Raw genomic sequence first — 68900 nt, 5'->3', positions numbered from 1 at the left:
AATAAACATTTGAGAGTTTAAACCTCATTGCCCTTGCCTCTGAAACTGGATATGGCTGGAAAAACAAGCACATTTGTTTGTTTTTCAGTTCAGTTCAACTCTTTCAAACATTTATTGATTATTTTTTTTAAATGTTGATTAAAATTAGGGTAAAGGCAATGATTTACCAAAGATTTAAGGTCTCAGTGGTTTTATTTCATGTTTCTATCTGCTTCAGAGGTGGGGAAATTGAGAAAATTTAGTGAGAGCGTTGCATTAAGTGAATCTTTACCTCTTGGTAAAGATACAATATTTACCCTATTATCTCTTTAGCTGCTAAATACTAAACTATATTCAACAGCTAGTTGCTAACTCACCGCGCCCCACATGAGGACTGTGGGAATGACCCGAAACAGTGATGTCATGTGCCATAAAAGCCAAAACAGTGAGCTGAAAGATGATAAAATGCCTCCACAGAGCTGAGGGAAGTCGGGAGATAATTCTGTGTGGGTTCAACACCACAGACAAAAACCTTTCACATTACTCACAGTCACTGGCTCTATTGTGAATATAGAAATATTGATCAGAGCAGCCTGAATATTGGTTTAGCCAGGTGAGAACCCTCAAACTCAAATGATGCCTACAGGAAATGACCTTCCAACACAAGGGCTTATGGGTATGAGGAGAGGTGTGTTGACGTCTGAGAACCAACAGTTCTATTACACTTGGAAACATGAACACAACGAAGATTAAACTTCATTTTTTTCTATTATTCTTAATGAGAAGATTAGTCATAGCAAATAACACAGACATCTATCATGTTTCCCTTTAGTTACAAGGAAAGAACTCAGTTTTGGTTCCAATTCTGCAACTACTTTCCAAATGAATGAAAAAGTTAAAAAAAAAAAAAAAAAATCTAAATCTACTTTTCAGTATTCGTGTACAAGCTTTTTCACTGGTAGTTAGCTCCAGGAAACCAAATTAACCAAATTTTTAAACATGCAATAAAACAGTAAGAATATGAGAAGTCCTGTGGATGTGATACTGAGTTTCAGGATTAATCCAAATGCCCAAAATATAGAGGCCATGGATGCACAATAAACATCACTGATAATGAAACTAGAAGAGGAAAACCCTGCACAAATGCTTTTTATTTTTCACCTGCTTTCTCACCTCTTCTGAAAATGCCCATGCCAGCCGTGTCATGAAAGTTCCCCCACCTACTGGATTTATTTTTATTTACAGTTAAGTCTCCCAAGTTTGCATTTCCATTTTAAGCCTGTGTATTTATACACAGTCTTGGGAAAGCTAGTGCCGTTGCACCACTAACCAAATACTTCCGTTTGTCACCTAAGCTGTAAATGAGCTGTGGACGGAGACACTAAATTCAAATGCAGGGCTGTGCTGCGTTCACAGGAACACACTGAAACCTGAAGCTCTCATCGTCGGCCTGGCAGAATGTGTCCAACGGCATTGCTGAGCAGTGACAATGAAGCATATCCCCTGGTGTCACTCACATATGCAAACACAGCAGATATGAGTAATCCATCCAACAGAGGAAAAATATATTTAAATACATACATAATACCTGTACACACACATGCAGTTACATGCGCTTAGATGCCTCCGACACACTCACATAAACACGCTGACATCTGAGAGTCTAAAGCGAGGCGGTCAGTCAGACAAGCCGGGACTTGCATGAGCGCTGTCCAGATGAAATCCTGTTTCCATCAACATGACTCATGCACAATAAAAACACAAAGGAATGTGCTCGCAGTTAGCCAAAGGTGATTTGTCTGATTTTGTTAAAAAAAATTTGCTCTGTGACTGTTTTAACTAAAACCTAAAACTGGACATGAACCAGAAGTATCAACAACAAAGCCAATCCTTTTTTCTTTTGTGTTTTTTGTCTGTTTTTTGGATGCAGAGTGAGGAATTATAACAGCAAATAAACTCAGTTATCATATTACCTCATCAGTGCATTTAGTACATTTAATAGTTTAATATTTTGAATCTGACTGGGAGAATTTGATTAATCATATATTTAGGTATATTTGGGGGGAGTAGTTTATGACTAAAGTTGTTACACAATCACATAGCAGACAAAAGCAGCAATCTGATTGGTTCAACATTTATTGATGCATCCAGCATCAATATATTTGTGACCTGCCAAATACATTAATTAACAACATATCCTATTATATTAATAGAAAATGTAATTTGGGTGCAATAACATTCACAACCAAACACATTTGCTGCTGTAGTTGTATATAAATGTGACGTCTAGTCCAGGCAGAGCTTGTGAGGTCACACTGCATTGGCTGATTGGCATCAGCTGTTTCATATATGCTTCGCAATCATTGGCTCATTCAGTGCTGGTAACAAAGCACCAGGTGTGTTTCCATTAACCTGCCTAAAGTTTGAAATGGCAAACTTAAAAACAAGTAGGGCTTTGGAAACAGTTTCTGAACGGAAACACTGAAATGTCCCACAAACAATTCATACGCTCGCAGTAAGTGTTTTTTCAGACTATTCAACAAAGCAAAATTTTGCAAAATTGAAATGGAAACACTTTTCACATTCAGGTTTCATGCTCCATGGAGCCAGTTCCAACCGAGAGAGAGAGACTGCTGGGAATCCATCGTCACATTTAACTGGAACGAGAGGAAAAACCCAGCTTTATTCACATAACACGACTCCATGGAAACAGACCATTTACAATTGTGTTTTGTCAACTTTTCTGTAAAAAAATGCTACTATTTTAAAAAGGCTAATGAAGTCCAATGGAAATCCAGCTACTGTTACTCTGCTGATACATTCATGCCGATGCTGGTTGCTCCCCCAGCTCCCACCACCACCCTAACCTCCTCCTTATGTGCTATTTTTGGTGTTGTTGATTTAACTAAGATTTATATTCATGTATGTTATTTTAGAGGGACTGGTTCTCCCAGCAGGATCTTTGTAGCTACTCAGACTCTACTCAGAGAAAAGAACCTTTTCTGCCTTGTTTAAATGTAAATTAAATATGAACAATGGTTAGGAGTGCAATGCTAAATTGGCCGAGTACTTTTTTAATGTTTTCCGACTTAACACAAACAAAATTTTGTTCATCAGTGGTGAGCTGCGAGGAAAACCGGACATTTTGTGGCACCATGATGACGCAGCAAAATCAGGTGTGGCCCTTTAAGGGAATTGAACCCCGTTAATATTTGATCATTTCACCTCCATTCTTCATCTACTGTACGTAGCTATTATCAGTGCCCACAGGTCCCTGCACAAGGCCAGCTGGGCTGTGGGATTACTCCCATTAAAACAGTTGCCTTGTGTTATGTGTGCTAGTAGGCGTGTGTGTGTGTGTGTGTGTGTGTGTTGTTGTTGCATGGTTGAGAAAGAGGAACAGAGTTTGACAGCAGCACGAGAAAACAAACACAACGACCCTGATCCCTCACGCTCGTGTTTGATCTGCTGCTTTACAATGGAAACACTGAAGTGGGATTTTCTCATGGGAAGAAATCAATACAGCAAACTGATGAGCTCACAAATCCTACAACATGTTTATGGGGAGATAACTGCATTCTTGATTACAAGTGTAGGCTGGACAGACAAACTAAAAAGTGAGATTTGTTTGTATCATTGAGCTGAAATCAGTGTGTATTTTTTATAACAATACCCATATTTCCATATTTTTGCGCAAATCATGTAATTTCATTACTGGAAACCTGCAGAACCTAACTTGTGTATCATAGTAAATAATATTAAATAACATATATATTTAGGAATTTCTATCAACAAGTCTTGTCTTCTTTAATTTTCTTGTTTAATCTTGTTAATCTTCTAATTTAACACGCATTAAACATGATGGGATTCTTAAGGGTTGGTTTCAGTATCTTTTAGATATCTTAAAATGTCACTTTTTATGTAAGATAAAATGAAATAAAAATAGAGAACAGTAAATGTGAAAAGGGCTTCAAAACTGTATTTATACAATAAAATTGGGAGATAAAAGTTACAGAAATATTATGGAGATTTTCAATTAAAGGGGTACTCCACCAATTTTGCACATGTCAGTTTGTGTTCAAAATTAAAATAGAAAAACCATGACAAGGTCATTATACTGTGATCATCTGTTATCTTGAGTTCTGCTTGAGACTTCAAACATTTGACAAAAAAAATAGAACTGTGATAAACTAGGGACATGGAGTTTGAAAGTTGATTAACCAAATAAAAAAGAGTTTTGTTTAACTACTATGAATTTTATAGAGTGGGTGGGGATGTACTGTGGAAATATGACTGTGTCCTCCATCCATTTTTACATCTATAAAGAATCCAAAATGTCTGAGTCTGGCAGGAATTAACTGTCGCTGGACATTCTAGACATACAGCAGCATTTCTATGCAAAAACACTAATAGTGCAGTAAAAGTGGTGTGTAAAAGTGTGGCTCCTGCAGTGGGAGCACCAGAGGAGGGCTGTAGTCGGGTGGGAGTGGGGAGTGTTTGAGTCAGAGTGTTTATGTGATTCACACAGCCAGGGCTGGGGAAGGCTTGACCCTTCACAGACCTCCCCAACACAGCGGAAATGACTTGTGTCCATGTAAGACCCTCGTGTTTTCTCCTTCATTCCCTCCCAAACTCCCAATCCCTCCAACTTGTAGCTTTACAGGAATGTAAATAAGACAGGAGAACAAAGAAGGATGGAGTACAGGGACTGACAATGTGTGTTTGCATGTATCTGAATTTTGCACAGCAGACAGCGTACCTGTACTTGTTTGCATGTGTGTGCACGCCTGTCTGCTTGCACATGTGTACTGTTCACAGCTGCTCATACGGTGTGTTTTATAACACTGCAGACACTGGTAAAGTTCCTTTAATGAGCGTTGGCACACAGAGTGTGTTTCAGGGAGAAATGACTGTGGCGGAGAGGAAAACATGAAATAACACAAAGGAATTCAAGCCTGGAGTTACTCTCCCCAGGGGAGGCAGTCAGACTCGGTGTTTGGTCCTCAGCCAGGAACGCAAAGGAAGACGAGAACAGCGTCCATGTCTCTTTTTTAAAACTTTTTTTCTAACTTCTTTGTGTCTACCTCTTCAGCCTTTACTGAGGTTCCAGACGACAGGTCTTATCATCATCACGCTTCTCTTTTTCTTCTTTAAGCCACTTTCTTTCTTATTCCATATCACTGTGTAATCTCCCCGCTGTGTGTGTGTGTGTGTTTGTGTGTGTGTGTGTGTTGGTGAGACTCTGGTGTATTAATAGAACTTTTCTCTGCTGATGATGAAGTTGCCACCTGTACCCTGTCACAGCTACACACACACACACACATACACACACACACAACCACCCTGTCTGTGCCCTCTTTGGCCTTATGTGTGTTTCTGCATGCTTGTGCGCGTGTGCAGTATGGGAGTAATAGTGCCTAAGTGTAAAAGGTCATTGGACATCAGTACATCAGTACATTACATGTATTATTATATCATTATTACAAAAAAGTAAATAATAAAACATTTGTTTCTGTCCAAGAACATGTTGCAAGTTTTTCAATATTTTTCATATCTATAAAGTTTGAATTCTTTCACATTGATATTTTAACCTTCCTGATTAATCTTTGTAAAACTGTAAAATTGAGGAGTTACCAGATAATTAACAAGACAGAAAGTGCAAGGGGAAAAAAATCATATTTCTTCCACACAAAATTACATTTATTTTTCTTATCGTTGCCTTTTTTCTGTGAATTAATGAATAATATTCATTTTTACATGATCGTCACTGCCACTAGATGTCACACTGGACCACTAATATCTCAGACCAAAACAAATGCTTCATCAGCCACACCTCCAGCTTCAGTTCGACACCCACCCCCCTCTCTTCCTCCTCCCTTCACGTTCTCAGTCAGTAAGGTGTCAGGGAGCTGAGTGAAAGCGGCCACTAACTACACAGTAACAAGCTCAACTGAACAAAGTCCCCCTGTGGTCACGAGAGCCAACAAAAAACAATCTAACCACGACCATTAGCCCGCGCTAGCATTGCTGTGATATGCTCAATGCTGACCGTCAGGTAGCTAGCGATAGCAACATTTGCGGAACAGATTTGTAATATTGGTAACAGCAAGTCAGCTAACGTTATCATGCCACTGTAGCCATCACTCATGAAGACAGACATGTAGCATTATGTAGCATCAAGTTGCTTACACACGGAGGAGAAGAAAACCAGTTCTTAGTCAAGCTGGAGCCTTTTAGCAGCTCATTGGGTTCGCTGTCTGGGTAAAGACAGAGCAGTGCTGGTTCCACGGCTGGACTGGAAGAAATTCAGTTTTGGACTTAATCCGCGGTCGCCAAAAATGGCACTGATAGTAGACACAAAAACATAAAAATTTAAAAAATTTTCTACCACCAGCCAACCAGGATTTGAGCCAGTACTTCCCATGGCCAGTTGGTCTGTGCTCTGGTCTCATTGCTCTTTGTTGGAGCCTTTTTAGTTGAAAAGTGGTTCCTTCAGTGGAGGAAATTCTGGAAGGTCACTTTCACCTGAACGCTCCATATTGCACTGTGTCAGCTCACATGTGGGGGGTGCCTGTGTGTCTAAACATGGGGTAGGCCAACAGTTTAAAAGGAGGGACTCAAATGTATGAACATCCCACATTTCCAGACCGGTTACCAAAACAGAGAACAGAGAAACTCAAACTACAACACACACAGGGGTGTGACTTCGTTCTATGCTCAGGACACAATATCTTTACATAGAAAATAGTTTACTGCTATATAATTGTTTAAAATCTTGTTTAATCTTGTTTATAGAACCTTTAAGATGGAAATGAATTATTTAAATAAAAATGTGGAAAAAAATCACTTTTATTTAAATTAAAGTTATTATTGTTTTTTGCTTTCTAATTTTCATAGCATTTCATCAAGATAACAGCAATGCAAAGTTACAGCATTCAAATATATGGTGTGAATGGACGGAGAAGAAGGAAATGGATTATTCACATAAATAATTAATGTTACAGTATACTAGTATACACACATTATATACATACATACATACGTACATACTGTTATTCATCCATACTCATACATACCAACATACACAAATAAACCCATATTTAATACATACACCTGCATACATGCAGTGGGTGGGTAACACCTAGTTATTGATTTGTTTTAAAGGTTGGAAACCACTGCAGTAGACTGACAATGCTATGATAACCAAGGTTATGTAATTAGGAAACATAAACATAAATTAATTCTCAGATTAAGGGGAAATAAGGGAGCACTGCTACTATTTGTGACTAAGCACAGTTTGAACAACAGCTGGATGCACAGTAATTACAGACAATTAGAGAACAGTGCTGCAGGGCAATACAAAGTGATTGTGAGAGGATGCAAAATATGGGTTGTCTTGGCTTGTCATGACGCTGCTGGTATGTGCAAAATTGTTATAAAAACAAAGGCATGAAAAACCTGTGCAAACTGCTTCAGCTTTAAGGCTGGTACCCATTTTGCTTAAAGTGTTCATGACTTAAGAACTTCCTAGAGCATCCTTTTCTTTCTTTTTTCTTTTTCTTCTCCGATACAAGAGTTGCCACACTTTGTTACAGAAACTACAGAGCACCCATGCAGGTGGTAGAAGTTGTGTGTCCTATTAATGGTGTTTGCTGATTTGGAAGCATTATTTTGCTGACCAGCTTATCTTTGACAGACAGAGAGGAGTAATGAAGAAAGAGGAGAGGAGGAGCAGGAAAATAAGGAGGCAGATCAAGTGAAAACAGGATGGAGAAGAGATGATAGAAACAAGGGCAGAGGGTGAGAGAAGAGGGAGAGAGGGAAAGGACAGAAAGTGAGGAGGAAAGGCAGAAAGAGAAAGGAAGGGGAAGAAGGTAAAGAGGAAGACAGGGTGAGATTTAACAGTGGACAGTGAGTGGGAAGAAGGGAGGAAGAAAAACAACTGTGGGGAGAAGGGGGAGGAGAGAGAGGGGATGACACAGCCATGGGAACCTATATTTGGTCCATGCTCCACACTCTGCAGTTGTTAGCCCCGTCACTGGTGTTGTTTTGTTTTCACATGGCCTTCAACCTCGCCGTGCGGACCACAAACAGATGTTAATGAAGTTTCTCACAGCAGCCTCTGCTCAGAGTCATCATCGCCGTTAATGGGCTGTGGTGAGACGGTCAGCGAGGATGGACGCCATCGCAGAAACAGAGCTGTTACAAAACTGCTCCGGCAGGGAGTTAGAAAAACAGAGAGAGAAAATACTCCAGAGGTGATAGAGAGGGACCAACGGAGTCATCAAATCAATCAATCACATGTACCTAATATATTATTTTATTATTATTACAACAGATAAGTAAAGGACAAGGCGAGTTTATTTATATGACACCATTCAGAGTGCTTTACAGAGCAACAGATTAAGAACTTTTACAATAAATGAGAGGAAGACATTAAAATTACATTTAAAAAACAATAGCAAATAAAAGGCAACACGCTGTATGTCAATAATGAAGCCTGCAAACCAGCTCCAGTCAACTGTATCTAATGACTTTGTCAGATTAAATCGTTTTAAATGATGTCCACAGTGATGGTCGGTCACCTGGTTAAATTCAGTGATACCTGTCTTAAATTATAATTATCTTAAAAAAACATATGATGAACAGTGCATTACAAATACTATACAACTAAGTGTTGGATCATCACAAGGATCCACAGTAGCTTCCAATACTCATTCATAAGTAAAAAAAAAATAAATCTGGGCAGCATGATGAAACCAGTGTTGAGTGTTTTAATTGCAGCCCAGTCTCTAGAGGAAAACATCCATATATGATGATTCTGCAAAGCCAGGATTTCCAGCACCATCCGCGCAAGGTGCTGTTAGCAACCACAGCGCAGCCTGGCAGCCTGGCCTTTAGCCACATGATAAACTAACAAGCCATTTCAACAGCAAACCCTGTGTTCATGAAGGTCACTCTCTATCACCGTGAATTAAAGAATGTAAACACAACTGCCGGTGGTTGCACGACAATAAACAAGGCAAACCCTGTTGCCGTATATTACAAAGGGAATGAAAGATTACATACATAATGAATTATGAACCATGAACTATGAAGCCACTTATACTGTGGGGTCGCTATATGCTGTGACACACAAGCATAAATCCACCTTTACTATTGCGGCTGTTGTTACTCTCACTGCTACCCCCACCATCCCTGATCCTTCTGCTGCTACTGTTAGAGTTACTATTACCACCACACTGACTGTTCATACTGCTGCTGCCAACTGCCAGCGCTGCTCCTGTAATAATGACACACTTTTAATACATGCACTCAACACTAATTCTGATTTCATGAATGGTACATCATGTGATAATTGCAAAGATCAACACAAAGCGCATCCGGACTTGATGCTCAAGTGTTACTTTAGCGCGAGCAGCCTGAACAGCTGTGTTTGTTTGGAGAGAGAAAGAGAGGACAGAGGAATCACGACGAACGGGCCAAGTGTGCCATTATGTACGCCTGTTTGAATCTGTGTATATACACGCCATATGTCCACTTGTGACATGTTTGTGTGTGTTTTTGTTTGCGTCTGTAGGGGGGAGCGGACCACATCGTGGTGAGGGGGGGCCAGCGGTGGTTCTCACAGCCCACAGAGTGACTCTCTGACAGGGATCGTGAGAACCTGAGTGGCAGGGGTCCTCGTGGTTAAGAGGAATTTGGCAAAATGTGAAGAGAAGGAAAACAGCGGTGTTCATAGATCTGAACACAGTGGGCGAGAAGGCATCTGACAAGTCTGCTCAGGAGGCCATTTTTGGATCAAAGAACTGCAACAACCTTAATACATCTATCAACAACCTTAATACATCTACATCTTTTGACTAGGCCCTACTCAAGGAGTAGACAGTGGTGCATCTACAGGTTTATACATATTACAGTACATACTGTTTATTACCATCTAAACACGTCACAGAATGAGCCATTTTTGTCCTGCAGCCTACAATAAGTGAGTCAAGTATCCCATTTCTCATCTCCTTTTGATAGTGCTCAAATGAAGAGGTGATTAATTAATCATCAAAATAATGAGAATGAACATCAATGTCTACAATTTTTTAGAATATTTTACTAATTTATCAAGCAAAAATTCCCAACATTTGCTAGCTCCATCTTCTTAAATGCAAAAATTTCCTCTGTTTTAAGTCACTGTTCACTGAAGATCATTGGATTTAGGATTGTTGATCAGACAAAACTAGGAAATAGTGCTAGACAAAAACACTGACGAACTGGTTGATAATGAAAAATGACCTGAGAGTCAGTTGTTGGGTCTGCAGTGCAAATTAATCAAACCGTTTTCCAGCAGAAACAGTGTTTTGACTAAGAGCTAGAACCAGCAGGACATCAGCATTTTGCTCTCTCTTTTTTTTCCCACACCTGTCTTCTTTCTCTCATCTCTCTGCTCTCCTGCTCATCCTCTCAGTTCATCAAAACACATCACCTCCTCTCCCTCTTTCTCCTCTTCCGTCCTTCACCTCAGACTGCAGCTTCCCTCGTGTCACTGTGTGGCTGTGTGGTTATTTATGGGCTGGTGAAGGGAGAGAGATAGTGTGAGACCTGAAGCTTGGCCTCTACCCTCTCTCCATCTGCTACCCCTAAATCACCACTGCGTCTGGCTTACTTTCACATTAATGGTTTGTTCATGGTGTATGTGAGAGACAGAGAACAAAAAGACAAGGACATGGGATAAAAGACTTAGCACTGGACAGTTCTCTCTCTTCTTTTTCTTTCTAGTTTTCTTGTATTTAAAGGATCAAAATCGATGCAAATAACAGGCGATGAACCAATTCAGCTACTAAACTTGACAGAACAGAGAATGCTTCTGTAACACCAGGCTAATTCATTTCTAAATCAGTACAGAAGTCAGTGAACTTCAACCTTGTGTCATCAAGATCCAGGAGTCTGTTGGTCCAGACCTCAGCTGTTGACCAATGGAGGGCACATATATCCTACCAGGTCACATGCTTGGCTCCAGGTTAAATTACTCTGAAATACTTACATAAATAAATATGATCGTAATCTAATTATAGGTAGTGATAATAATAATAATCTAAAAATCAACCATTTGAAGCAGTGATAAGTAATTTTTTTCTGGCTGCTTGTGGGCAGTAGAACAAACTGTAAACCCATAACATCAATCTAAGGCCAGTATTCACTTCCCTTTGAGTTCTCTTTTAGGTTTCAACACACTTTTGAGGAACTCCTGCAGGAACTAAGTTGCTCTTTCTATGTTCACCGGCTGACTTCAGCGAGCTGAGAGATGCTAAAAAGCTCTGCAGAGGAGGAACTGCACAGTGAGGTGATCCTTTTACCTGATCAGTGATATTACAGCTTTAAAAGATACTTAGCCAAACAAATGTGCTTTGCATCACTAAACCACTGCAACTATTTCTACCTTGAGAGGAGCCATGAAGGTGCACGCATCAGTACAATGTACTGTTCTACAGAAAACCTGCAGTGATTTGTGCAATGGTCAAGTTAAAGATCACCCTTCCTGTCTTCAGGGTATATGCAGGGATAGATGTTTGAGGTTGTGTGTCTGTGTCTCCAAGTGAGGTTTATGACCCTGCAGTGCTCCGTTTTCTCAGGGTGACAGAGAGGACAGCCGGTCTGCATGGGGCGAGGGAGGGGTGAGCCTGCAGGGGCAGGGGGGGTTAAAGTGCAAGAGTATCTGTATATGTGTTGTACTTTAAACTCGTCCTCATGACTAAGAAAGATTTAAGTTACAAGTTTGAGGGATTTCGATGTCGTCCAGGGTTTGAATCTTATAATACCTGTTTACAGGTTTGCCTTCATGAGTTCTTGTCTTTGCTTCTGCAGAAATCTTTCTTTTTGTATGTTGGACTGGTTCTTATTAACATCAGCCTGAAACCTTTACCACAGACTTCCAATCCTCCTGAGAAAAGCCTTTGTTTTAAGATAAGAACATGAACATAAATAATAGCCCATCTCCAACCTGCTGCACACACACACACACACACACATATATATTACATCCAATAAATAACAAAGGAATCCATCAACTCAATCCTGTCTGAGAGCATCAAAGGAGGAGGAGATGATGAGCAATTTCCTCTGCAGTTGTGGGTGTGTGTTTACAAATTGCAGCGTCCATAAGAGTTTTGTCTTTATACCTTAAACAGCGAGACAATAAATGGGCCCAGTAACACAGACGCAGCAGACTCAGACCCAAACAAACTGTCTAGTGGGCGCAGACAGGAAGTAGAGGGGGCAAGATATGTCTGAAAATGAAAAAGAAAGTAGAGTCGATGTGTAATCCTGCTCTGACCCGGCGGTTCAGCGGCGGTCATAACTGTAAATCTTTAGAACCATCACAAGTGCCTAAAACAAGGTACTAAACTCTAAACTGTGCATGAAACACACGATGTGTTGAATCATTAACAGGATTCACACGAAAAGACATATATTTGCCAAGTGTAACACGGTACTTCTTGCACAGTGGGTAGAGCCAACAGTGATTTATGCGACATTTCCAGCCACTGAGGTGGATCTTTGACGTTAGATGGCATCAGAACAGTGAATAATGTGTGGAGCCTGGGTTTGGGGTTTTCAGCGACTGTGTGATTTATGCAGGCTGCAGTCAGCAGGAAAAGGGAGAGCAGGGCCTTTGACTTCAGGGATCCTCCCTTATCTGACAGAGGGAGAACAGATCATAGACAGCTGCAGATGAATGACAACATATGGGAGAGGAGAGGACCAAGGTTAACGTCACTGTCCTCTGTTGGCTTTGCTCTGCTTTCGGCTCAGACTTAAAGGTAAGAAGATGATGATCCAGTGTGTGATCATGGTTTAACAACAGTCCAGGTCACATCTCAGCACAGTGCGCTGTCACTTTAATTACTGCCTCTCAGACTTTTTGCATATGTTTGGTGGTGATTTGGGGCTTTGCGTTTGCCTGCTTTTTTTGTCCCCACAGCACTGTATCATATTTCTATGGTACCAGGTGAACAGAAATCACCTCAAAAAAAATAAAATAAAAGGAAAATAGATTATTTTTGATCCCAACTTGGTGACCAGTCTGGTGGTGATACATGACCACAATTGTACAAATTCAGAGTTCAGCAGTGCAAGTTGAATGAGTTTATGAACTCCTTCGTGCCCTTATCAAGCAGAATTTGAAACAGTGGTCTGAAGTAAGCAGAGGTTACAGAGGCTGCACTGCAGAACTAAACCAGAAACTGATTTATTTTATTTATTCACGTATTATGTGTGCATTATGTGATGTCTTCTGCTTGCTAGTGTCTTCTGCCCATATGTGCTGGCGGGTCCAGCTTTGTAGAGTCCAAGTCAGATTTCCCCCTGGTGACATTAAAGTAGCTATGTCTCTGTCCTGTCGATCTCTCTTGCCTCTACTGAGCATTGCTAAATCAGACTATGATGTGAATTTGAAACTGTTGTGCAGATGAGTGAGTATAGATTACAAAAGATAATCTTTAATGTGCTTGCGCTAATTAAGGGGGAGTCATAAAGGTCTTCTTCTGAAGTGGCATCGACTAATTTTAATCTAATCACCAACACAGTAAAGGTGTTGTTATAGTTTTGCCAGTATGATAAACATTATTCATACATGTATTGCTGTTCATAAGTTTCATTGCTTAGTGTCAACATTTTTCAAATCATAGTTAATTCTGAGTCACCCTGAAAGATGCACTGTAGATTGTATCTGATGTTAGCCTGCCCCCTTGTGGACTAACTACAGCTGTGCACAGGTCATTAACAGCTACTAGGAACTTGACTCCAGTGCTCTGTCATCCAAAGTACAAAACAGTTTTTTGTTTTTTTTAAATTATTTTTTGGAGCTTTTTTATGCCTTATTATAGGTAAGTGGAGACTGACAGGAAAGGGGGTAGAGAGAGGAGAATGACATGCAGGAAAGAGTTGGACCGGTCGGGAGTCGAACCGGTGATTGCCCTGCTAAGAGTGTCTTGCGCTCAATATGGTACACACCCTAACCACTCGACTACCGGGCCACCCAGAACAGTTTAATTTTACAAATCATTGCTTATTTCTTTATACTGTAACATTACATTTCAAATACAGTTGAATAATGTCAAAATCATGTTGCTCCTTGAAATCCTGAAATATCAAACTTAGGCTTTACCAAACATGTTTTTCATTGAACTCTTTTGTACAAGACTTTTGTCTATGCAGGGAACATGGGACTTAGAACAGGAGCATAACACCAGTGAAGTTATGTTTATGGCTATAACACTACAACACTGCAAACAAAACTGCAAACTGGAAAAACTCCTGATGTAGAAATCCGTCATCGTGTTTATTATCATAATTTATGATACATCTGATTTTCCTGCCTGTGTCAGAGCTGATTAGAGAGTCATAACAGTTCAACAGTTTGAGAAGAACAGAGACAAAGAAACAATGGACTTCTACATTGTAGTCTGCAAACACTTAATAAAGCACTTCATCCATCCACCCACGTTCTATATACCGCTTATCCGAACTGGGTCGTGTTGGGGCTGGAGCCAATCCCAGCTGACAGTGGGTGAGGGCAGGGTACACCCTGCACAGGTCGCCAGTCCATCACAGGGCTGACATTTTGAGACAAACAACCACACGGGCAATTTAGAGTCACCAATTAACCTAATGTGCATGTCTTTGGACTATGGGAAGAAAACACAAAGAGTTACAAACTCCACACAGAAAGGCCCCCAGGGTTCGAACCCAGAACCATCTTGCTGCAAGGAAACAGCGCTAACCACTGCACCACCGCTCAGATGTCTTAGGCAGCTTGGTTGAGGAGAAAATGATGAGCAGTGCACAGTCAGCATGTGAACTAGGGTAGTGCCACACCAATTTCCAAGGATGTCTTGTCTGACAATTAGCATATATTCAGATCTCACACAGTTGCAACATTTACCACACCTTACTCCAAATAAGGCTAAACTATAGTCTGAACATTCATGTGTGAAGATGCTATTGGACACCAAGATCCGCACTGTCTCATGTTCTTACCCAATTAATATTCCATGTGTCTTGACCTTTCACCGACTTAGCTCACCCTTGACACTAACTAGATTTGAACGATATCTTCTAAGTTTATGCTTTCCTTCTACCTCCTTATCTATAAGAGCTCGGGTATCCCGGGTATGGAGGATAACACTGCCTCCATCTAGACACAGTCACAATTGAAGCTAATCAGTGTAACACTGAAGGCTGTTAACAGATAAAACAAGTGAAAAAACTTGAAGTGAAGAAAATTTCCTTCATCAAAAGTTAGCATCAAAAATATAGTTTCCATATAAACTAAACAGTCCTGATGGAGTTCAGCACCTCGCTTCTGGCTCTCTGCTCCTCTTCCAGTAACCCGTCATCTGTTGGATGCTTGTCGTTGTTGTGGCGATCACTTTGGAGAGGCTGCAGCCGCTCAGAGGATGCGTGGGGTTGACTAGAAACATCGTATTTTCAGGGGGGTTGGTGGGGGAAATGTCCAGGCGTTTCAGACACATTCCCAGGTAGGCGTCTTCGATGTAGATTGGTCTAATCTGAGGGGAGACGCTTAGAATCTTCCCCGGCAGGTCCAGGGACATGATGTAAGCCATACCCAGGGGATATGGGGGGTACTCTGGCTCCGCAATCACATCTCCCGGCATGTAGAACTTTGCAAACGGGTTTCTTAAAACTGGACTGTGCCACCACACCAAACCTGTCATGTAGTTCTGTTTGGCAGTGCTGGGATCTAGCAATAGTTTCACCAAATTCTCAACGTGGACTAGCACATCTGAGTCAACCTTCATGGCATAAGAAGCAGTAGTACAGTGCGCAGCCAGCCACTCCAGCATCACCATAGTCTTGATGGTCAGATTGTAGTAGCTGTCCAGGAAGTTACTCTGGATCAGGTCGTGGTGCTGCTGACTCTCCTGTCTGAGCTTCTCCTGCTGCTGCTCGGCATCAGCTCCTCCAGGCAGGCCCAGTACGAAGAGAGTCTCGATCAGCTGACCCAGAACTATTTTCTCATTTCCCCACATCTGTCGAATGGCGTCCCGAGCTGCCACATTGCTGGGTGCAACTGGAACCATCAGGACTAGGAACGGAGTACTGGTCTTACACGTCGGCGTGTCATCCATGATGAATTTGTAGTCTCGTGGATAGGCCACATGATATGGCGATGATTTCTCATCAGAATGATATGGCGATGATTTCTCATCAGAATGATATGGCAATGATTTCCATTCATAGCTGTGATAGAGGAGGAAGACTATCACTGTTCCCAGGATGCTGATTAAAATCCATTTTAGGTATTTCCTCTTGTTCTCCATTAAAACTACGAAGAAAAGAGACTTGTTTTTAATCACATGGAAATATGATTGAGATAAAACAGCCACACACCTCAGGAATTTACAGTGTTTAAGGAACAAAAACATAATCAATTGATTTGGAAAATGCAATTACAAAAGAGTCTTTCCTTATCAATGTAATGGTCATTAGTCCCCTTCTTAATATTTTGATGTTTTGCTCATAAAAGTGAACATTTCTGCAGAAAACAACAAGAATGAGCTTTGAAACGTTGTAACCATAACCTCACTTACATCCAGTTAAATGTAGGTAATGTAATATAAAATCAATGTTTGGAGGTTTCTTGCCAAAATGCACCTTGGGACTCATAGTTTACTTCCCCCATAAGTTTTTATGCACGCAGACTTGTAGCTTTGACTTTTTTTTTTTTTTTTTAAATCAAACAACCATGTGTTTTCTAACACAGTTGTTAATATTTTGGACAGATGATTTAATGGTGGGAGTTACGTGCCGGAGAAGTGGCTGCAAGTCATGCAAGTCATGCATTAGTTTTCCTATTGTCCAGAAAAGCTACATCCATCCAAAACTGATCCGACCTAAATTTTGCATGAAATTTGGCAAAATGGAAGGATTGGATATCAAAGATTTTGTTTACAAGACATATATAGTGTTGTTGAAAGTATCACATTTAAATCGATAATGTTGACCTGAAAAGTAAGAGGAGCATTTTAGTGAAACAAGAAAAATCATCCTAATTGGGCAAAAAGTCTGTTGATTAATGTTACTGTCTATGTTTACTGTTGTCGTGTGGTATTACACATTCAATATTTGAATATTTGGGAAATAGTTACTCAAGTGTAATTTGCAGACGCTTTTATCCAAAGTGACTTACAAGTGAGGGACATAACGAAAGCTTCAGTACAGGAGCAGGACTTGGTGTAAGTGTGAAGTAATACATCTATTTAATAAGTGGAGATCAGGTAAAGAAGTGCAGAAGCGTGCGTAGTCAGTGCTAGTTAGGCATGTTAGGGTGTTATAGTTGTTAGGAGAGGGGACGCCCCTGCTCAAATAGCTATCAGAGTCTCCTGATGCAGAGATGAAAGATAGCTTATATTAAATTTATATAAACATAAATTAAAATGCATGTTTATGTCTTGAGGATTGTGTATCCAGATAGGCCTGCACGTCAAACTGGAGCGTATTTTGTGACGCAATCACACGACCGGAAACGCCTGTCAGCAGCCCGGTGGGTGGGACCGCTCCCGTCTCCTTCCTCTCATCCACACACCTGGAAAGTTTCTGGACTGTATTTTGCGCGGTCGTGACAGCTGTGTACAGTCCCCACGACCACGGATGCCCCGATGAAACACAAACACACGCAAGGTGAAAACAACATCAAACCCCGCTGTAGGTGATCATCCACGAGTGGGGAGAGACACGCACCGTAACATCGACCCATGTTTCACACATTTCAGCGTTTTCATTCAACTTTCAGAGAATCACACTGGAAACACTGTCAACCAGACACTACAGATTTCTTCAGCCTGAACTAAACACGGCTGAATGCTGTCCTGCCGCTGGCTTTAAGGAAGTGTCCGGCGGCCGCCCTGCGCCGCAGCTGCCGACCATGTTTTCAGTGTTTTCTTGTTTTCAGTCTCTAATCTCATACTCACTGCCATTTCCCCACGGAAAACACACACACAGAGGGTCGACGACAGAAACGTAAAAACAAAAAAAGTGTGGAAGTGGGCTTCACCGGCACAGACTTGGTTTTCACCCGTCTTCTTGAGAGCCGCCGCCGTGTCCCCGCCCCCATGCAGCGCTGCTGGAGGATGGCAGGGTGCCCAGGCGCTTGGTTACACCCACGGACTGGATATGAAAAGGTTAGGCCAGATGTGACGTCTTGAAGTCAAACACATGTGAGTTGAAATGGGCTCCTCTATACTTCCTTTCTAACCCTTTCCCACTTTGTGAGAATTAGTTTAACACATGATTCTGAACTGATGGTGTTTCAGGAGGCTGTGGAGTTTCAGAGACTCCAGCTGTAAAACCACCCGACAGTCGTTTGAAGCAGCACTAGTCCTAAATCCCAAAGAAATCCATTTGTGTTTCTGTTATGTGGGTTCTGTAACAGGCGGGGACTCTGACATTTCACTGGGTTTCTGATGATGGTGTATCCTTTGTAGGATAACACACTGTAGGCTCGTCACCTCTTTGCTGACAGTAATATATTTGTTCATGCAAGCTGAAACGCTACCTTCTGTGATGTAACAACAGTGCATCTATTTATTTATTTCATATTCTGTCATCTTGCAAATGCTGGGTGTTACCACTTACTTTTATTTATATACGCTGGTTTTCATTGTCAGAGGAAAAGGGCAGTTCAGAACAAACCTGTACAACTATGCACAACAGGCGCACTTCTTTACTTCATCTCCTTGCACTTAAATAGATGGACTTAGTAGCTGGGTTTCCTGCTGCATGCTTTGAGGTAGTTTAACACAAATGAGTACATGTAAATGTAACTCAGCCGCGGCTGATACCAGCTCTCATGCACTCCTGGTTCGGACTGAGTTGTTTTGCATTTTGATTTAAATACTTATGTTGCCTCCACCTTAATTTTGATCTCTGCAACTGATAGATAGCCTACATATATGCTGGCAGAGGCAAGATTACTTACTGTAAATAGGCCTATATATGTGTGTGTGTGTGTGTGTGTACGAAAACAACATTGATACAAGTATCAGAGTAAGTTAAGTAAAACAGGTCTTGCTTTCAGAAGTTATCAGCTACATGAGGCCTGCAGCTTGATATCTGGGAGGATGATGATGCAGTTTTACTTTCACGCCACTGCAGCAACATGTGAGTGTACCAGCTGAACCTGTGAGGAAAAATCCAAATGCAACCTATTTTTGTTGAGTTTATTTTATTTATTTATATATTATTTATTTATTCTTTCCTTCACTTGTAACTCGCTTTGGATAAAAGCCTCTGCCAAATGAGGAAATGTAAATGTAAGATCAGAGGTGTGGTCTACGTGATGCCAAGAGAATATCCGTATAACCGGTTAAAGATGCACAAGGACACGTAACAAGGCTCCAACAATTTATTCAGGGGAGCTGTGATTTATGTCACGTCGAGTGGAAAGTTTATCAAACTGCGTGTGCGGAAAATCACGTCAGTGTCAGTGGTTGTCCTCCCCACGTATGAACTCCAGCACGATGTCGCGGTGTGTGACCGGGTAGAGCGGATCACGGATGATTATCATCGGTGCGGGTTCGAACCCACCGCACGGCGCTTTGCTGCGGGTCACCCCCCGCCTGTGCCCACACTGTGGCCGTGAGAATGAACACAAAGGCTGTGGAAGTATGGGGCCGAATGGGAGACTGGGTATCGGTGACCCGCCACTGGTCCGATGTCTGAAGTATGAGTGGAAAAGTTCAATCTCTTATACTCAACCGAAATGGATTTGCGGTGTCCCACTGATGTGCCAAGTTTAACCAAGTTGTGACTTTTCAAACACACCTGGATAACAACGTCTCCCTCCACTCACCTTCAGCCGCCGTCTCTTCCTCCTCTGCTGAGCCCACAGCGCAGGTTCCGGGACTGACGTCAGCAGGTGTTCCAGCCTCACATGTCACCTGTGAAACGTAAAGTCGCTACCTGCCCGCGATTCCTCATTTTCACCATAGCGGATCTAAGACCCCGCCGAGATAAGAGCGTCCACTTCATGTCAAATGCATGTTCTGATTTCATGTTTGACTTTGTCACGCGTTTAAAATGTGTTCGTGTTTACTGTGGTACGACATTGTGCAGCTCACCTGAGATCTCACCCCACGACCCTGTTGCTCAGCTAGAAAAACCTGCTGAATGACTCAGAGCCAGAACAATTCTTGGTCAATTTGCACAAAATCAGTCTTCAGGTAGACTATGATTATCGAAATACCCGGGATTCATCGGTTCCAGCTCCTCAGTTGTGAGAATTTGACACTTTTCTTGAGAACTTCAGTCAAATATATCTATATCTTATCTTTTATCTATATAAAAATATCGTCTTGCAAATGTACACAAATCCTATGTTTTAAAGTACTCTGAAATGTTTTAGTTTACACTGTGATTTCCTAATAATTTCCTAGAAAGTCCATCAAATGACCCCAAATGGATTAAATGAAATTATTAACAATTTTTAATCACAGGTATTTTTTGGCTGTCTGCCTCTTTCACTAATGTACTGAGGGACATCATTTTACTGTAATAGGCTTTTTACACCACTAGATGTCTCAATATGTTCACATACCTTCCTTCCATAATTTACATGCTCTAGCCCACATTCATTTGAAACTACACAACTCAAACTGTTTGTTTAGCATCTAATTTGAATTCTAGTTTCAAAACTAAAATTATGTTTAAATTGGAGTTTCTATACGAGTTAATGGGGAATGTAACTTCACTCTTACTTATCATATAATGTAACTGGACTTGTGATTAGTTCTAACATAATTAAAGGTACCTCAAGTTTTGACTGGCCTTGAATAAATTGCTGATTCCTGTAATGCAAATCCTGTCAGGTCAATAAATGTTAAAACAATTTGCCATAGCTGCTACTCCTAGTCCCAAACACATTGGTCTGCAAATCCTCCTGAAACAAAATCCTGTGGAAGAAAAAAAAAAAAAAAGAAAATAGTAGCAATTATTACTGAAAACTCACACTCAGCTGTACTGCAGTGTAATTCAGACGTCACGGCCTGATGAAGATGCAAGGACGACATTATCTAGAAAGAGCTGTGATACTGTTTGAGCGTCACCAAACTTGACACTTAAGACCTTGAATGCAACTTGATATCCTGTCCATGAATGTCACAAACTGTTTGACACAGCACAGACTCATGAATATCTAAACCTGATGAAAAAGTAATGGCAAACACAAAACGTGTCTCAATTAATTAAACATTTAAGCAGCACTTTTGCATGTTTTTCATAGACAGTGTCAGGGAGAGATGAACTACAGGTAAATAAATAAAAGTCATTTGACTACATTTTGCAGTGGCTTGCTGGTAGTTCAGCTACATTCATATGTGCATAGTGGAGTAGATAAATTACTTTTTAGCAATTTTTTCATGATTTTAAATTTTTTCATTTTACCATCATTTTACTTTCTTTACTGTAATTGAACTTCTTTTGGCCAGGCCCGCCCGCTTTTCTTTCACTTGACCACGGTGTAGGCATATACAGGCAATGCATTTATCAGGCAGTCCATACCACACACTCAACCTTTGTGTAGTGCATACGCAAAAGCCAAAGCAGGTGTTGCTCAGTGCTCAAACAGCAACAAGCTCATCATGGATAAACCTCCCAGATCTCAGCCTGAGGAGGAATCACCACTGCTGTACCGAAGCTGTTATTGTATACAAAACCAAAGTTGATATTCTTTGCACTTTACCATGAATAGTGGGGTATTTTAGTTTTTTAATTTAGGCATGGGACTTCCTTGTATTATATTTTCACATGTACATAGTCAATTTGATATTTTTCTTTAGTAGTTTGAACTACAAACCCATTTCCCCAAAAGTTGGGAAACAAATGTAAATAAAAACAGAATGCCATGATTTGCAAATGTAAATCCATATTTAATTGAAAATAGAACAAAGACAACATATCAAATGTTGAAATGCAGAAATGTTATTGTTTTAAGAAAAATATATGCTCAATTTGAATTTGATGCCAGCAACAAGTTTCAAAAAAAGTTGGAACAGGTTGGATTTTACGGCATATTTCATTTTACCGTACAAGGAAATGTAATGCATATCCTGCGCTGGATCTTGTATGTCTTGTTTTAAAAGGATAAAATCAACAATTGTCTTTATTAACTGCTGAACAAATCCTGTCATTTTATAAATGCAGTGCACACTAGTAAAAACTAGAATTACCAGCTCATGGTTGTATGACTCAGCCAACGAGCCAAGTTACAGGAAATGTGGTGACAATCTCTCCCTCCTGAGTTACAGTATTGAGTAATGGCAAATAGTGTTTTGGCAGAACATTATGATATCACAGTGAAGTTGACCTTTGACCAATGACCTAAAATGTCATTGTTTTAAACTATTGCACATTGGTGTGAAACGGTTTCATACTCAGCACACACGTTATGGCAAAAAAATGTATTAACAATGACCTTGACCTGTGACCTTTGACCACCAAATTCTTATCAGTTTAGACAGAGAACCTGAAAACCTAACTCCTCCGGCTCTGCCTTGCACCAACATGGAGGCGTCACTGAACATCAACGCTGAATCTCTGAGAAAAGACATCACAGAGCTGTGAAAATCAGCTGCGAGTTAGGTGCAGTCGGTCAAGCAAAGATTTCCATGTGATTATTTTAGCTTTTGTCATTGAAAGGGACTAAATTCTGGAGTGATCCAACATTTAAGCAGTTATAACTTTGCTCTACTGCCCAATCCACTTCAAGACCAGGGGAAAAGTACTGATCTTATCACGCCTGCAGTGACCTACATACGCTCTGTATGTCTCTTATTTACTTCAGATTTCCAATGGTGAAAAGTGTTCTCCTTGAGCTCTTCCTGTTTGCTGGGGCATGTAGAAATCTTTCAAATGCTTCTGTCTTCATGCAGCCAAAGAAGAGTGAGTGGATGACCTAAAAACAATAAATACTATCTATATACAAAGATCATGAACTTTTCTTCAATGCTTATATGAGGTCTTGTTCCACACTGATTTAACTGCTCCCATAATGCACCTTCCAATCAGTTGAAGATACTCACAACATGTTTTGTTCAAAACAAAATCAAAATACAGTTTAGACCTATCATCCAAGTATTGGTTGTTCTCATCATTTACAAGTGTATGTGTACATAGTGCAGATATAAATACATACAGTCAGTACAGTGTCACCAGGGTACATGAAAACCCAATATACTGACATCCACAAAAAGTTACTGGTTGGTGTAAGCACCCCCCCCCCCCCCCCCCCCTGCATTCACGCCATGAAATAAAATCCCTACCCCTTTCTGTGCAGAAATTTTCATTATAAGTTCAGCTAAGATTAATATAAGGCTTAGTTAGTCTTTGTTGTGTGAAATTCCCGCTTTGTGTGCCCTTGCTGAGCTGCAGTGGAGGGACAGTACCACAAAAGGGAAACTGCGTAGCAAAACCTTTGAATAACACCCTACTTAAATTTGGCTGTATAGAGCAAACACTGGATTTTGTCCTCTTACATTGAGCATATTTACTCTACATTTTGAGCCATATCCTGGTTTTGATCGTATTTGGGCTATGGCGTTTACACGGATCATGAGACACCTACAGTAGTTATTCATTTCCTTGAATACACATCTCAAACACTTAACAGATTTCTGAAACCAGGATATGCGCAACACATGAGCGGTATACAGCAAAAACCTGATCGTAATCAGGATACCAGTGAGCATCTGAACGCAGTCAATGTAATGATGCAGGGAAAGGATCACTTCACTGCCACCATGTAGAAGAAAATAATAGCAACAACCAATAACTCACTGTACATATTGGCCAGAGTAATTTTCTTTAAAAATCTGAAGCTATCCTTGAAGGACCTCAAGAGGTTCCTGGACCCTGTAATGGGAATCTCATAGATAGAAACCATGCTGTTCAAAATTCCAGAAATCCAAAGAAAATGTAGTAAAGGTGACATTTTCTATGAATATTAAGTCCAAGTTCCAGAGTATTCAATAGTTTAGCGTCTTTAATTATTTAATTTCATTTAAAAAATTACATTAATCTGCAAAAAAAAAAAATAATAATAATCTATCAAAAAGTCAATGGCTTCTTTCCTTTGTAACTTAAAAGACACCCTCAGAAGTATTAATTGTAAACACAGAGGAGTTTTCCTCCTTGAAATCTCTGAAACACACTGAAAGCTTTCCCTTCCTCTCAATAGATGCAGATTTCTTTTCTTTTTTTTATTTAAAACATGCATTTGTACCATTGGTTTCAAGTGGTCTTTCCCTCGTCTTTTTTTTTTTTTTTTTTGACTCATTGCTACCCCTGCAGAATAAATAATAATATGCAGAATTGCTGCCCCTTACATTGATCAGAATTGTATATCCAGGCTTCCTGGTGTTCATGGGAGGCATGTCTGCCACTGTGCAAAGCACGTACAACCAAGAACCCAAGAACAGAACCCATCTCCTCAGGGTGCTTTTAATTCTACTCACTCATATTTTCATTTTAATTTAGTCAAAATGAACACCTTCAAAATTTTCTTCGCTGCCAACCCACAGAAGGTTTAAGTACACCGAAGTCAAAAAGATTTGTAGTGCAATTGTTCATAAACCTCTGTAATCTTATCATATAAAGAAATATATACAAATATATTGGCAATCTATAAATAAGTTCACTTCCCAACACCCTGCCACCCTTGTGATTTCTCCATGCATCTGTACCAGTCCTTGTCTTAACAAGGTGGTCCAGGCTTCTTCAAGTCTGTCCAATAATTTATCAGCTCTTCTGAAGAACCAAGAATGTAGGTGATGACTTTGGAGTATTCACAGCGATCATATCTTGTGTTATAGGCCTTGAACTGGGATGGATCTGGAGGCGACGTGGGCGCCAATCCCAGCTTTTTCATGCACATTCCAATATAAGCATCCTCTATGTTAAAGGGCTTGACTGATTTTGAGGCTTCCACATATTTCTCTGGAAGATCGTTGGAGAAGGCATATCCCATGCCCAGAGTGTAGGTCGGGTACAAGGGATCTGGGTACATCTCCTCTGGGACGTACCACTTGGAGTCCTTTGAGCGGACGACCGGCCTGTCCCACATAAGCATTCCTGTCAGGTAGTTCATCTTGGGGATGTCTGGCTTCTGCAGCATAATCACCAGATTGTCAATGTTCAAGAACATGTCCGAGTCGATCTTCATGGCGTACGCTGCTGTCGGGCAGCGGGTCGCCAGCCAGTCCATGATCACCATGGTTTTGATGGTTAGATTCAGGTACGTGTCCATGAAGTCACTCTGGATCAGGTCATGGTGCTGAAGATCCTCCTGTTTGAGCCTCTCCTGCTGCTGCCCATCATCACCTCCTCCAGAGAGGCCCAGCATGAACATAGTGATCACCACCTCGCCCTGAACCAGGCTCCTATTGCCCCATGTCTGCCGGATGGCGTCCCGAGCTGCCACATTGTTTGGTGCTACTGGAACCATCAGGACCAAGAAAGGGGTCTTGGTTTTGCACACCTCGGTGTTATCCATAATGAAGTGGTAGTTGCGTGGGTAAGCTTGGTGGTACTCAATGCCTGTAGGTGCAACAGTAGGTAATGTGGTAGCTGGTTCTGCGGTTCCATTGAGTCCATTCAGTTTAGCTCTGTGTTTTGGATGGACGTAATAAGAAGGACGTACACTGTCCGGATTGTTCCAAATGAAAAGTCTGTTGTAGTGCTTTTGGAGTGGAAAGCTCCACAGCCATGGCAGAGAGCTGATGGACAGGGTGTAACAAAAGATGCAGAGCACTAGACAAAACAGGAAGATGATCCGGACCCAGGAGTAAATGAAAGCCTTCTTCTTCTCAGCGAGTTGTCTGAGAAGATAAGAAAGACAGAGTTAAAACTGGAGAGTTTACCACACCAAAATTAAACAGCTGTACAGTAAACACAACGTTATGATTTCTTTTCCTCAATATCAACATATATATCATAATATGGAGGTTCAACACAACAAACTGTGCTCCACGGTTATATATCACATCACATAAAACTCCTCACACCTACAAAACAAAAACCTTAATGACTGACTTTTAGTTTTTAATTACAATTTGCTTGGAGTAATTTTTTAACATTAAAATGATATGATCATATGATCATGGTAGCACTAGCAGTAAGAGCAATGTAGCCTGATTTTTGCAGTTGATGAGGATAGATACTTATAAAAAAGAAAAAACAAAATCAGATAATCATATAGCAGCCAATATTAATATTATAATTTTTTAAATGAGATATGTTTCTCATGGGACATTTTACAGTTGAAAAACAAACTTGTGCTCTCTCTCTGACGACACCGTTTGAAATTACCTCAAATACACCTGTGGCATTTCGGCAGACTTGGCATTTCAGCATTAGTGTCAGTATCATACTTTCAGAGGAATCCTATGAAACCCAGTTTTTCCGGTCCAGCAGAACTATCAGGTACAGGCACAAGAAGCACACCAACTGATAAAGGCTTGTAGCTGATCTGGTAAAACATCTGATCTGGTAAAACAGCAACACCTGCACAGACAGGAGCCTGAAACAGTTTTCTTCAACTGCCAGCACCATGACTCTGTCCTGCTGTAGACGAATCTTTGCATGGCGCATGGGTTCACGTGTCTGTGGTGTTGATGGGCCTTAAAACAGCTGCATGTGCTGTTGTTTCATTTGATCGATGCACCGTTTTTGTGTATTTGGTTTTGTTGCGAGTATTTGCATCACATGTCAGACTCTGAATTTGCTTGTGTTTTGTCTATTTGCATGTGTTTTGCTTGAGCTCTCTGGTTATTCCTTCTTGCTCAATAACCTGGAGGCAGCTCTTTCAACACAGTTGGTTGTGTAGTTTCTTTAATGCGTGGTTGCTATGCAAACCTGTCACATCTTCTCCCACATCAAAAATGTATGATCTTTTAACTTGAGTGATCTAAACCAGCTGATTATTACAGGGCAGCTCTGCAGCAGTTGACAGTGGCTCATGCACAATGAAGGATTCATCTGGCGATATTTTTGTATTATTGTCATCAAATCACATTCAAAGCGACACCGTAGGAATAAAATGGTATAAAATCTGACTTGACAAGTAACTATAAAGATCTCATGCGACAGCGAACCAAGTATCTACCCACCGTGATGTCACACATTGGTTTGTGAACTGCAATTTTGAAGCCTCGAGTTTGTAATTTGGCCGTTGCCTTCTTGGTTTTCTGAAACCAGAAGAAACCATATTTGGACAAGAAGGTGGAGCTGGGGGGGGGGGGGTCTGACCTGCTCTGTACTCTGTGCTCAGGCAGGTCACTGTGTGTGCTACAGTCTGTCAATCACATGGTAGTAACGTCCCAATGCGTACGTGCATGCTTCATCATCTACTGTCCTCTAAATGGTTCCTCCAGGGAATGTCTTCTGGCATTGTCCCCCCTGCACACAAGGCAGTCCAACCTGTTCTTATCTGTGGAGAGCTCATCCCCTTCCTAAAACATGTCTAACTAGCACTTACTATGCACTTTTTGACGCACTTCCTTATAAAATCTCGCAGAAATTATGAAATAGATGTAGCATTGATAGTCATTAAATACTGTAGACTGCAGGTTTAAGGTGCCTCCACATTGGCTTCACTTTTCAGACCTGGAGTTCCATCCATTTTTATATACAGTCTATGCAGTCAACCAAAAAATTAATTAATTAATTTTAAAAAAAAATCTATGATCATATGAGAGAATTGTGTATCATTGTCTTTAAATTCTTTAAATATTTTTCAAAAAATCCTTACATTCACACTCAGAAGGCATAAACATGTAAACTCCCAGCTCCAACTGCAGAAGATGGGACAGAATTACAAGAAGGGCAGAAGATCATACAGGGAAATGTACCATAGTACTGTCAAATGCATATGCAGTTACTTATTTGACTAATCTTTTGGTTTCCACCCTTCAGATAAGCTGCTGATCCCACAGAAGGAAAGTAGGTTACAGAACCTGACTCAAAGGTTTATTGTGCTGTGTTTTGCATGTTTTCTATGGGGAAGGGAGAAATCAATCCATCAAAAGACGGCAGCCGCTTGTTAAGTCCAGAGGACACAGACAAGATATGGAAACCCTGGCGGCAAATCCTCCCTGGGCAGCTGCTGCCAGCGGCCGCCTGGAGCAAACCTTAACCTGAGCAAACAGCGGCCTCAGAGCTTACTGATGTGAGACAGCGATCCCCTGCACCTGAGCGGAGCAGAGCCCCAGGAGTCGGCGTGATCCCAGCGGAGACGCGGACTGCGTGGACAGGAGGAAGCCGACCTGCGCCCTGAGCGCGCGTCTGAGGCCGACAGTAGACAGCAGGAAGGGCCGGCGAGAGAGCACCCTGACGCGGGCAGGGGCGGCAGCAGCAGGGCGGGCGACACGCTCCGTGTACGCCATGTGTGGAGATGTTGGCTGTCGCGTTTGCAAGTGAAATGTAATGTGTTGACAGAAGTTCCTTCTGCACTGTTAAAGGTGGCGCAGAGAGGATGTTGTCAGAGGAAACGTGTGCTCATTAGTTCAAACAGACCGCCACACGGAAGGGTGCGTTGGATATGAGTTACAGGGAGTGGAGGAGGACGTGTGAGTCTGGACGAAGGTGGCACTTAAGGGTCCTTTTTATTAAACTGGAACAAATCTGACACAGACGCCCCCTTAGTTTTCAAAATTCATCATCATGATTATTGTTATTATTACTATGATTATTATTGTTGGGCTCCAGTGGCCTAAACTAACTATACCTAGGCTATATAAGGTAGAGCAATCAGGCGCCAGCTCCACCAGCTACAAAAGTAAAATGCTGTCAACGTATTTCTGCATCGGGATCTAATTATGTCATATGTAGCTTACTAATATATGAGTCACAATGGCCAAGAATGTAAGAAGTACTTTTACTTTTGATATTTAAGTCCAATTTCATTATGATACTTCTATACTTTTACTTAAAGACCCCCTCCAATGAAAATCAAGTTTTTAACATAGTTAACATGTTGTATTTTTAGAGGAACACATTTCCTCTTACCAGGTTAGGGCACTCTCATGTTATTATGAACTGACCTTCCTTTCAAAAGTCCTGATTGAGTCTCACTAATTGAGTCTCACTAATTATGGTCTTCAGTCCAGCAGCCCCGGAAAGTACTTTATAATTTGTATTGAGCGATACAATTGGTCTCAAATGATCTAATATTCTTCTATCTTTAGATTCTGGGATCAGGGTGATTAAACCTTGTTTCATGCCCTAACATCTTTCTTCTCTACACACTTCTTTAAAGCTTTGGATAATAAATTCCTTCCAGGAGAACTGATCCAGTTCATCCCTCCATCCCTGGAGATTTGTTTAATGCCATCTTCAAGATAACTGAATCCAGTTCCTCAATCTTAAGATCTGACTCACATCAATCCTTAAAGAAGTCCTCAATACGTGGGATAATGTTCTATGCATCTACAGAATAATCTGAGGAATAACTTATATTAATAATGTGAAAATGTCTTTTTCTACACTTCTAAAATCTTTGCATTTTACTCCATTATTAGATGCATAGCTGAGTTTCTCTACTTTCTGAATTGTGAAAGCATGAGGACACATGCTTGTTTTCTTCAGATTTTCAGCAGTAATGACTAATTTCCCCGGAGTAAAGTTTATGGTAAATTCTCTAATTTTGAATGTGATGAATTCTCATTACAGTCAACTGATTCGTTATTTTCGAAACCCCTCTGGTCTTATCGTAATAATATTCATTTAATAGAAATCTGACATTAAATTCCCTCATTGTGGTTTCTAAAACTAAATCTATTAAACAAAGATCAGAAAAATGTGCTTTTGAAATTTTAAAGTCATAGTTTCCCCACTGTTCTGGTGTCATGTTCCAGTCCCCTCCCATAAAGATATAATCAGTAACCTCTATCTCTATGTTGTCTCACTGAAAATGAACCAACAGATAAACCTGTTGCTGTCACTTGTGTTTTTCACCATGGCCATGAAGCAGGAACTAAGTGTAGAAAACCCCGACACAGCCAGAGAGAGTCAGGGAGAAATACTTCTGTTTGTTTGTTTCTAACTGACTGGGTGTGGCCCACTATGGGGACATTATTTCCATATTATAAATTACATTATTTGTCTATACAGCGATATAGATAATGGCTGGATGGATGGATGATTTGCTTATCCTCAATATATCCAGATAAATAAACAGGAAGCCTGATGAACCTTTGACTGTGTCATTAGTCGGGTTTGTGGAGTTTGCAGCTTTTCAGAGTCTCTCTCAGCAGCCTTCACACCGCTGCTCTGGGGGACCGTGCGTAAATTACGCACCTGATCATCTGAAACGACTGTGAACGGATCCCCCTGGTTGTTGCGGCTGATAACCTAGTTTTCAGTGATGGTGTGGCGCGCATTTAATTGTCACCTAAATCCATCCATCAACGCACAAAGATTAAAATACGCTAATTTTTTTGTCTTAGGTCAGACAATCAGTGTGTGACTTTTCTATGAAAAATCACGTTCATTTTAATGCCAAAAAAAAAAAGAAAAATACAAAAAAACAAACTTGAACTTCATGCTTTCTGCAGGCTGATGTACTTAAGAATAAAGATGTGTTTTAGTTTGAAGGGATTTTAAATTCTTACCTTTTTAGCCCATCAACACCTGAGCCACTGAGATCCCCCATGACTGCTACGACCTTTCCTTCTTTGTTTCCTTAATTCTTCCTTATTTTATAGTCTATAGGCTACTTTCCTTCAGCCATGGAATCCACAGTTTTCCATTAGGACTTATTATTTATTACAAAGTAGCAAAAACTCCAACGCATGTCCTGTCCACGGGAATAAGACTATACTCTGACGGTAAATTGGTCCCTAGAATCGCGACAGAGAGAGAGAAAGAGAGAAAGAGAGAAAGAGAGAGAGAGAGAGAGAGAGGAAGGGGGAGGGGAATTGTGACATTTGAAGCTTCACGTTTGCTTCACAGTTGAGGACAACAGAACCTGTGGGGCCAGGTTCACCTGGTTTAACACACACACACACACACACACACACACACAGTCACTGTAACAGAATGCTGACAATTGTTCCAAGGAAGTTCCTGAATTCAGAAACATCTTGAAATTAGATCCCTTTGTTGAGCAGGCTTAAACTCCTGAACACTGGATTGACTAACCCTGAGTTGGAAAACTGAGTTTTTGGTTCCAGCTGATCAGGATTAGTTCAATCAACTCTGAAAATGTTCACTCCACTCGACCTTGAAGCTTCAAGTTTGTGCACTACAGAACCTGTGGTGCCAGTTTTTGGAAGAATTTGGTTTCGCACACACACACATACATACATACATGCATTAACACACCCAGTCAAGATCACATAGAGAACTGTGCCGGTGGCAAAAACTCAGATAAAAAGGAGATCCTGGTTGGGCAATTTCTCTTAATTAAAACCAGATAATTTTTCCTCCACCGCAACTAAAATGTAATCTGAAAATGTACTGTATGGGGTCATGGGAATTTTTTTTTTTTTTGTCTTTTCTGTGTGAGAGTATGAGAGAGGAGAAGGAGACTTTAACACAGTATTTAAGCAAAGGGGAGGGGAGGCATTCCTGTTGATGTAGCTGGAAATACTGGTTCAAGAGCAGAAGATGTTGGACAAAAGTGAGAAAATGTTACAAAACACAGGTGACACAACCTGCACTGTAGAAAAGTGCTGTGGAACGATTGTGGATTACCTCAATTGACCTGACAAAACAGAAAATACAATTTAATAAAAAAAAAATCAGCACACTGAGTCAGCTGTTATGCCTGAACACCACTTGTTGCAGTCAAGAGTGTGTGAAAACCAGTGAACAGGGTTTAAAACTGCAGAAATAGTAAAGCTAAAAGTACTGGACGAAAGGTTAGAACTTTTATTTATTTATTTGAATTTTTTTATTAGGGCTTTTTATGCCTTTATTATTGTGACAGTGACAGGGAAGTTGGGGATTTTTCACACGTGACACGCGTGGCTCCCAGCAAAACTAGGTAGGGAAAGGACCTGTTGATAGCCATGTTGACATCACACAGCAACCTTACAAAACATTACACAAAACGCGCAAAAGACACCTTCCACTACAGTCGTCTATGTCTGGGCTGAATCTGAAAATGTCACAGCCATGAAAAGTATAAATATACTTTTTTAAACCATTTTAGTAGCTGCGTGAGGAGACAGTGGCATTTTAGTGACATTTTCTGTCAAAAATAAACCAGATATTAATTCGCAATGAAGAGAAAACCAACATTTAAGTGGCCACCAAACTCTATGTAGAAAGATAGAGCTGATAGCAGCAGCAGCAGTGATGCAGCCAGTGTGAGCACACAGGCATGGAGCTGGCATAGGTTGAGGAAAAGGTCATGGTTTGGGTTAAAATAATTTGTTAAGGTTAGAGGACCTTCGTCTTGGTTACAGTGGTAAATGTGCGGTTAAGCATTGATTTTGAAATGAGAAACAAACAAGTTTCCTGTGTTCTGTCCACCCATCCCTCTTCCCATTGTGGACTTTCTTACTCTGTATACTATGTCAACATGTAAAAACGGCCACTGCCAGGTGATAAAGGTGTCCATTGTGAGAAGGGCCTGTGTGCAGTCTTTACCATCTGTTTACTTACAGGCTTCTAAGCTGTTGACCGGTGTGTTAATTGTCTGCATGCAGCTCTATTAACCCAGGGAGTCACTGGATTCAATGACAAGTAAAAACGTTCTCATGTCATTACATATTATTGTGACAATTAACTAATGACAGTAAAGTGGTGGATCAAGGTGAAGGATGAGGATGTGAAGGCCCTAAAAGATATGACATGACATAACAGGATATAATCTTTAATCTTGTGTCTGTGGTCATGTATTATGTAGTATGTAGAAGCAGTGAACCTCGATATCAGTGTGAGTGTCTGACAAGTAGCATTTGTGGTACTTTGTCTAGACTATAACTCAACCACAAACTGTTGGTTTCCACCAGTCCAAGCCTAAAGAACAAAGAAGCTGCTAAAGTCAGGAAGTACATTTAACCCTCACTGATGTTGTTGCACAGTTTTGTTGTCTGCAAGCTATTGCTACACTCAACCGACAAAGAGGGGGAAGTTATTGAGTCTATAGTTGTCTGTCAGCTGAGTGTCTGTGGCAAACTTTCAAAAATGGATCAGCTACGTAAATATTTCTTTAGGTGGGTCTGTACCACTGCTCTCATCAGCCTCATTTCACGCTTGATGACCATGACGAAGACCACAAACCGAAACGCGTCGGTCAAATGAAATTCTTCTGCTGACCACAAGTGTTGCTGGAGTTTTGACCTGTTTGGATCCTTTCCTTTCTCCATGCACCTCAATGTGAGGTGAAGTTGTGCCAGATTTCTTCCGTTTCTGCAGGCAGCTGTTTTACCAGCATCCTTGGCATGAATTGTGAGAGCTAGCGGGGCTAACAACATGCTGTGGACAAGAGGCCATGAAGTTGTGGATTAAACAGCTTTTTACCAAACCTGCTTCACTGTCCTTACCACTCACTGCAGTTAAACATTGACAGATTGAAATATAATTGACAGGGAAGTGAAAACCGTTGTGTATATGAAGAAGTACATGCATTTAACATGTTTATTAGACCTCAAGGATGCACACAGTGGTATTTAGTGAGGAACAGTGAATGTAAACATATCATTGTTTCCACACAAAAAAAAAAACTCTACAGTGTAGGTTTAATCTTTAACAGGGATTTTAATGGCGAATATACTGCAGGTCAAACTCCAGTGGTGTTTTTACCTCATTTTATGAGGTAAAAGTGCTTTCACACTTGAAAATCCTAGTTTGCAATTACCAGGTATAAAAGTCTGTGATATAAAACCGTAAAGTACTTGACTCTGGACTTCATTTATGTAGGCATCAGGCTACTAAAATAACCCTGCAAGAGATGAACTGGTGAATTCATCTCACCAAAATCGAACAAACAAGCATTCACAGATTTAGATAAAGAGAAGGGCAGTGAGTGGAGCGCATACCTCCTTTAACCACACCCATGCCAAGTTTTAACGGCCTCCTCCCTGGCCCATACATCTTGCAGTTCAAACAAACCACAACACATGGCAGACGGTTCATTGATTCAGTGATCAAGAGCTCCTTTCAGATATTATGTCATTATTTATATAAATGTGTTATAGCTTTTATGTAAAGAGATTAGTAAACCTATTTCATTGATACTAACACCACAATGGGAGGGGCATTCCTACTTAGCCTCCCTCCCTTCCCTCAGTACTCAGACTCACTCGTTAGGTAAGTCTCCTTGGTATACAGGAAAGATTTTGTTTTCTCTTTGGCACTATTATTAACAATCAAGAATTAACATCAAGAATCTTTTCATCTCTGAAAGGCGACATATCAAAGCAATAGTTGGACATTTTCAGAAATAGTAACACCTTTCTCATGTCTGTATGGTAAATATTGAACTCCAGTCAGCAGACAGTTAACTCAGCTTATTTTACATGGGCAGATTTCATCTTTTGTCAGAGCCACGCAACGTTTCCCCGTTTCCAGTTCTTTGCGCTAAGCTGACTGAAACTTCGACTGAAAGGGAAACAAGAGGAAACATTAAATTAAAAAATTGAGAAAATAATGAAATAACAGGCAAAAAAACATTATAGAAACTATAAATGTTTCTTGGGCCTATGAAGTGAAGTGAAACCAAAAAAACTAACACTATATATTAAGTCATATTACAGCTGTAACCTTGTTTTATTTTTTCTTTATTTAGCTTTTTTTTTTTTTTTTTTTTTACAAAATAAGTCAAAAGTGATGAAACTGCACCCACACACTGACACACTTTTTTCTTTCATCTGTTTGTGTTTATTGACATAGAGTCATTGTCATAGTCATCAACACTGGCGACATCCTTAGAAAGTGTTGCAGTGGCCCCGATGTACAAATAACATCTGTTGTCAAGTTATTAGAATTCAGTTTTCTAAAATGTAATGAAAAGTACATTTATACACTTTACAATTGCGTAAATATTTTTAATATACTGTGTGATATATTTCAGTTGAAACACAAGGCACTTGGACACCTCTGAAATACCGATTAGGACAAAACCAATGTGCAAACAAGAGTACAAGATACAACAACACAGAAACAGGCCACGTGGCCATTGTCAAACATTTCACTTGGAGACTGTTTTGAAACCATTGTTTGCCTTATTCTTGCATACCTTTTCATTTCTTAACATTTGTGAATATGAGTAAAGCAAATGTGTACCCACGATTACCAGTAATACACACCCTTGTCTACTTTGTTCCTGGTTGAATGTGTTCCTCAGTCGGTCTTGTCTAAAAAACAGGGCTGATCCTGCTGAGATCATTGTCTTGGAGTGATAAGTAGCGCAGGGAATTAGCTAAGATAAATTGCAAGCAAATGGAGTTTAACCTCAAACCTACATTCAGTTACGTCAACACAGTTTTTTTTATTTCTTTCGTATTGCGACTTGAAAAAAAAAATCACATGGTCAAACAGGTAGCTCTGTGTGGATTGTAATCTTTTGTCACACATCGTAGTGCCGTGATTGTCCCAAAACAAATCTTGCGTCAAGGTGTCTCTGAGATAAGACAAAGCCATACTGAGGTCGCTTTATGTTCTGAAAAATCAACGATAAGTACGTCATATGGTTTGGTCCTCAATGAGGTGGGTAATTAAAATGTTTGCTTTGGGCTTGGTAATGAAAATAAAACAACAGCTCATCTAAGTTGACACATTGCACACGTCAGCTGTCGCACCAGATCTAATTGACAGAAACCATTAAACAAAAAAACTGTGACTAGGATCCTGAAGAGCTGGATTACAAACAGCCTTATATCTGTTCTGTAAGTAGACAACTGTGTTAAAAAATAACAAACAAAATGATCTTTTCAAACACATGAATATCCTGTATACAGTTAATTAAAAATGACCTGCAATGTTTTGTAATGTCAGCCATTGCTCTTATTTTGAAATTTAACCCCTTAATTGCACAACCTCTTTACTTCCCCTGAACTATATGAATGGATGTGGCATAGGTAGATTGTAATGAAGTAATAAAACACGTGCTCATTCATTTTATATTAAATTGTTGTGTATGGACTGTGTTTCCCATTGCGCCCCATAATCCTGCTTTTCTATTTTTAATAAGGAGCACACAATATGTGGAAGCAGTGAGTGGGGGTTGTCAAACATATGAACTGCAACATTATTAGTGCACCTGCTCTTTTTTCATAACCTGGTTTAGTTACTCAACTAAAGGTGATTGTCTGCTGTACAATGCTTGTCGACCATGAAGTCAAGGTGTGGATGAACAAGAGAATGTGGGGGACTCAAGGAACATTAAAGGATCAATTCACCCAAATCACACATATTTTCTCACTTATATGTTATCAAGCCATACAGGTGACAGGTAACATCAGTGTGCTTACATGCTCAAAGTGACAATGCCACGGTGATGATGGTTACAGGTGTAATGTTTACCTTGTTAACTATCTTTGTTTAGCGTGTTAGCGTGCTAACACTTGATAATTGTCACTAAACAGGAGAAATGAAAGTGCTGACCTGATGATGGCACGAGATAAAAAGTCAGCAGGTTCATCCTCTGGGGACTATGTATAAAATCTCATGGGAATCCATCTAAAAGTAATTGATATATCCAAATGACTTTTAATGCTGTTTTTGGCTAACACCCGAGAGGGATATTTCAAAATCTCAGCAGATAAAATCTGCATGGCATCTCGATTATACATATTTTTAGTAGTTTAGGTGAAGTTACCCTTTACACTGTGAGACAGCTGAGACATGCACGGTGACACTCAAGGGTCTTGCTCGGGTTTTGTGCACTCAACACAAAGATGTCTCTACTTTTCAGTCTTTCTGTCCGTATTCGCTTGTTCCTGGGCTGGAATGACTGAAGTGCTTTCTATGGCTCTGCAGGTGACAGCGACCTTTCACCCCTCACATGCACACAAACACTCTCCTCCACAGTCATGTGCTGTATGTCTGTAAACACATACACCCAGACATCCATGCACACCCAAAAAAACACAGACACAGAAAACCACAAACACACACTCCCTGGTTCTTTTTGAATTGCTGAGTGCACATCCTAGCTGACAACAGCTGGTTTGAGGAGAAGCGCCCTCGGGGGAACAACCACCCAGGACAAAGGGTCACTACGCCTGGGCCCCACCCCTGCAGACAGGTTCAGCACCTCCCCCTCCTCTCCTTCCTCCTCTTCCTCTTCGCCTTCTGTCTCCTTCCCCACCACCCGCCCCAGACCTCGCAGAGCTCCCAGGCCTAACATCGAAGTGGCTGAGAGTCCAAAGTGTAACAGAGGGGAGTCCGAGAGGCTGAGCGGCCCCATGCTGCTGCCTCCTCCGACAGAGAAGAGCGGTGCCCCATGGTGGCCCAGGGCTCTGGCGTGGCAGAAAGCAGAGAGGGGCAGAGAGGTCCCGAAACCGCCGAGAAGAGCTGCAGCAGCCCCAGGTATGATGATTTGGGCTCCGCCTACAGAGGGCAGCTCAGAAGTGCCCTGGTGCCCGGGTAGGCCCAGCCCCGACCCCAGCCTGCCCGGAGCACCTTGCTCCTGGGCAACAAAGTGCCCGTGGGCCTTGATGTGCTTGCGTAGCGAGCTGGGATCTGTGTAGCGCTTCAGACAGCCTGCCATCTTGCAGTAGTAGGGCTTGTCAACGTAGTGGGTGCGTGTGTGTTTAAAGCGGTCGCTCGAGTTGGAGTAACGTTTGCTGCAGCCTTCATAAGGGCAGATGTAGGGTTTTTCTCCTATGGAAGGAAAAAAGGGAGAGACAGGAAATAGAGGGAGGGATGAATACATGACTTGATAACAGCATAAATACAAACAGCCAGAGGAAGCTGGTCTGAGTAGGTTTCACTGCAGGTGTCAAGAAAACATTCGCTTATATGCTGTGATGAAACATTTTGAAATTCTGCAGTATTATGTGAACTTCTCATGTGTGAGAATCGATCATGTCCTGCAGCTTTTTTTGATCAAGACAAATCTTTCTAACTTGAAACTTTTCATTTTGCAGGTTGAACCAATAAAATTAAGTTAGTTGCTCATTTCTTAAGATTTATCCTGGGTCACTGCTTTACAAGGACTTTGGACTAGTAGGTCAGCAATTTGGTATCACACTTCCATAAAGATGGAAAAGAAATAAAAGATAACACTTTGACTTTCCATGAAACAACTACAACATTACACAAGTGTGGTGCAAGCAAAGTGGTTCAACACATGTGCTGCAAATACTCACGACACAACAAAAGTGTTTCCAGGGGATGTGTTATAATGCCTCCATGGACACTTATTGTTCATTACTTTTAAATTCAAAGGTCTCAAAGCATTGAGTGCATCCCGGGAAGGTTCATCACTTTTTTGTGTCCCCTGGAACCACTTCCACTGTCGTCTGTGCTACTTTAGGTGCGTTTCTGTATTTGGTTTGTGTTGTGAGTATTTGCAGTGTATGAGTTGTCAAAGTTATGAAGTTGTTTTTGGTTCGTCTATTTGCATGTGTTTTCTTAAGTTGCAGTGCGTTGAGCTCTCAGGGCCGCCGTACATGACGGACAAAGTCATCCTGCTGATGAAGATCATGAGATATGATCAAAACCCCCCAAACTGCTTCTAAATGGGCCATGAGGTCAAGCTATTTTGAAAAGAAAAGAAAACAGAAGAAAAGAAAAGAAAAGAAAAGACATTTGAACTATGTTTCTGCCCACTGCACAAACTTCCCCCTCACTCTGACATGCACTGAAACGAGATGTCTGAGAGAGAGAGAGAGAGAGAGAGTGAGGCCGGTGAAACAACTAACAAAAGCACAACAGAGAGGTCTCCCCTTTACATGAAAGAGAAGCTTATCAGAGTGTGTGTGACACACAAGAGTTCCTTGTAGACACAGTAATGAATGACAGGTAACAAAAGAAGGATTTTAAACCAAGCCCATAGAACTGACTGAGCAAACAATAGTCAACCTAACAACCTGCATTGCATACCAAAGTGAATCATCCAAGACCAGTATCCTGTTCATGTTGCTATGCGTCCCTTTTTTCTTATCATGGCTGCTGAAACTTTTATGGTATTAGTAACTTCCCACAGACCTGGTAAGGTAAGGAGTCCCGTGACATCTATTCTCCCTGTGGGTGTCAGGTGGCTGGCAGTTGAGCGGAACGGATAGTGGCGCAATGAAAACAGCCTTATGTGTAATGATTAATCAGCTGCCTTTTTCAATCCATCTATCTTTCTCTGCAGTCTCCAACCCCCCTAATATATATTTGATTTTAAGCCACTGTTGCGTTCCAGGTGCGTCATACCATAAATTGCTTTGCCTTTATGAGACAGTGAGAGGTTGTACTGATAACAAGAATGGTGGGGCATGACGTGCAACATATGAGGGATGTTGCAGTATTAGTCATGCATCTTAAGCACAGGCCAACCTGGAGCCTCGACTGAAGTAAAAAGTGGCAGCAAATGTAATTGCAGAAAACCTAAATGAAGTTTTTAAATGTAAACATACATAGACACAGAGAAATACATAATCAGTTCTAATGGTATGGTGTCTTTTTAAAACTCAAAAATAGCAATTATACTGTGATATTTGGATGACTTTCAGAATAGACAATGAATGAATAGCAGTTGGCGAGTTTCATACCACATTTGATTTTCACTTTTCAAAATCGACTGCATTAATCCACTATTCAGCGTGCCACCCAGCAAGTTTTTCAAGTTTTTAGTTTCAAGCACCAAAAAAAGCATTTCAGGGGCGTGACACTGTACTGAAAGCAACAGCTTTAAGGCAACAGTCTCAAGTTACCTTTCACTCTGGGATGAATTTCTTTTATGATTAGAGGTCTTTAGTTTGTTATTTGAAGGAGCTGTGATTTTATATGCCCTCCCATTAGGCATATTATGATTAATCAGACCAGCTAAAATAAACCAAGGGGACTTATTAATAAGCTGAAACTGATTCCTCACGAGAAATTAATTTGTAAAACACCTGTTTTCAGTGCGAGCCCAGCCTTCTGTCATGCCTCTTCTTGTTTTGAGATACTGAAACTACAGTGAATGTCAAAGTGGATAGTCTGGCAGAATACTTTCATAATTTAAATACATCATCAAAATACTTTTTTTTGCACTGTATAAGTTTATGCCAGCCTCAGAATTCAATTTGTTTTATGTCACCTTGGAATCACATCTTTAGCCAAGGGTTTTGTTTACACTGTTTCAGACCTTTAAAGCTGCGGTTTGGGTGAACACTGAAATCAACGGAATTAGTGCTGATGAGTTTCACAGTTTCCTTCAATAATGTTCATCATTCAACTGTCCAGATGTAGAAACAATGACAATTCCCACAACACATGAACTCACCACTGTATAAAAAACATATCAGCTAGACAACACAAGTCAGCCTGCAGTGGACTTTCTCCACCAAATGCACTAAAAGTGATGAATAGTGTAAACAGCTGATAAGACAGGAAACACAGCAACATACAGCCACAAACACTGTAGAACCTCTTCTGCGTTCAGTGATGCATTTCTCTCTGAGCTATTCAGAAGTACAACACCATAAAAATGCAAAGCCACATTAAAGGGTGAGATTATGAGGAGTAGTGTGACATGATCTGCAAGACACAGGGGACACTGACTGACCCGCTTTCAGTGTAGCTAGGACAGGAGGACTAAATGAACTGTTTTCCACAGTATGTGGTAGAAAAGGACTAAACAAACTGAGCTGAACTGCACAATTTTTTTTTCCTCCACTCAAAAGAACTTTGAATGCTTAGAAAGAAAATGAACTGAAATGGCTTTATTTAAGTTGATGATTGTCAGGGAGTTTGGTGGAGCTTTGAAAATCAGTAGAAGCACATTTATGTCCCTTATTGTTGTTTTTAAGCAAATGTTACTCAAACAGGGGGAAATGCTGCTTTTGCTGAGGACGATCGGCCACAGATTTGATGCTCTAGTGAGTATTTGAAGCAGAATGGAGTATGTGGGACTGACTAGGAAAGAAACTACCATGTCTATGTTCACTATGATGAAGGAGCGTGTCATCCAGTTTAATTGTGTGGCTCACCGATGCATTTTAATAGTTTATGGACTGAGCTCTATGGCACAACAGAGGAGGAATAACAGACAATACTTGTTAGAAGATCAGTTATGCCTTCATTAGCTTTGTTGGTAATGACAGAAATATAGAATATCACCTCACTTATCCTTCAAAGTTGTTGGATTTTATTCATCGTGAACTCACCTGTATGTGAGCGAGTGTGTATCTTCAGGTTCTCCAGACGTGAGAAGCTCTTGTTGCAGGTGGGACAATGGTGCGGCTTCTCATTGGTATGTGTGCGGATGTGAATCAGCATTTTATATCTATAAAACATAACACAATCAAGCAGAATTTGTTCACAAAACGCTCACTCACATATATGACAGGTAAAAATGTTTTCGGAGGATGTGTCTGCTGATAGCAACATTACAACCAGTTATGTTCCCATACAAGGCTGCCAGTACTACAACATTATATCTGTAAGGCTTGATCCAGTGTAAGAACCTGCCTACTGCGAGGCCTTCACCTTATTTAACCCTCACCTCATTACTGCGTCATGCGGTTTCAACTTGTCATCTTGTCTCTCCCTTTGCTAATAAATGTTCCTCATGTCTTTCGCAAACATCGTCATGATTTTTAACACATTTCATGTGGTGACATTACAATATTTTTCAGTGTTTGCAGCTGATGCTCCAGCAGATCAGACAGCGACTATCTGACTTTTAAGTTGTGTTTAAAACCCGAACAGATTGCTGGATTTAAATTCAACCTCCCTTCCAACTTCCTGACCTCATGCTGTTCAGCCAAACAGTGTTCACACCCACGGCAGCTGAGGATGAAATGTGAAGGATTTAGGAGAATCTATTGGTAGAAATGAAACATAACATTCAAACCTATGTTTCATTAGTGTATAATCAAATGAAATTAAGAATCATTGTGTTTAATGAGCCCTTCATGTCTTCCTAAGGAGCAGGTCCTTTTCCACAGAGCCCGCCATTGTTGCACCACCATGTTTCTACAGTACAGACACTGGCTCTAGAGAAGGCCTTTTGCATTTTACGTTAGCTGAAGGCCATTGTTTGTTTTCCTGCACACTTGGAAAGGGATGTGTGAGGGTAAGAGTTCACTTGGTTGCAATCTACAATCTAACCACTAGATGCCACTAATTCCTCTGCACTGGTCCTTTAAATGGTAGTGAAGATCCCAAAGAAACCAAATATTTCAGGCTATATCTGGGGGGAAGTGTATAAAGTGATGCACAAGATATTTATTTCCCTATGATGCAACAAATCAGTCAATTTGTTTCTCTCGATGTAAACATCAAGAAAAAAAATCATATACGTAACATACAAAGTATACAACATGTCAGGCAGCACAAAATAAGCTGATTTTAACAACCTTAAAAATACTTTAAGGAAAATCAAAAGGAAAAATAAGATGTAAAGGGGTTATCTTGACTCACCCACAGATCTGAAATTAGTTATTATTAATTATTATTATTCAAATAATTTTGTACCAAGTAAGAAAAGGCCTGGTTACAGGTTACAGTTAGGCTGAGTGCCTGTTGTTCTATATTTCATATTAATGTAAATTTAATTCAGTGTTTGTGTTTTTGGATTGTTAGTACCAGATTGTGTCTCTGTATTTCTGTGCCCTTTAATGCCCCTGACTAGAGAGGGACTGAGCTTTTGCTGTGAGGGCACCTACCTAAACTCTTAACAAACTCAGATTTTCAAAATCAGTATCATTCAGTATCAGAAAAAAATGTTATTACTTCTTTAAATAACTTTATTTAATTAGGATGATTTTGTCTGCACGTGTACATTTATGTGTATATTCAGTTATTATTATGAGTAATTTCAGATGCTGGCGACACTTTGCCTTGTTCATTCATAAATATGAAATATGAACTATAAATCAGGTAATCAAAAAACAAATCAATATGAATTAATAACTTATATAGCTGCTTTTGTAATTGTGATTTACTTCAATGACTCTCTTTGCTGGACATGTCTTAACTTTACTATAATCCAATGTTCAGATTAAATATAGCACCTGAAATTATGTTTTGTTATTAGCCAGTTGTTACACAACCATTTCTCTACAATTTGTGTGCACAGGATGTGAGAGCGCCCCCACGTCAGGTCCAAGCAGGATATTTGTTTCACAATAGTTTACCAGGTAGTAACGTGCTCGGGTTACATGCGTTGACATTTCGGTCAACAGTGTCAACACACCTGGCATTGAAGCCTCTTCCGTTTCGAGCGCAGCCCTCCCAGTGGCAGCAGTACCCAGAATCCTTTTCAGGTTTGACGTGGAAGTCATTGATGTGATCCACCAAGTCCTGCAGCGAGTCGAACAGCAGGTGGCACTGCAGGACAGTGAAGGGGGGGGGGGTTAGCCAACATACTAATATCTCAAGTAGATTCAATCATTTATGTTTTCCTGAATCCATTAAAACTATTTTATATCTTAATGTGCTGTAAATGAAGACTGTGTTTCCTTACACCATGGCACTGTTATGTTTTACTTTTGTGTTTATATTGTCAAACACCTTGTACTGATTAAACATTTAGTTTATAAAATTTCCAAGAGTAGTGAAAATTACCTTGCAAGTTCAAAAAGGTAAAGAGGACATTTTTAGATCCGTGTGTTGAAGCAGAAAATCCTCATATGCAAGAATACATAAGCTTATGCCTTTTTGTTGCTCAATAAATGACAAGTATAATTAATAGAGTGCCATAATTATTAAAAAATATATATTTCAGCACCAGTTTCTAGTATTGTAACCTCTGGTCATGTTCGTGCTCTTGTTTTCTGAATCTGTCAAACGTGAGCTCTCACCACCACCTGGGAGTCAGAGTAATATTCACAGTCTTTTCCACTATGATATTCTTACAGCAGAATTGTGGGCTGGATGTAGAGTAGGTCATCCACTAATCAGAAGATTGGTGGTTTGATTCCCCCGTCGAAGTGTCCTCAGGCAAGATACTGAACCCCAAATTGTCCCTGATGTAACGTGTGTGAATGTGTGTGTGGTCCATTGTGGGAGCATTGTAAAGAGAACATTATGAAGCCTGTAGCAAAATTCACTGATCACACAGTTGCACTTGAGATTTAATATACATTAACTTGTGTAGAGTATTGATACAAACTCGTCACCGTGCGTTGATTTATTTTTGTTTTTATTTTGCTGGTCATATTCACCTTCATCCAGCGGCAGGCCAGCTGACCATCCAGCGAGGGCTCTGGTGAAACTTGCTTCTCTCTGTTCTGACCGATGAACATGGAGGAGGGAAAACTGTAGCCCCTCGGTGGGCTTCCAATCGGCAGATAAAACGGATAACCGTGTGGTGAAGCTCCGCCCTCCACGCCTTGATGACGAGCTGCTTCCTGAAAGAGAGGAGGAAGAAAAAGGTGTGAATCACATCCTCATTCATTCAGACTTGGGAAAACCATTCATACCAACCTCCAGGCTGTAATAAGTTGAAGATTTCTGACAACATGGCTACGCAGTCGCAAAGTCACACTGCTAGGATCTAAATAACATTCAAGTTTAACACTAATACAACTGATCCAGCATAAGTTTTACAATGTTTCTCTCTATCTGACTTTACTCTACTAATCGCTGCAAATACTGCATGTAACACAACAACAATAACAACAGGATATTTAGGAAAGGTAATTGTTGTGGTAACACTGTTGGAATAATGCACGAACAGTTCCAAGTCTGAATAAGAGGATGTTTTCCCTTTCTTCCTGTTCCACCAGTACTGTACGAATACAGCTTAAATACATCTACATTAAGTTAACCAAAATATGTTACGATTAGTTAAATATTTGGGGGATATATTTGTCCAGAGAACCTTGAAGCTCATCGAGCAGCACTGCCACACTTCATTAGAGGAGACAGACGTGACATGGAGCTCTTGTCTCTGAAAATTTGCCCTAGTTTCTTAATAGAAAGACATGTGAACACGATGTGTCATGGGTTATACATTTTAAGACTTGTTTTCCCTGGCAGGCTGTTTATTGACTATTATCTATATCCAAAAAAATATTGGCAGCAATCAACACAACGTTTAAACAAACCAGGTGTCAACTGGCTTTCTCTTTTTCTTTTTTTTTTTCTCGAAGATTTTAACTTCAGTAAAAACTTTTGACTGGAAAACATGCAGTAAAAAAACCTCCTAACCTGACTTTGAAATAACTGGATCAAAAAAACCACTTTAGTTCAGTGTACTTTTTTGTATCTTTGCAGTAACTCTGTTGTAAAAAAAAAACAAAAACAAAAACAAAACATGCTCTAACATTCCCAGCACTGCTAGAAAAGGACAATTTTTAAAAAGACAAGTTTTTTTTAGTTCATCAGCTCTTTGCAGGAAAATGGCAGGAGGCTCCGAGGCTCCACCATTATTATGGAGAAAAGGACTGGGCTGTGTATTGAACCCTGTGGTTTCAATGATAATGATTGATGACTGCTGCTGTAAAATCTACTGTTTCTGCCCTTAAAATATCATTAGTCTTATTTACTTTGAGGACTATCACTGCTGCTAGAGCTTTAGGATATGATTAATATTGTCAGCTGGGCTTAATACTACCTTCTGATGTTAAATAAAAACAACTTGTTCTGTTTTTATTGATAAAATGATCAAATCAAGGTGTTTTAAAGACGAGTGGAGGCTTAAAATTAGAAGGGAAATTCAGCAAAGTGAGTTATTATAGGCAAACAGCTGCTGGTACAGAATCAAAGACATCTTTGAGGAAGCCAGTGAGTACATCTAAGGACAGTAATGAGTGCTTCTCTCAGTCCACCTTTGATATATAAGACAAATTTAACTTTCTGAGCTAAAAGATGAGTCTGGGCCAAGAGGAACGATTTTGATGCTGTAACAAACAGGCTCGTGTGTTTGATGTTTTACCATTCAATTAAGGCTAGAATTTGATTTAGACAGAGTCACTGGACTGGCTGTGTGCTGTGTGCAAACGTTGCACCAACAAATTAGATTCACTCCCAGGATCCCAATTCAATTAAATTCTGTTGAAGAAGAGTGGAGCACATTCAGTCACAATCAGTCCCCGGCTGGATTATTCTGAGAGGCCCGTGGTCATGCCTGAACACAAGATTAACTGATTATATGAAGATGCACACGTGTAGGGAAGGGTTTTCCCTCCGGTGCGTCTTTATGAAACAGCAGATTTTGATCACATTCAACTTAAGTGAAACACACTCTGGCTGATGTCTTTGTCATGAAGACAGAATGAAGGGGTTGTACAGTGCAGTAGCCGTGAAGAACCCAGTGGAAATGTGATTAAATTGCTGCTTCTCTGAGAGTTGACGTGTGTTGAATCTGGGGATAGGATGATGCATTTGTGTTCTTGCTGAGAGTTACATGAGGAGATCAATACCACTTATATGTCTGCACCGTAAATAAGAAGCTAATTCCAGCAGCTGGAATTCATTTGTGAGCTTTAAAGGTGATGATAAGCGGATTTTGTTGCCTTTGGACAGAGCCAGGCTAGCTTTCCCCTGTTTCCAGTGTTTGTGCTATGCTACACTAGGCTATGCTAACTGGCTGATGGCTCCAGTTTTATATTTACCACAAAACAATGACAGTGGTATCAGTGATCTCATGTAACTCTCAGGGAAAGGAAATGAGCAATATTTTTTCAACCTGCACACACCACCACTGTGTGGCCCTATTTTGTGTAACAGTAGCTAATTTTCATTAACATCAACACATATATGTTTTCATTTATTGTTCTTTATATATTCTTCATATCCATATGAAGGATCATTGGCTGAAGTTGTTGTTTTGATGCTGTTTTTTTTTTTTGTCTGTTCATTCAAAGACATTATCTGACTTGGTCTGGACCAAGATTCGATTCAGGGACTTGGTTTCCCCAAATTTGCATCATGCAATGTGCGATTTGAAAAACAACAGAATTTTCTCTAATTAATTTTGACATGTTTCACTAATCAAAAACAAAATCCCATGCTTGTGACAGATGCCAGAACCCTGTAGGAATTGCAACAGTCATTTGTGAAACATTTGCAATCTGTGTTTTGTGAAACAGGTCACAGCTCTCCGTCTTATCACATCTTGAAGCCGAGAGGTGGTCAGGCTCTTTGTGTGCTCAGAGGGAATCAAATCTCAAAATCCACTTTAAAATTGGCAAGTGACAAACTTGATCTATTACACTCAGATCTGATAGTGGATAATGTACATGAGCAAAATATAAGGTGGCACAAAATACCTATAATTGGATGATTGGTGTCGTATCACTGTGCAAACACTTGGACTCACCCGAGAGAACAGATGTGGCTGAGGGCTGCTGCTGCTGTGAGGGGACTCCAGGGGTGAGGAAGGGGAGGGGGAGGAGGGGGAGGGGGAGGAAGGCGATGGGGAGAGGGACGAGGCGTGGCGGGAGGAGGGTGACAGGCTGAGGTCCATGGCCGGAGGCGTGAAGCAGGACCCGGGTCGTTCTTGAGGGGAAGACTGGGAATCTGTAGTGGAGGTTAGAATACAGTTATAATGGGGTTTCTTTGTGTCCTTGTTAACAATGCTGAACCTGCAGTTGGGATTCTTTTGGCTAATTTAGCTTAAAATACATATTAATACTGTGAAATTGCTCAGTCCACAGAAAAATGCACACAGCCTGTATTCAGAAACTGAGCCTTAAAACGACCCGTCAGGACTCCTGTAACTTTATGATGTCACCGCTCTCAGCCATGCCCCAAGCCCAGCCCACCTGGACCCACAATCCAGTCTTGCAGGATTTGGTTTGTTTACCTGAAATCTGCTATATTTTTATTGGATCACTCAGAAAACAGTCAGCCAATCGGAAGAGCTGGCTGTTGTTGCCAGAGCACCAGAGAGAAGCCTGAGAAAGACGTAAAACTACACTGAGATGGTTTTTGGTACTTACTGTACAACCACAGACATATCTTCTTATGGATATCAACATTTTAAACAAAACACTGGAAAAGTTTAAAATATGGGCCCTTCAAAAGTTGCTCTAAATGTACATTTGGACATTTTAACATTTTGTGGCTATGTTTTGCATAAAACAACCATGCATGATTACAGTATGATAATCGTGTATAGATCATGGTGACCCCCCTTTGAAATATTTTAATGTTAAAATAAAGAATATTGATTAATATTGAGTCACATGCACAGTTTTCTAGCACAGCCCATCTTGCTGTTGGAGACTCTGGTGTCTCTGAGCCTCTATTTGGGAACATCACCAGAACCAGAGAACATCACAGAAGGTATATGAATGAGAGGGTAAAACAGTATTACAAAACAACAAGAGGCTACATAGAATACAAAGCCATATTGCATGTTATTAGGCATTTTCAAGTATGGTGTTAGTTATACAGTGTATTCAGACTGTCACAAAGGCCATGTTGTGGTTTTCTTTGAGGTCACTTCATGCCAGTGTCATGCTCCTCTTGTTATGAGCCACACTCACACTCAAATCTGCGGACAATGTATGTCTATTTGAGGACAGACGAGAGCTACCATTCATTGGATTTACAATATTAAGTTACTGGGAAAGTGAGAACAGATAATCAGCTTATTATACTATTACATTCTCACAGTGACAGTCTGCACTGCAACATCACATCAGTACAGGCATGTGTTTGTGTATAAGACGGGGGAGATGGAGAGTTCGCCGAGAATATGTTCTTAAACGACCTTCCTGGGTCACTCTTACCTGGGGAGGAGGGTGGTGAAGGAAAGGTTGTACATATGAGGCGTGCTCGTGTGGCGCTGAGAGGGGCACAGATAGAGGAAGGGCAAGCTCTCTTTCCTAATCTCAGTGGACCATCTGTCCGTCCTGAGGGGAGCTTCAAGTCCAGCGGCTCATCCAGCGACAGCATGGCTGCTGGTTACTGCTGCCCACCTGGAGAGAGAGAACCAGGTTAATATACCAACTAAATGGCCCTCAGCATCCTTTCCAAAGTATCAGAAATAACACAGTACCGAAAATGTTACAGGCTCTTATGCTAACTTTGCTTTAGCCTCAGCTATTTTGATTAGCTTCTTCTCTGTAAGACATGACAGTGTAGCTTTCAGCGTGTGTTTGAAGGTATCAGTGAGTTTTTTACTTCTTATTTTGTACATTCTGTTGTAACCTAAATATTTTGATATATTTTAATTAGTTTGTTGGATTCATGCTAACCAGCATTCATTCTTTTCTTTTCTTTTTTTTTTACCCACTTGGCAGCAACACAACAATGTTTCCACTTCATTAAGCTGATAATTGGCCAGACACAGAGCAACATTATCAATTCATTTTGTAATCACTATTCACTCTCCTCTCACTCTGTTTCTAGTACAACTCATGAGGTAAATATCTGGGTCATTGGCTGTTAGCTGCTAACTTTGTCTGTTTGATGTTGGGCGGGTAGCGTTCAGCGGATTTATCAGCGATTATTCACTGAAAACAGTTGTCTGCTGCGTCTGAAAATGACACTTATGAGATCAGTGAGATGCTAAACAGTAAGCTGTGAGTCATTAAACCAAAATAATGAGCTCACAGACTCAATAAAGCTGAGGGAAACAGCAGAGCCAGGCGACTATCACCCTACACATTCCACATAATCATTTACTTCACTGATAATATAAAAAATCATTGATTAGAGCAGCTTTTCAAAGGCGTTGTGTTAAAAATACATAGTCATATGTTTTGTTATTGTAAGGATGATTTCTTGAGGAGATGAGAAGAACCTATTGGAGGCTGGAGAATTTGACAGATATGGAATAATCTAGTAGATACTGGAAGGTCGAAGCTTTTATTATCGATGGTCAACGGGTCAATAATCAGTGAACGTGTATTCAGGAAATATTAACAAAGAGCAACTCTTGAACACAGATATTATGTATGTTGTAACATGTGTTCTAACAAAATACCATATCATACATAGTAACTCAATGCACAATAAAACTGAAATTATCTATTTGTTACCAGTTTACTAACAGAGTGTAAAAAATCTTGAAAATTCACAAACAGGAAAGTTAATCATTCAACAACTCAATTCATCTCACAGAGTGAGATGAATTGAAATCACTTTTTGGAAAGTATCTAATGCAAAGGACTGCAGGCTTTTAGTAGTTTGCATACAAAGTGCACTTTTTTTTTTGTTCTGTGTCTCCCATTACTTTCACATGCTCTCTCTCCCTCTCTCTCTGACATAGATCCACAGGTCTCTTGTGGGTGTCAACCGCTGCAGGAAGTCCATTCCTGCACTCACAGTGGACTGAGACAAGTCTGGCCCACTGGATAAAACACACGTCTGCTACCTGGTAATCAAAACAACCACACACACACCAGTCTAACACAGTGGGACATTGACCAGCGAGGTAAATAAAATGGTTTTGCATCAATCTGCCACTGACATCAGTGCAAAGCAGGGGAAGATCTGAGGTGATGGCAAATCAGCGTGACCGTGTGAGGAAACACCACATTAAAATGTTCTCCATAAAAATGTCTACTTAACACTTTACTAGGCAGCTGAACTATAATTTCAGTTGTCTGCTTTACTAGTTTTGGTTATTGTGAAATCATTCCAGCAACATTAGTCACAGCTACAGTCAGATCAGAGATAATAATAATAAAGCAGTCAAATATTGTGGCTCCCAGCAAGTGAACCGTATTGAGCAGGGAAACAGCTAGTATAGTTTCTGCAGTAACCAAAACATGAATCAATTAAAGTGGAGAGGCTGTTTAACATCAGTTTCAATGGGGCAGAGTCTGATTTCCTTGAAACAATATATTTAGACTGAGACAGCTCACTAGAGTTTAGATTAAAATATTTTTGCATCCGTGTAAATGTTGCTTTTCTAATCCTGATTTCTCAGCGTTAATCACTCACTTGTTACATGGACTTCTCGTACCTTTTACCATCACACACAACTGTATCCTATAGAACAGCTGGGAACCTAAACCACCCTGAGGCAGAGGGAACTGTTATACATTATCAAAATATTAATAATACTTTAAGTGATAATGAAACAACAATTATTGAAGTAATAAGAATAAAACTTAATTCTGCAACAGTCCAAAATAATTGCATATAGTGCAAATAAATTACACTGCTGTTACTGCACTACCACTGCTGCTGTAGTTGCTCTCCATTATCAAAATTACCTTACTTTAATTAATTCTGTCCAGTGTGTACATTACACATTGCTTAGTGTTTATAATGCATATAACAAAACCCTTATATTGTACATACTGTCTGTTAGTTCTGTTCATACTGTACTTACATTACATACTGATATCATGTAGACATTACACACACACACACATTTATGACCACTGAGTTTCTTTTAGTTGCCTCAGTTTCAGGGTCCTGGCATAGACAACGCTGGCACAATATCACGTCTTACTGGGACCTTGAATGGAGCAAAGCGATCTTTAATATTATTAGTAACACATGTGCTTTTCCTACCATGAAGACTCAAAATGTCTGCTGTGACAAAGGCCTATCATGTCAGTAGCTGAGTGAGCTGGGAATGGATAGATGAAAACAAGAGATATAACCACAGATCTCCTGTGTATGTGACTCATAACACCAAGACCTTTCTTTGGTGTGTACACAGTCTTAAGAGTGTGTTTACTTAAAAAAGCCAAGATTAAAATCTGTGGATTTTCCTTGTACAAACTGCATTGAAAATATAGACCAGGTTTACTTCTATTTAGATTTTAGTGTGGAGAAACAGGAGGGTCAAATGCTGCGTCATGAATTCAAGTTGTTGCCGTGTTCGTGAGGGAGAAACCTCTGAGGAACATTATGATGTGGGTTTGTTATTGTGATCCTCTACATTTCTGTGGTCCGCCTTCACTGACGGGCTAAAGGAGATTTTGCAGTATTTTTCCACCCATGGCAGTATGATACTCTGGATGAAGCATGAGACAAAAAGCTACACTGGTCTATGACTCAACTCGTAAGGTCCTGTTAGACCCAATGACTCAAGATCCAGATATCTGCTTCAAAGTGAAAAAAAATCTCACAGGAAGAAACCAAAGGCAGAAAACTCTGCAGTGAAATGGACCAAACCTGCAGGGAAATGCTTGACAGCTGCTGGGAAAGTTGACACAGCACACGCACATGTTTTTCAGGAACATCCTGCGTCTCAGTCACACTGTTAGAAAATTTTTACACCTGAGAGCTGCCCAGAACATCCTCAGTCCTCTGTTTGTTTTAAGAACACCTCTGCTAATATCCACTCGATTTACCATCACTCACCGTCGTTGAAATAGCAGGAGCTACCACTGGTGAAGAATAGAGCCCTGAGTGATACACTGGCAAAGCTAATATCTTCCACCAATTTGTCTGATCTGCCATTAAGTAATAAGAAGTTGTGGTCCAGAAATGTCAAAGACATATCAGGTAATTAAGTAATGGGATTGGCTTTAAAATTACTGTCTGCCAGAAAGCACTGATAAGTTCATTTTGATCATAAGTCAAAATTCTTAAATAACCTAATTAAAAATATCCTTTAGGCCAACCTTGAGAACTTTTTCTAAAGTTCATACTATACTTGGATGGAGTAGCTGTAAGGCTAAAACAACCGTTAAAGAATTGGTTTGAGATTCTGGGAAATATGCTTATTCACTCTCACGGGGAGAGTTAAATGAGAGGAGTGATAATGTGAAGGAAAGGAAATCACAATTTATCAGTTTAAATATCTGTTTATGTACACAAGACACTGTTCATTTGTGAGTTTTAGAGATGCTAGTAGGTAGGTTGTCAATCTTTGGACAACTAGCTGTTTTCCCCCTCAAGTCTTTACGCCAAGCTAAGTTAAGCTAAGCTAAAGTAAGCTAAAATAAGCTTTCATTTGAAACCTTACACACACAGCACAGATATGTTTTCAGGTGTCTGTTTTTCTAGACAGTAGTTATACTGTATATTTAGCCAGTTTGCCTCCAGTGGACCTCCTAAATGGCGCCAGACGTGGGCTGCAAGTAGATTTGTGACACAACTGCAAAACCTCTATTGGGTGTCTCGCTGTATGGCTCTTTAATGATAGCTGGCAGCAAGAGCATTCTTAATTTACTTTCACTGACTGGATTCAAACCGGCAACTTTCCAGCTACATGTACACCTCTTTAACTTCTAAACTTGCTGTCACCACAAATTCTTCCACAATCACCGACAGGATCCCCCGACATAATATGAGGCAGAGGCTAAACCACAATGAAGTCAGTGTTTAGGTCCTTCTGCCGGCCTGCCAGCTACCTCACCACACTGGTTTCACATTCCACGGCAACCTCGTTGACTTCTCTCTCTCTCTCACACACACACACACACACACACACACTCTGCTATTTGGAAGTATTGTGAAGACACGCACATACAGGACCATATGTATCGAGGCACGCATGCAGACTGAAGTCACACCAGACATGCGCAAGAATCATAACCACACGTGAGCCCCCCACCTCCAGCAGCTCCACCCCCTCTTTTCCCTCAATGACCTGTGTTTGGGCAGCATGCCCGGACCCTCTTATGGATCCCCTACTGCCTAGCAAAACACATACTCTGACTGTTCACACACTTGCACACAGTCACATATAGTGACACACACACACACACACACACACACACACACACACACACACACACACACACACACACACACACACACACACGTCTGTCTATACTTGTGAGGACCCTTTATGACAAATTGCACCCAAGTCCCTAACAATAACTGTCTCAACTAAACGCCTAGCCCCTACCCTGACCTTAAAGCCAAGTCTGAACCTTCAGTCTGTCCTTTGAAGTGGTGAAGACCAAACAAAGTGTCCTCACTATCCAGACCTGTCCTCACAACGCTGGTACTCAGAAGTTAGTCCTCACAGAGATAGCAATACAAGCTCACGCACAAAAACACAGGCAGCACAGACCATGTGCATGTGCACATATGCATTTGGTAACACCCATATTCTGAGGAATGCAGCTATTTAGTGCACAAATACACATGCATACACACTTGTACATACAAATAAACATCACTTTACACTTAGAAACATTTGCAGACAACACAGTTATATATAAAGTAGTTCACACATACAAACACAGTGTTGTTGATACCCTCATGTGGAGGCACTGGAGTTTTTAACGCACACAGTATACACATGCGTATACACATGCAACATGCAAATACACACCAAATTTTAAAAAACAGTCGCTAAAAATGATAGCTTCTCATGGAAACACAAGAAACTAAAACATGTTTCACAAAATTATATGTAAAACAGTATAGAGACACATACACAGAGTGGCTGTCCCTTGGGTGTAACACACACACAAGAGTTTTTCCTCCTCTCACAGGAAACCTTTGCTTCCACAGCGCCCTGGTCTGGCCTCTTCCTCCCTGTTTTTTTTTTTTACTCCTGTCTCTCTTTACTTCCCTCCCTCTCACTCCTTCCTGTGGTTTTCCTCTCCCAGTCCTCCAGCAGAGCATACCTCTCCCGTTCTCCTCCCCTCTCCGCGGCCCTCTGCACCTCCCACTCCTTTTTCTTCTCTCTCATTTTTTATTCTTCAGTGCATTTTTGAAGTCCCTTTTCTATTTTTCTCGTCCACTTCTTGCCATTCTGTCATAGATTATTATTTTTTTTAAAAAGACATTCTTGACTTCAGGGTATGGCACGTCTTTGTGGATGTATGTGTCATTAAACATCATTTATTTTTCTCCTTATTCCATCGTTTGTCCTCCTTTTCTAAACATAAAATACTTTTGATTAATTAAGGAAAAGGTGAAGCGTAAAATTTAGGAGACTGAATCTCATGTTTCTCAACTCAAGAGAAGGATCGGAGAAAGAAAAGTTGGTTTTAAAAGTTGGTATTTCAGGGTATTTCAGGGAAGTGGATTTTAGTGTTTGATGTGCAAGCAGGGAAACTTCTAGAAAAAGGGAGGAGCAACACAAGACAGTCCATCACTCTAGGAATGATGCCAGTCCTTGTTTTTTTTAAGGGTTGCATCCTTTGATCTTTCCATCCTACGTCCTTATAAGGTATTATGCAACCCTGCTGCAACAGCAACGATGGCAGGAGACGTTGTTTTTGTGACTCAGATACAGACACAGGAGGAGAGAGACTGACTGAAGGGTTGATGATTGTTCATGGGAAATGTCTGCGATTGGCTGAAAGTGGACACCTGCTCGGACAAGCAGCGGACAAAAACAAAGAGTGGTTTGCATTGAGGACAAAAAAGGGGTTCTGAGGACACAGACATGGGATAAGAATCATGGAGAAAACACCAAGGGGTTTCTCTTACCACACAGTCTGCGGTGAGATGGAGACGACAAAAAAAAAAAAAGCCAAAGTTTTTTGGGGGTTTTTTTCTTAAGTGGAATAAAAACAAGAGTTCTTCTCTTCTTACTGAAATCCAAGTTTTTTTTTCAAATTACACAATACTGTATGTTTTTGACTGTTTTCAAGAACCCAGACCTATGAGCATCATCCAACACTAATGACTGTATCATGTTTCAAACTCAAGTCACAAAAACACAACCACTGCCACTGCACTAAAGTGGTTTCTGCCGCCACGGCAGCAGAAAGGAAATTTACTGTCAGTGTTCACAACTTGTGAATGTGTTGAACCAGTGTTTTATATGATGTCAGCTGTGATTCACAGCACGTTCTTTATGGCAGCCTTCAGGAGAGTGGATTTTCCTCGGGACAAGAAAAAGTGGCATCATCTGGGCAGACAGGCGGTGAAAACAGGAGACAACAGGGAGGGAAGCTGTGGGAGTCAGACGTGGGCTCCCACCCTTTCCTCTCCTCACACTTCTCCCATTATTTGCCTCAGTATTATCCTCACTCCCTCCCTCTCTCTTTTTCTTTCTCTTGCGTCTCGGCAGCGCTAAGTGATGCAACTCTGCAGGGCCAGTCTGCAATCGCCACCAGTAGAGCCTGCACTGTCTCTCACACTGACACTGGCGTCTTCACCACTTAGGAGGGGAGTGGTGGCGGCTGTCAAGGGAGGAGGAGCGGGGGAGTAATCACTCAAAAACAGGGATTATTTAGTTCTTTACTTGAAAAAAAAAAAAGCTCTTTCCAGATTCTCTGTATACCACTAAACTAATTTTAGTGATTCAGTTTAACAAAGTTAGTTGAACTGGCTGCTCACAAACTGGACTTAATATGATAATAACATTTAACACTTGTCACAAACTGGTTCAAAGAATGCGACACGGAAGGTTTCCATGCCCAACACATATGTAAACAATGTCATTTACTGAAATGAAACTTAACCAACAAAAACAATAAGGTATGAAAATCATCAACAGACACATGGGAATGTTTCTGTGTATGTGTTGAGTTTAACCCCCCCCCCTCGACACCTTACAGTTTTGCCTGTCAGCCTCCAATTAGTTTGAACTCCTCGTGAAAGTAAAGAGGCAGGTGAACTTGTTACCAGAAGTGAATGCATCTACCCCCCTACCTCACAGAAGTGAGTGGGAGCTAAAATACAGTGTGAATGCACCTGAAGACTAAGATCACGGGCTTGATTTACAGCCGTAGAGCTCAGACCAACCCTCCCCGTCAGCCTGCAGCCAGACAACAATGTCCCTGGATGTTTCAATTCTTTGTAGTGTTACAAACCTGACACAAACTGGAAAAGGACAATGTTATAATGAATACTCAAAAATGTTCTTACTACATTACAAACTATTTATGAAATGTTGGTCTACTGCTTCCAAATGCTAAATAGGGTAAAGTAAAGCAATCGGAAATTAATCTTTTACTGCTTACTAAAATAAGTACTATAGATTAGATCAAATTATTATTAGACTGTCTAACCAATTCATTTCTAGGTTGAACGGAGCAAAGTTAGATGTAAAAAGCACAGGGAGTGGTGATGTATCTTTGGGGTTGCATTTATGGAATATTTTTTTCTTAGTGCCTAAAGTGAGATTGTTTAAAGGAAAACATTTTTCTGTGAAATATGTTAACACTAAATGATTTTTTGGTATTAGTTCTTCTTCTCGTTTTTTTTTTTTTCCTACAGAGAGAAGCGCCAATAGACCAGAATGCAATGCAGCCTTGACACATGTTGCATTCTCAGTAAGAGTCTGAGCTCCATTTTTCTTAACTGCAAAAACTGTTGTATTTCCTGTCCACAGTTACAGAGTGGAACAAGTTCAGACATAATCTCTGGGTTGTTGAACACGATGTTGGAAAATGTGGAAACTCTAGCTACAGTGTACGAGGCAGTTTGTCAGTAATTGGTGAATGACAAATTTTTACTGCAAAATGCTGGTAACTCCTGCAATTAACTGAGTGGAGATGGAAATGAAAACTATCTTTAAAAATGTTGGAAGCAGACAGTTAGGATAAGAGAAGGAAGTCAATAGAGTTCATTTTAAGACAAACAGGGGACAAAAGACAAATATCTGGAGTCAGATGGGAGTTGTACGAATCGAGAGGAGATCAGCTGGGGCTGTAATAAAAGATAAACCCATCTAATCGCAGTTCATCCCTCTGCAAAGATGAACTTAACCATGTATAGTCAAAATATACAAACTTTGAGATGATACCAGTTTGGAGCAAGTCTTGTATGGACAATCTTCCTCTCCTGCTAAGGTGGTGGCTGCTTCCTTCATGTCTGCGCTAATTGATATTATTATATCAATGATGGGTCAAATGACTGTGTAACGTGAAAGGGGTCGACAGAGAATCATCCCCAACCCTGCGGTTGCCTTTAGCTCCGTGGAGCAGTTTGGCATCTTTGAGCTGGTTGTTTTGACTTCACTGTTGTAGTTCAGCCTCGCTGCTCTGTGTTGTTTCCAGCCTCACCCAGCAGCTGTTTTCAGCCAGAAAGCTTTGTTAAACCCACTGTAGGCTACATAAGCCCTTCACCAAACAGCAGGTTTGCGACTGTAGCTGGATAATTATATCCAATTTAGTAGGTAAAGAGCCTGAGTAGGTGCAGACCAAAAACAGAACTAAAGTCAGAGTGAATATTGGACTTAAAAGGGCCAGAAACACAAATCCAAATGAATGCTAACGTTGATCCATGTTCGTCAGATGTGCATTGTGTGCTGACACATTTGTCACTTACAGTTTAATGAGTAGGTAACATCTCAGAGCTGTGTTCATACAGTTAAGTCTGTACCCTCCAAGAGGCCAAGAGTCAATTATTCCTGCTTTCAGGGGGTTATTTGTAAGTTTTCTCTGCCGCCAAATGTAGTTTCTCAGCGGAGCAGATGATGGTGATTGTCACTTGACAAGAGCCTCAGTCAGTGTTATGATACATCCTCTGAGCAGCGCTACCTCTCCAGGGCAGATTGGAGGCTACAGTGAGTCGCTATTGGAAAGTGTCGAGAGGAGCCGGGGTTAGCTGCTTAGCATGCTAACTTCAGTAGAAGAAAAGACATGATTGAGGCAAGAGTTAACACTGGCGGTTCTCTCCACTGCTGGAGACAGCTGTTGGTGAGTAAAAGAATGAAGTTTGATCCTGAACTATGTTTCTTCTAGACTAGTGAGTGCACAGCTGTTAGTGCTAATGTTGGCTATGTAGCAATCGCAAAACTTACAAATAGCTCTTTTACGATTTCTCTATAGTCAACACATGGTGAAGTCTGATTCATCGTTTGGTAACATCAAGCAGAACCACAGTTGTTGTGGTTGACTGAAGTTTCATATACTCTGATCCCTGATTAACAACAGCGATTTAACTGTTTAACCCTTTGACATAATCTTAACAGCAGCTGCCCACCAATCAGGAACAACTTAATAGTGTTTAGTGAAAGTCTATGTTATAAAGGTCAATGAAGTTTTATTTAAAGAATTATATAAATCATTGCAACTCTGAAACTATATTTGGTGAGGGAGTCTGGGAAAGACACAAACCCAAACACTGTACTGTAGTGAAGGACAAGACGATGGCATAACACTGAACAGATCGCAGCAATTACACCTCAGGGAGGGGGGTGAGGGTAGGGGAGGGGGTGTGCGTTTATTTCTGTATTAGAATCCTTGTTTTTAAGCTGTTTTGTTTGTATCTCATTCTCCCACCATGACTTCCCCCCTCCTAATCTATTTTTCTTGTGTAATAGTAGTTCTCCCACTCTCCTCTTTTTCCCTCTTCATTTATTTCTCTCCCTATACCTTCTCCTCACTCATAACCCCCACCCATAATCCCTTGCACCACCTCCATCCAACCGCTTGGCAGCGGGACAAGGTCAACACAGAAACCTCTTCACTTCTCTTTTCTGCTTTCCCTCCCTGTAATTCCTCACCATCAGCCAGCGGAGCAACAGAAACCCCCACCCTCCACGATCCTTTCATCCACCGCCGCCCTCTGAGGACTGAGGGAAAGAGAAAGACTAAAGATGGAGAGGAGGATGAAGGAGAGGTCCAGGGGATGTCGAGCAAAGACTGAGTGCAGATATTCTGGGTTGCGCTGAAGGTATGAAGACGGAGAGGAAGAAAGAGGGAAGGAACATTAGGAAATAAAAGACAGAGAAAGGAAGGAGGGGGGTTGGTGAAGAGAGAGGGAAAGACTGAGGGAGAAAAGTGTTTTTAACCTTTGATGACAGACGAGGCCAAGATCAGTCTGTATCCCAGAAATCAAACTCTCTCTCCTCTCTCTCTCTCTCACTCATTTTCCTTCTCTTTCTTTCCGCTTTGTCTTTCTCCTTCCTTATGTCTTTCTTTTTCCTTTCTTTCTTTCTTTCTTTCTCTACATCCCTCTTTCATTCCCTCAGCTCTGTCATCCAGACCTAAAACACACAAACACATGCGCCTCACATTCCTACGTGCAGAGCAGATTCACCCAATTTGTTTCCACTGTGTGTGTATGCGTGTGTGTGTGTGTGTGTGTGTGTGTGTGTGTGTGTGTGTGTGTGTGTGCGTGTGCCAAGTCAGTAAATAATAACCAATCCCAGCTGTACTGTAGGCCCTTCCTCTCATTCTCAGAGGGGAAACAAAGAAGGAGAGAAAGGAAAAGGGCTCCATCATATAACAGAGTAATGAGCTGGAAAAGAGTCAGCAGAGAGTTAAGCAGGAAGAATCAATAACGTTTTAATGCTAACGGGCATTATGAGTCCTGCAGAGCTGGTATTCAATGGTCTCTGTGTATAGGAGTTACATGCCATTTGAAAAAAAAATCCAATTTGTCCTCATTTCTACTGCGGTTTCAGGGTCAAACCACCTTAAAGCTTTTCCATCCTGCCAGCAAGCACTTGTGAGGGCGGGGAAAAGCTGCTACACAGGTAAATAAACGCTGCAGTTTCCTACCTCCCAAATTCATCCTGATTTCTGCGGATCAGTGTGAAGTAGCTCTGCGTATGCGGGGCTGAATCTCAACAAAACAGGATGGAGTTTTTCCACCTTAAGGGTGAGGAAGGAGTTGATGAAAGCAAAGGGATAAGGAGAGAACAGGAGCCATGAAAAGTGAGCAACATAGTTGAAGCAAGAGAGGCAGATTGGCAGAGAGGGAATAAGCATAGAAAACAAGTTTGAACTGCTGTACATTAAAAGATGGTGTGAAAGCATCATTCAGTATGTTATTCAGTATATTGAAATACTGATATTCTATCATAAGGTCCTACAGCAGTTAGCACTAACCTTAAAACCTTAGTGTTTTAGTTGCCTGACACTGACCATTTGACAGCCATTTGCCATGACAACAATCTTTTTACAACCCGTGTGGCAGATGTTGCACAAAGTAGCAAATTTAAAAATGCTGGATGTGAAAAAAATAAATAAATAAATTCAAACACAGTCATTGAATGTAATCCTGGCTTTTCCAGAATTGTCCAATATTGACTTTCTTGTCTGGGAATGATGTTGCAACTAACTCAACAGGCTGCCAATGCCATCAATCTCCAACCACCACCTACAGTGTTTACACCTACTATTGTGCTTTATTCCATTCAAGCTTTCGTTTCTGTCCATTATATCAAGTGCGGAAACAATTAAACAGAAAATTAATCAACAACAACAATTTTGATAATTGCCATGTGAGTCATTTATCGAGCAAAACTGTTAGAGATACACTGATTCTAGTCTCTGGAGGACTTCCTGCTTTTCTCTTTACATCACTGTAAATGAAGTCTCTCTGGGCTTTGCATAGTTGGTCTGACAAAACAACTAATTTAAAGGCGTCGCCTTTGGATCTGGGAAACTGTGAGGGGCAGTTTTCACTAAGGACTAGATGATCAATTGATTATTTGAAGAAACAACCGTCTGATTACACACGATCAGTTAGCTGCGGCCCTAGTGGTGCGATAGTGGCAGCAAAGCAATGGTTCAACATCATCAAAGCAGCCACGGGTAAAGAGAGAGATGAAAAAAGGAGAGAAATAAGACAGCCTGTCCATTGTAGTCCACATCTATGGACCATTTCTGCCCATCTCTGATCCTACGCCCATCTGCCATGCCACTTGATCCCTCCTTTACAATCATTATTCCCATCTTTGCCAAGACATATTTGTCTCTTTATCCATTTTTCCTCTCCTTTTCTTTTGCTCCGGATTCACTCCCTCTCTCTGTCAGGCCTTTTTCATTCGCCTCCTTCCTCAAACACAGACCTAAAAGAAAAAGAAGAAAGAGAGAGAGAGGGAGGCAGCAAGTGGGAGGGAGGGGAGAGGAGAATAAGAAGGGGAGAGAGAGAGAGGGTGAAGGGGGAGTGATGGAGGGGGGTGCTGGGGTGGGGTTTGCGGAATTTGGTCTATGTTTGGTTTGGAAGTGAAGGCCCCGGCGCTGGGCTCTCAGGAGGATAACGGAAAAGAGAGGGAGAAGAAAGGGAGGTTTATGGATGTGTGTGTACCCTCACAGGTGGTCGGCACATACTGATGGGGTGGGGTGGGGGAGGGGGGGGGGGGTTGCTTTTTGTGCATGCACATGTCTCTGTGTTTACTGAACTGCGTCGGCATGTTGGCAAAGTTCGTGCTATCTGTGCTCAAAGCATGTGTGTGTGCATTCGTCTGTTTATTCGCAGATGTTGGCACAGACGCATGTGAGCTTTTGGCATGTAGGAATCAAGAGGAGGAAGACAGAGAGAGGAGGTGAATAAGACATTCCTCAGATGGAGGAGGAGGAGGGGGGAGATGCAGGGAGCCAGTGGTTAGTTAGTGGTTAGAAACTAAGAGGAGAAAAATGAATGTCTGGCCCAGGGCTGGGCCCAAAAACGATACCACAGCCAGCCAGCGAGCCAGAGGAGAGGAGAGGAGAGGAGGAAAAAAAAAGTTGAAATGAGTTATGTAAAAGAGGAGAACCAGGGGAGGCCTCCTCCTCCACCACCACCACCACCTCCCACCCTCCTCCCATATGAGTCCTGCTAACTCCTGCCTGTGCCGCAGGGGAGAAAGAGGGGGAGTGGAGCTTTTATAGCTGGGCTGAACCCGCTGAACCCATCATGTACAAACAGCAGCGAAAGTAGGGAGACAACGGAGGGCCGAGTCCAGCAGCCACATGGGGGGCTTCAGTGGGGGGTGGGGAGGGAAGGGGGTCCAGGTGGGGCTGGAGGTATGAGGAGGAGGAGAGTGATGGAGTGGGAGGAAGAGGGTCATCACAGGTCTCCCTCTACTCCCTTTTCAGCTGTACACCAGCAGTTTGGTTTCTTTCTTTCTTTCTTTCTTTCTGTCTTTTACTTCACCTTCTTTCTTCCTTATCTCACCTTGTATTTTTTTCCACCTTCTTTCACCTCTTTCCTTCCTTCCTTTTCCTTTCTCCTCCTTTTTCTTCTTCCTGGCTTCTGTCATTTTGTCCATCCTGCTTTCTTGCTTTCTTTTCCCCCTATTTTTCTTTCTTTTATCTTTTTCTTTCTGTCATCCCTTTCACCATTCCTTCTTTCTTGAGGTTTGCTTCCTTCATCTTTTTTCTTGGCTTACTCCACTGTTTCCTTTACTCACCTTTTTCACACTTATTTCTTCAGTATTTATCTTTCCTTGCTTCCTTCATTCCTTTTGCCATTTTTGTTCTTTTTTCCCAAATTCTTCCTACTTATATTTTACTTTCTCTCCATCTTTGCTTTCTTTCTTTGACTTCCTTTACCTACTTCTTTCTTTCCTTTACATCTCTGTTCTTCTTCTATTCTTCTTCCTCTTTCTTCCTATCATCTTTGTTTCTCTCCTTCTTCCTATCATTCCTTCTTTCTTCTATTGTTTACATCCTTTGCTTTTTTTCTCTGCACTTATACTCCACTTTATTAATCTCCTTTTTTCTTCTTTCACTTTTTCAGGTGGGTTTTGTCTGGAATTGTTTTGCCATTTCTTTCTTTACCTAACATGTTTCTTTCTCTCAGCTTTTTTCATTACTTCACTTTCTTCCTTCCCTCACTTCATTCGCACTCTCCTTCTACCGCTCTTATTTCCCCTATCCCTCTATCATTCTTCCTTCCATCCCTCCTTTCTTTCTACATACACACTATTTTAACACTCATACAAACACACGTACACACAGACATACAGTATGCCATTTGCATGAGCAGCCTCCCACCCTGTAGCAGACAGTGTGGGTGGAAGGGGGCTGCAAAGCAGACGCGCCCAACAACAACAGGAAAGGAGTTTGCTTGGCTCTGGGCCTTTTCTAAAATCCATCCATGAGCGTTTCTCCAACCTTCAGAGAACAGCATGATGCAACGAGCCTGCAACCTGCACATCACTGCCATCGCACGAAAACCTCACATTCTCAAAAACTCCTCGCCCTGTCCACCATGATGCATCACAGAAAAATCAGTAAGAAGTTTGAGTGGTTCCTGTGCACTTATGGGTCACTCCCCAAAACCTGCCCTGCCTCTTGGGACCCCATGGAGTTTCAGTTAAAGTGAGAGCATGAAAATCAGTGCAGCTGGAGTTAGGACGTTTTTCTAATGAAGGGGTGTTTCATACTAAAGGGAGGATAAGGAGTCATGTTGGTGTCACGGGGGTGGAGGACTTGTGGGATTTGATGACCCAAACTTCTGAGAGGAAAACAAGGGAAGCAAAGGTCTTGTCTCCACCCTTCTCCACTCAGTCCATGTGGTCAGAAGGACCATGTCTTACTCAAAGGTCCCAGAGCAAGATTATATACAAACTGAAACACTGCCTAGTAAGGCCACACACAGACCCTCGCACCTTTTTGTTGCTTGTAAGTGCAAAATACCCCAATATCGGAACTGAATAGCAAGTGAAACCCCATCTCCACACGTTCATATTCATATTCCTCTGACCATACATACATGTTAAGAGAATAACAGAGGGCCCAGGATAGAACCCTGAGAAGCTCCAAATCTGAGATGAGCCAAAAGAAGAGAACAGAACTAGTGTGGCAAATAATTATTTCCATTATCAGTTAATGAGTCGCTTATTTTCTCAATTGATTCTTTTGTCCATAAAATTTCTTAGTCCAAAACTTTTGATACAGATGAGTTTACTATCATATAAGAAAAACAAAAGCAGCAAATTCTCACATTTTAGAGGCTATAACCAGCAGATATTTGTATTTTCAACAATAAATCAATCATGAAAAGAGTTGTCGATTAACTTTCTTTTAATTGACTAATCAATTAATTGACTTATTTTTTTTGTTTAAATGTAATATGACTTGCTCACAGGAGAATAATGTAATACATGTGCTGTTCTTCCACACACACATTCAGGGGGCATTACCTATCAGGAGCTGCCTGTTGTCTGGGGTTATCTAAAGTTATCTAAGTTTCCATTCCAACAGGTTTATAAGGAGAATAATAGAGGGCCCCAGAGAGACCCTTGGGGGACACCGTATGTGGAAAAAATCTGCACTTTTGCTAGTTTTAATTTTGTTGACAAAAAACTCTTCTGTCAACTTGTGCCTACTTCAAATAACTGTCATGGCTACTAGGATATGTTCATAACTAAGGGACATCAACTTAAACACAAATCATGTACATTTTCACTCAAATTACAGCTTTTTCTACATTTCACCAAATGCATACACATACACTACATATACCATGTAGCACAAACAGCTGTTTTATAGTACTTTAAAAAGTCTGAGACCGTTTGGACCCCACCTTTGGACCGACTTTTGAAACTTTCAACAGACAAATGAAAATCCACATTGCATGTAACAGGATTTTCCATAAAGGTTAAAATCATTAAATCCCCATGTAATTTCTACCATGGTCGGGGTCTGGTGGTGTCATAGCAGATAGAAGAAAACTGAGTGCAGCATCAAACTAATGCCTGAGCAGCACAGACACATTTGAGAGGCAATGGAGGAACATATAGGATTGTTAGACTGATCTTCTGTTAGGATAAAGAGGTCAAGCCAGCAGTTTAGTCTCGTTGTCATTTACCGTGTAACAGCCTGTAGACAGTCAAACAGCCTCCTCTGCTCCCTGTGGTCTCCCTGAAGATGCTTTCGAGCCTCCAATAGACACAACCGAGGACACAGTTTACCAAAAAAAAAAAAAAAAAATCAAGCGAGTTTGTCCGGCGTTTCCTGTACCATCTTCGACCAAATGATCAGTTTTCACCGGCTGATTTCAAAATAAAAGCAAATCCTCCCACAGGGGATCGTTCAAGAGGGGGGAGCGAGAGGTCAGTTTTCAGATAAGCAATCGAAAACCTTGTCCTGTGAGTAGTTCTCTCTCAAAATTAAGACTGACGCAAGGTGAAGAAAGAGGGGGGATAAACTAAATCACGTGTGAGGGTGGAGAGGTTCTCCTGGAGGCGCATCGCTCGGTTGCGACGCTGGTCAACTGAGCTTCAAGAGCGGCGGAGAGGAGGGAAGAGGCTGTCTGAGTGGGAGAGAGAGGGGTGGAGAGACACTGACGGAGGACGGGTGAGAGAGACTGAGGTGGAGCGACGCAGAGAGAGAGAGAGAGAAATGCGAGGAAAGAGATCCAACCTCCAGCTGTTGACTCTCACGATAGTCTGAACTTGTGCTGTGTGTGTGTGTGTGTGTGTGTGTGTGTGTGTGTGTGTTTAAAGTTTGAAGAGTACAGTAGGTTCACATTTCTCAAGTCTGTCTTAGACAATACTCACACATCCATATAGCCCCACTGAAAGAGTTATGAGTTACTGTAATAAAATATAAAAAAATCTCCTACTTTTAAATACATTTTAGAGTTCTGCTGAAGTAAACCTCAGACAAAATCACAGCCACTGATAAATCTTAAAAAGATGGGTATTGCTTTAAGACAGAGTTGAAACCAGAATTACTGACTCACCGCTGTGTGTCTCCCACTCTGACGAGTTTCAAATTACATCCCTGTTTATCCAGAGTCATCTAAAATAACAACCATTTGTGGGAAATTCTCTCATAATTGTTGTGTGAAGTCTTGAGTACTGGCTGTAAGTGTTTTATGAGGTCACACTGACCTTGACCTTTGACCTTTGACCACCAAAATCTAATCACTTTATCCCCTTGAGTCCCAGTGGAAGTTTGTACCAAATTTGAAGAAATTACTTTTTTGTCTTATTCTGTTACAGATTAATTAAAAGGCCAAAATCATGTTTTGTGATGTCACCGTGACCTCGACCTTTCACTTTTGACTAAAATCGAATCAGTCCAAGTGAACGTTTGTGCCAGATTTGAAGAAGTTCCATCAAGGCGTTACTGAGATGTCGTGTCCTCGAGAATGGGACCGATGGATAACCTGAGAACAATATGCCTCTGGCCCTGGCTGTCGCATAAAAATGTGAAAAACTTCCCCGAAGGCTCTGCACACGCACACAGGTGTTTTCACTTATTCTGGCTGATTAGCCAACAGGTGGAGGTTTGGTGGAGTGATGAAGGGAATTATGTGAGGTGATCAGTCCTCATACCGTTTACATAAGTCATAGGACAAAGTGAAAATATTCCATTACAAATGAGAATCCTGCATACAAAATTCTTACATAAGTAAAAGTACAGACACATAATCAGCTAAATGTACCAAAAGTTAAAGTACTTGTTTTGTTCAAATATATATATATATATATATATATATATGTTATAGTTTTAGTTCAGTGGCCTCCAGGGTCAGGTCCCTCCAAATCTGAGGGGTCCTAGGATGGGATAGCGAAGTAGAAAAAAGCACATTAGTCTTTGTTTGTTTTTTGTTTGTTTTTTTTTAGACATTCCTCTGATCTTTGCTTTTTGTGAAATATCTTTGGGTCTGAATTTGTTATGTAAAACATGTAAGAAGTTTGGAGCATAAATCTCTTCTTGGTAGAGCTGTTCATAACTCATGAGCTTAATATCTTCTAGACTTGTAGAATTGTAAATTCCCACTTAAAACCACTAGAGGGAGACAATGAACACCATCAGACAGCGGCAGGACCAGATGTCAGAGGTCCAATGCCAGCAGAGGTGTACGCTATTAGGTGTACAGCACATTACACACAGTACATACACAGATTATCACATTCAGGCTTGTTAAACACTTGGTGACCTGAGGCCACATTGCCTGGCAGGCATAATATTATCTGTGAGACTGATGTTGGAAAATTCATGAAGATGCATTCTGGTGAAAAACAAGTTGCTAGGAAATTAAATATACTGTGTCCACATCAAGTAATGTGGTGATTTCTAAGAAGTTAGAATGGATGTTAGATTATTTGAGTTTAAAATCACATACACAGGTTTGGAAAAATGTATAACACACCTAATTTTTACCACATTTCGAATCCATGCCTTTGAACATCATTATTTAAATATTTCCATAGTTAGTTTAATTTAGATCAAAGATGATTTGGTTGTTTTGCTTCTTGGAAATTTGTGACCTTCTCTATGGAGAAACAAACATTGAAAATTGTATCGTATATAGAAAATAGAACCAACAAGACATAGATAGATCCTGATAGACACGTTGGCATTTTATACAGTCATGGAGGTTATGTCTCAGCTTCCTTTCTCAAGAAACATTATCAAAGGTAAACCATGAAGACATGACGGTAAAAAAGTCCTGCCTCTAGATAGGATCAAGAAAATCAAAATGCAACATAAACTAACTGAGATAATTAGTTGTTCACTTAAGAGGAAGGAAGTGAAGCTGTGTTCTCAGAGCTGTATGTTGTTTGCCATCTCATGTCCACTAAGTACCAGTCCCTTCTGTCCTCTTCAGACTTTAAACAGGAGAAACATTGCTGTTTTGACTGGTGAGTTATGGCTTTATTTCTTTTTTTTATGCATGAATGCAGTCATTCTGAAGACATCCACAGAAATACTGTTATTCATTCCTCTTCTTCTGATAAACAGGTTTAGAGACTGAAATAGCCATGTTGTTGGCAGAAACTGGGTGTTTGTTTATGGGCTTCATCCTGCACATCTCAGGTATGAATGTCTGTTGATTCTGTTTTATACCATGTTAAACTGTTAAGGTAATACACTGATGAGCCATAAAAGTATGACCACACCTGCCTAATATGCTAGTGGTCCTTTGTGTGCCACCAAAAAGCTCCAACCTGCCACAGCATGGACTCTGAAGGTTCACCACAACGTTAGCAGATCCTGTAAGTTGCAAGTTGGATCAGGTTTGTCCTGTTGTTGATTGTCCCTCCTCGGATCACCGTCAATACTCATCACTTCTGACAGGGAGCTCCTACAATATTTGCCGTTTCGCTGTTGCTCCAACCCAATCATCTGGCCATAACGATGTGGCCGATGTAACCCATGGGTTTCTGAGGAGCGGTTTTGAAGCTCAGAGTGTGCAGCTCCACCATTGCCATCTTGGCAGTGCCTGACTCCACCGAATTTTGCAGAACTTTAAGCCTTAATAAAATTCACCCCCTGTACAGTTGTCATGGAGGAGGGAATTAACTATTTCCGGCTGAAAACAGTTTTTTGTACCAGGCTGTAAAGCATGTTTATTTCTGCATTTTAACA

The 68900-nt window shown here is 40.8% G+C and overlaps 3 protein-coding genes across 7 annotated transcripts; all 3 read right to left on the bottom strand.

Annotated features, from left to right (window-relative positions):
* Window positions 1–13997: 13997 nt before the first annotated feature.
* On the bottom strand, window positions 13998–20652 carry LOC139635919 (beta-1,3-galactosyltransferase 2-like). 4 transcript variants are annotated; one of them, XM_071503490.1, is made up of 2 exons: window positions 19844–20652; window positions 13998–16318 (listed from the first exon to the last, which is right to left on the bottom strand). In XM_071503490.1, the coding sequence occupies exon 2, from the start codon at window positions 16311–16313 to the stop codon at window positions 15321–15323; it is 993 nt and encodes a 330-aa protein (XP_071359591.1). In that variant the 5' UTR covers window positions 16314–16318; window positions 19844–20652; the 3' UTR covers window positions 13998–15320. The 4 variants fall into 4 exon arrangements, with proteins under 4 accessions (XP_071359591.1, XP_071359593.1, XP_071359592.1 ...); XM_071503492.1 differs by lacking the exon at window positions 19844–20652 and adding an exon at window positions 19816–19839; XM_071503491.1 differs by lacking the exon at window positions 19844–20652 and adding an exon at window positions 18047–18183.
* Window positions 20653–21896: 1244 nt separating this feature from the next.
* On the bottom strand, window positions 21897–30941 carry LOC139635914 (beta-1,3-galactosyltransferase 2-like). 2 transcript variants are annotated; one of them, XM_071503482.1, is made up of 2 exons: window positions 30654–30941; window positions 21897–25862 (listed from the first exon to the last, which is right to left on the bottom strand). In XM_071503482.1, exons 1-2 carry the CDS (start codon window positions 30692–30694, stop codon window positions 24740–24742), a joined length of 1164 nt encoding a protein of 387 aa, XP_071359583.1. In that variant the 5' UTR covers window positions 30695–30941; the 3' UTR covers window positions 21897–24739. The 2 variants fall into 2 exon arrangements, with proteins under 2 accessions (XP_071359583.1, XP_071359582.1); XM_071503481.1 differs by lacking the exon at window positions 30654–30941 and adding an exon at window positions 28207–29623.
* Window positions 30942–34849: 3908 nt separating this feature from the next.
* Window positions 34850–65974, bottom strand: LOC139635912 (zinc finger protein GLIS2-like). Its single transcript, XM_071503478.1, has 7 exons — window positions 65386–65974; window positions 48819–49007; window positions 47402–47601; window positions 44301–44486; window positions 43331–43464; window positions 41298–41416; window positions 34850–37818 (listed from the first exon to the last, which is right to left on the bottom strand). The coding sequence occupies exons 2-7, from the start codon at window positions 48982–48984 to the stop codon at window positions 37145–37147; spliced, it is 1479 nt and encodes a 492-aa protein (XP_071359579.1). The 5' UTR covers window positions 48985–49007; window positions 65386–65974; the 3' UTR covers window positions 34850–37144.
* Window positions 65975–68900: the final 2926 nt, after the last annotated feature.

The sequence above is a fragment of the Trachinotus anak genome, unplaced genomic scaffold (genome assembly GCF_046630095.1).
Source record: "Trachinotus anak isolate AG129_WGS33_773 ecotype Australia unplaced genomic scaffold, CSIRO_AGI_Tana_v1 ptg000019l, whole genome shotgun sequence".
Lineage (NCBI taxonomy): Eukaryota > Metazoa > Chordata > Actinopteri > Carangiformes > Carangidae > Trachinotus > Trachinotus anak.
The sequence above is the reverse complement of the archived record's forward strand: the minus strand, read 5'-3'. Positions and strand labels throughout refer to the sequence as shown.

Excerpts from the sequence above, each read along its gene's own strand:
- LOC139635919 (XM_071503490.1), bottom strand. The coding sequence starts at position 16,313 with ATGGAGAACAAGAGGAAATACCTAAAATGGATTTTAATCAGCATCCTG.
- LOC139635914 (XM_071503481.1), bottom strand. The coding sequence starts at position 28,427 with ATGGCGTACACGGAGCGTGTCGCCCGCCCTGCTGCTGCCGCCCCTGCC. Across the intron at positions 25,863-28,206 it reads GGGATCGCTGTCTCACATCA|ACAACTCGCTGAGAAGAAGA; the intron begins GTAAGCTCTGAG and ends TTATCTTCTCAG.
- LOC139635912 (XM_071503478.1), bottom strand. The coding sequence starts at position 48,984 with ATGCTGTCGCTGGATGAGCCGCTGGACTTGAAGCTCCCCTCAGGACGG. Across the intron at positions 43,465-44,300 it reads TGGCCTGCCGCTGGATGAAG|TGCCACCTGCTGTTCGACTC; the intron begins GTGAATATGACC and ends ACTGTCCTGCAG. Across the intron at positions 37,819-41,297 it reads ACACACTCGCTCACATACAG|GAGAAAAACCCTACATCTGC; the intron begins GTGAGTTCACGA and ends TTCCTTCCATAG.